We start from the raw sequence: 60,948 nt of genomic DNA on the forward strand, positions 1-60,948 counted from the left end.
ATTTGGCAGGTCGCAATGTAAATAATTGATTTATCGCAGTGAAGAATATGGTAGAGGCCATATCAGAGTTCCGGTTGCAATATGTTTCAATCTACTTTCGTTCTACCCGACCCTATTGTGAATCGTGCCTGAGTAAGGCACAAAATTGAAGAAATCACATTGTAAGCACAGATGGCTCAAGTAATTTATTATATTATTTATTAAATATATAAAATAACCGACAAGATTAAGATTAAGATTAAAATAACATAAAAATGCTTAATCATGGTTAAAATATATATTTGTATTATATAATTTTAACGAGTTATTGAAATATAAATTATTGTAATATTTGTAATATATACTTTTTAAAACTCTTTCCACTAAGAGAGCTAATTTTTTTTTTTTAGCAAGCCCATTATTGGTTCGATGAGACCCACAATGGAACGGCCATTCGGAGGTTGGTTCGCCCGACATATCCGGAAGAACCATTCTCCGAAAAATCCCTGAGAGTTTTCTACTAGTTCGGATTCGATCCCGGGATACCAGAGCAGTACGTTGCCATCTTAACCGCTCGGACATCCGGCCGTCTGAAATATATACTAGTGGCAAAAGCCGAAATTCTCGAAATCGGTTAACCGGTTTCCAACATTTCGGTTTTCAACATCGGTTAATCAGGTTTCAATCTAACATTTAAAAACCGGTTTTTAAATAGCAGAATACCAAACCGGTTTTAAAACTACTTTGAATTCTACAGAATTAATGTTTTATTATTATATTTTATAAATATTACTAAAGTACTATAGTAAATATCAGCTAAGATTCATGAATGTGCCTTTACAGATTATAGTCCCGCCAAAAAGTGGTCAGTGTTTTTTTTTTATGTTGGTAAACATTGGAGTCTAAGTACTTAACAAATAGCATTTGAAAACTTTATTGTTTTAAAAATTAATTCATACTAGTTTTACGTTGATTTTAATTCTTCATGGCGTTATTTTTAAAAAATCAAGGATGATAAATTGGTGCTGTATACTAATTACAATGTTATACTGAAATTTTTTGGTAGTAACTCAATTATAATAAATCTTCGATTTTACGGACTAATTCGGGCAACTGGGTGTCCATTAAAACCAAAAGACCTTTATGTAATAAAGTTAGTTTTCCGAATGCGTGTTAAAAAACTGGCAAATTAATTATTTTATCTGTTTTTACTTATGTAGATATATTTGTGTAATTAAAATTAAGTATGTATGAGAAGTTTTAAAAAGAAGAAAAGTTATCTGCATGTATTATTGCTTATGTATTCGCTGTAGTTCTGAGATTGTAATAAATAAGTATACGATCTAAATTAAAATAAATAAACAAACATTTTTTTTTGGAAAATACATTTTAATTGAATTTAAATATGTTCATAAAAAGAAAAAATTTAAATTTGATAAAAACACACAAAAACATTTGTTATTTATTCGTCTTTGGATGATGATATATCAAGGGTTTTTTTTTTTTTAACTCTTTCCGCCCTGTGGGCACTAAGAGGGCCTCTTTTTAGTAGGCCCATTATGGGTTCGGCCAAGCCCACAATGGGGCGACCGGGTGGTGAGGGACGGGGCCCGACATATCCGAACGGACCACCCCCCGAAAAATTCCTGGGGATTATTCGACCCGTTCGGATTCGATCCCGGGTCCCCCAGAGCGGTAGGCTGCCACCTTGACCGCTCGGCCATCCGGCCGTCAATATATCAAGGGTTGTGGCATGAAAAAATAACCTGTTAATTTAGTTACATATAAAAAGCATTTTAGAATTAACAGGACGTTAATTTTCATATATGACATACGGACCGAAAACTTTGTCTGTTATTTCCGAAGTCTGCTAAATCGAGGTTTTACTGTATGTGTAATCATTTTAAATCTAAGTATACTTTACTGTCAACTAAAAGAAAAGGAAATAAACACAATGATACAGATACCGTAATGATGATAGCAATTTCATGGTCTGTTCAAAATCGGTTTTCGGTTTTTGCTAATAATAGCGATGTTGAGGCGATGTTAAACGCGAAAACGTGTACGTCGGACATTCGGCGCCGCTTTCCTGTAAGCCTAGAAGTTTGACAATGGCGTTTGGAAAGTCTGTGGAGTCATGTTCGACATTCCAAACGCCATTGTCAAACTTCTAGGCTTACAGGAAAGCGGCGCCGAACGTCCGACGTACACGTTTTCGCGTTTAAAACTTCGGCCTCAACCTCACTAATGTCTCATAAACGAATGCTTTGAATAAATCATAACAACCAATTTTTGCTAAAACCGTGGTTTATCGAAATCGATTTTACCAAAAACTGGTTTTGTTGCCAACACAAATATATAAAAAAGAAATTACATTGAACAAAAATAAAGTTTATCGGATTAATTCTAAATGAACATGCTGCAGTATGCTGCTCATTCTTCATCATTGTTTATTATTATCATTTCAATTATTTTTGGGAAGAAATTACTGTAATACATTTAGATTAGTGTTTTTCAATTTTTTTTAAATCTCACTGCACACTTTAACCTATAATTAAATTTCCGCAAAAAAAAAAGTCACGCGATTTAAATTTGTTTGTAAGCATTCTATCGCCATATTACTTGCCATTTTATTTTTCTTTTTGTTTACATATTTTCTGAATTAAATAAAACAGTATTATTGTTCCTTAAAATAGCAGTAGGTTATAACAATAGCTATAAGGGTGCAATTTGAAAAAATTGTAGACCTATAAATTCCCACTGTCGTCCGTCCGTCTTTCCTTAATCTCGAGAATGGAGTTATATAGGTAAAAGACGAGACCAGATGTGGAAACCTTAGAGGCTGGAGACCCCGATGAACTATACAAAATCTTCCGATACAAACCGGAAGTCATGTTATTTCAATCCAAAAATTTCTCCTGAAAGGTGTTAGATGACCGGAACGACTTTATTGTTAAAAGAAAAATATGATGTACAGGGGCATGTCACTACTAATTTGAGATGGAGAAAATATATTTTAAATTAAATAAATTATAAATATGATTAAAAATTGCAGCCCGACATTGCGATGACGTCACAATAAATAATTACTCGTTTTTAATTAGTTCTAACTCTATTATCTGCGTTTAACTTCGACTATAGGAAATGAGTAGGGCCATCGAGAGCTTTTTGGCACCCGGGGTAGAGCGGACTTCGTATTGACCCTTAACGGGTCCCTCTTTCCATGTGTTTTGAACAAATTAAATACGTAGTAGAAACTTTATTAATTAATATTAATAAACTCCTTTGACTAAGAGGTTTTAATGGGCTCTTCGCTTTATGTTTTTTGAACAAATGAAATAAGTAGTATGTTCCTTTAATAATAAAAAGTAGTCTTAAAAATTCTCTTTTCTGTCAGTAAAAAAAAAAAAAAAAAAAAAACATTAATTTATAGGGGTAGGAACCACTATGTGTCCCTAAGTTTTCACCACGCTCGGAAAAATCCCCAGACTCTTCTCGACGGCCCTATTCATGTGCCATCAAAGATAAACCATCCTTACATTAGTATTGTTTATTTTATGTATATATTAATTCTTTTTTTTTTTGTTATTTTTAGTTCTTTTATTGACTTAAAATAAGTCAATGATATACTAAAAATATTTTGAGTATTCAATACAAATACTTTATGAGTTTTAACCTATATTTTTATTTGTTTTGTCTGATTAAATAAACCATTTGATAAATTTTATGATTGAAATACACACTGCACCTTTCTGTTGTTCATATGCATTGCTCTATCTAATTTATGCTCACTTATAGTTAAATGTATATTTCGAAATTTCGCTCTTATTTATTCTGTAAATAGTTTTTACACAAATTTATTTGCATTAATTTTACTTTATTTCAATTCCATTATTCTCAATTTTGTGTTTTATTATGCAAATTTTTAAAGAATATATAACATATTTAAGAATTTTGTAAATATTTATCATAATTTTTTTAACTTATAAAGTTAAAAAGTCATGTATAAAAAAGTATATTTTATATATATTTTTCTTGCACTACTTATTTCAAATATATATCCGCTTTTATACTATAAATTTAGTAACAAATTTTAATTTATAATTTAGATTTTCAGTAACGAAACTCATTTAAATATACAGCATGCAGCTTAAATAAATACACAATAAAAACACTTGTAAAATTTTAGTAAGAAATGTGCAAAATAACTAACGCTTTGTTGAGTTAGTTGAGATCTTTATTTTCGTATAATGAGAACATAAAACGTTAACAATTTCTCACATGATCAATCAGGTTTCAATAATAATGTATAAGAATGCTGTAGTGTGATCATTTAACAAAATACAGTACTAAGGTTTCACGTATGCATTATGCGGGAATGGCAAGTGTGCCTTTTACAGAAATAGCTTAGTGTTATGACGCAAATTGCTACGTCATAATCTCATCTTGTACATGGTTTCCGATAAATGTGGTATAGGAAAGAGCTGACTAATTACTCCGCTATCCGTGTTACGCGTCTAAAACAATTATTTGACATATGTGAGGCCATATGCAACAATACATCACCTATTTGAATGCTATCGGGAAATTTAAAATCCTGTTTGAGAAAAAGCGCAGACAGGATTTTAAATTTCCAATTTTTTTTTACACTATTTTAACTTTAGTGTTATTAAAGTTATTTATTATAATGTTTATTTAATTAATTTAATGTTGGATCCTGTTCTCCACCTAGTCGGCGAAATATGTTAAAAAGTCTTTTCTACACTCAAACAACGGTTACAGTACCAAAAAATACTATTAATTTTTTAAATTTTAATTTAAAAATCTGTTTCCTATTTAATGAAAAACGTTTCTTTTTCGTTTATAATAAGAGTGTTTATTATTCTCCATGCCTAAAGTTCAAAGATGATTCTGAAAGACTCTTTTAATTTCTAAATGTAGCAGAAATCTTCACCTAGATGAAGTATTGAAATTAGTTTTACCTGTATAATATTTTTTTTTTTTTTATAGAACTATCAAATTTTAAAACGTTTATTACATAAATATATCATATTGTAATAACTTGCGTTAATCTCGTAAAAAGAAAGTAATAGATAATTACTAATCAACTGATTTATCAAGGATATTATACTAATTAGGCTTTACGTAATTACTATACGTTCGTACTATTATTGCATTTAAGAATTCGCATTTTGACCTTCGAATTAATCACTCGATTGTTAAAAATAATATAAAATCGGTTACACTTCCGCACGTTTAAATATCCTGCATTTTCTATTTCATTTAACTTTTTTTCTATAACACAATGATTACAAAGAAATAAAAAAAACGTGTTTAGATTGATTATAATTCCTTCAAGAAAAAATATTACACGAGGAAGTTGAATCATCGACTAATATAGTCTTAATGACGTCTTTGCCTGGTTAAGCTGATAACAAATGTACTGTACATAAAATTTATTTTATGTACATTTTACTTTCATTTTCCTGAAATTATTAGACATTTTATTAAATCTGCATAATTTTTTGACTTCTACAAATCGGAAAAATTGGTTTATTGGTCGAAATTATGAATTTATAATTAAATTAATAATTTTATTTAAAAGATAATCGCTAAATTACCGTTAATTAAATAGAAATACAAATTTAATTATGCTATACATTTAATAAATAAAACATACAATCATATTAATAATTTTGTTTTAAAATTAATTAGTAAATGTTGCGCTATTCGATAATCTTGAAATTGTTGATATCAGTAACATTTTTCTGTAATGTTTACTGTAGTTTTTAGCACATTATGTACATACCGATATGAAAGCACTTAAACTTTTTATCAGTTTTGTTATCTAATTAAAATTTCCTTTAACTTTTGAGTTGTCGATTGATAACAGTTTTGTTGAACGTTTTATGACCTCAATTTTTGCAATTACTTCACTTTTCAGCTTAAAAACTACATTTTTTTTTGGAATTTTATCTGTCTCAAATACGTAGTAATTTGTAACAATTGTATGCAAGGAAAATTTTAATTTGTACGTTACACATCCTCAAAAATACTGTTCAGTATCAATAGTATCGGAAGCTACTACCAATATTTAACTATATTGAATAAAATTGTGTATTATATATTATTAAGATTTAAAACTGTTTCAGTTTTGGAATCGTATCACAGCTTTTAGGAGCAGAATCTCATTATTTCGATACGATATTTCCGTGCAAATTAACGACCCATGTATTATTTCTATACGTAATTTATTAAATGGTAAGAAACAAAAATTCTTAATAAATTTTTATTTAATTATTCAAATGTTTCATTATATTTATATCAAATAACTGAAACCTTATTTAATTTAGTTTACATTATAATTTGTTATTCTGTCACGTAATTATAATATATTGTTCTTCGAGAAAATTACTACAAGCTGTTTATTGTAACGCCAGCAACTCGTGCAGCTTTCCACGTGATATTTCAGCTTCCTTAGTAGTATTGCAGCATCTTTAATAGACGATTCGTTTAGAGAATATTGGTCGAACAAACGTAAAAATTTTAAATAAGTCAAATTTTAGTTGAAACATTGGTTTCTACTTTAAGATCAAAGAAAAGTTTATTCACTATAATTATTAAACAGGTAAAATCATTAATAATGTTCCAGCTAACAATAATCATTAGCTCCATCTATGGAGAAAAAATGTAAAATTTTTAGAAATATATTTAAATTTGAAAATTATGAGTGCAAGAAATTGTATTTTTCCGTCAAAGTCCTGTTGTTGAACAATTATATAGTAATTAATGATTTAAGACGTAAAATCATATATGAAATTTTAATAAATCATGTAACTCGTTAATAATTTATGAGTAATACTATTACATAAATGGCGCTTATTGTAATCACCGGGGATTAAGGTGTACTGACAGAAATAACCGAGTGATAGTGAAAGTAATTAGACCACAGTCAGTGAAAATTCTAGTTTTATCGAATATCTGATTCGATAATCTAAAAACATGTTAAAAATTTTAAATGTTTGAATTTAATAAATAAGTTAAAAGTAGTTTATTAATTGTAATAATAACTACTTGAGTAGTTCATCTAGCATTATTTGCCTTTTCTTTAGCACTATTTAATTAATATAATGCTTATCATTTTAAAAACACATTGAAGGAACCAAGTCGTTTTCAATTCCGCCATGTCCAATCACCAAACAATCTTCTTTCGCAGAGACGAACTTTCTATTAGAGACTTTACGCTTCTGCAAAGATATGTAACAGTTAAAACTTTCACTGACGATAAGTGAATAATTAAAAATGACCAAATTGAAGACAAATTGGTTTATTCTATTTTTTAAAATTGTAAAAATGCCATCTGCAATTTTAATTAAAATACTTATATATACTGTATAATAGCACACAATAGAATTTCCATCTCAATTGCCAATTTTTAAACTTTTGTCATATCTTCTGAAGTGTTATTTTTGATCCACCAACAAAACAATCTTTTGTTTCTAGTTTATATTCCATTTAATTAACTAACTAGTTGTTAAAAATATCCGTTATCGTCCTGGTATTTGCATTGAACAGTAATCATCGGTAAATATTTCGCATCTTTAAAACATCTAGGATTTTTAATTTTCCAATCGTCAGAAACCTGTTTCTGGTCATTCACGACAAAGAACTGTAATCCGCAACTTCAAACATTAAAACCAGTGGTTTCCAAAGTGGGAGCTACCGCGCCCCGTGGGTTGTGAGTAAATCTAGGGGGATGAAAAGAAACAAGTGGGTGCTGGAGGTAAGGTACTGAATGGTGACCATCGGTCAGGCATGTCAAAGATACGGCCCGCGGGCCAGTTATGGCCCGTGACATCAATTCAATAATGCTATTTGTTTATTTTTTTATTATCTTGATACCAAAGAAAATGAGATATTTTGTACTTAAACAAATAATACTTAATAAACAAAATTAGAAAAAAACTAAACACCTTAAGTTGCTGAGAAAAAATTTAATAAATAACGTAACAAACGTTTTCAGCCAAACCTGTTGGCCATCATCAGGCTAAACATATAATAAATAACAAAGAAATATAAAAATATGTATAGGTTAAATAAATAAATATTAAGCCATTACATAATAATAAATTACATAAAATTCTAATAAATGCAAGATATGCAATGATAACAAAATCAAGGCATTAAATTAAGAGCTCTCAAATCTTTTAATTAAATACTTCCAGGCTTAAGGCAACCCTTCAGCATCCCTGGCATTAATGCAGGTATTATGCAATCTGCTCTTAAATATTTCAATTTTCTCGGCGCTAAACGCTAAAGTCGGTGAATGTACAGGTTTAATAATGCCTGCTTCGCCCCATTTGACTACCGAGCCTTCAATCTGCGCCATCTTGAGATAGAATTGTGGCGTTAGATCTTTTGCTGATGTTGTACTTGTGTTCCCTTAATCTAATCCCTAAGTTTCTATTAGTGACCCCAATGTAGTTTTTATTAATGCCTAGTTCTTGGTTTTCATAAGGAATTTTGTACACTCCAGCCATTCTTTCTTTATCAATGTTGTCTTTGTCATTTCTTAATAATTTGTACAGGTTGGGAGCTCTCTTGAAAATCAATTTGGAATTTTTGCGGGCTGAGATTTCCTTCATGATAGCTTCTTTCTTTCTGTCATACGTGAACTTTGTGAATTTGCCGAAATCCCCTCTCTGAGCTTTTGTTTTGTTAATCTTGTAGTTTTTGATTAGTGCTGTTATCATATCCGCCCTGTACCCTAGAGTTCTAGCGATATGTGATATTCTGTAGATTTCTTTTTGTCTATCAACCACAAAATACTGCAATAGAGAAAAGCCCTGTGAATGAGGGCACGGAAAGCAGCCATTTTGTATTGGTAAGGATCATTAGAACGCGACGGAATGTACAGAGGGCTATGCGTCGGTTTTACGTACACTTTAGTGACGAAATGTCCTTCTTTGAATTCAATGTCAATGTCTAAAAAATGTATCCGTGAGGAACACGTCTGTTCAATCTTTAGCATGAGGCCGTCATCGTTGTTGTTGATCTTATTAATAAATTCCTCGACTTTTTGGTCATTCTTCCATATTACCAGGACATCGTCCACGTATCTTTTAAAATACACCATGTCATTCATGAAGCCACAAAGAACACTTTTTTCTAACCTTCTCAATACAAGTTCACACAACAATCCTGACATAGGACTTTCCATTGGGACTCCTCTTTTTTGTTTGTATTGACGGCCATTAAAGGCGAAAAAAGATTCATAGCAGACAAGGTTAGCTAGTTCTATCAAATCACTACTGAAATTTGCCAAATCTGGGCTCTTGCTATGCATGAAATCTAAAAGCGCTACCTTGCATGACTCAATTTTTATAGAGGGGTATAAGCTCTCGTAGTCCATTACAGTTCCAACCTCATCTTCCATTAAAATTAGATCCTGTATCTCATTAACCACATCCCTGGGATCCTGTGCCACATATATGTTATTTTCGAGTTGAGAGGTGAGAAACTTATGTAATCTCTTTTCAAGAAAAAAGGTTGGTCCTCTGCATCTTTCAACTATGGGTCTTACTTCCTTGCCCTCTTTATGGGTTTTGGCAAACGCAAATAATCTCGGCATACCTGGCCTAGGATTCCGACAATTTTTGAGGAAAGGTAATAAATTAGTGAGTTTAGCTTTTTCAAGCTTCTTAACTCTTCTGTCGACGCAATCGATAATCTTTTCGTCAACACGCTCGCATTCGGTTTTCTTAATATATTCCTCCAAAGCGTTATTATACGTTTGTCTTTTCTTGATGACTAATGTTTTGTTCTTGTCTGCTCTAGTAGTGACAAAATCGTTTTTTCTAAGCCAACATTTAGTAAGTTTGAAGTATTTACTGGCATCACATCCTTTTTTCCAAGCCGTCTGGTCTTTAATGACAGTTTTCCATCAGAGGTATTCTTTTTCTAAAGAATCTAGCCCAGATATTCCTCTTTCTATTTCTTGAATTGACGTTTCCCAAGAGTTTGAATTTTCGGGGACAAAGTTCGGTCCCCATTTTAGAAATTCCATGATCTTAATCGGGACTTCTACCTGGTCCCATAATATGAATGTCAAAGGATTACCCATATGTGTTTAGCCTGATGATGGCCAACAGGTTTGGCTGAAAACGTTTGTTACGTTATTTATTAATTTTTTTCTCAGCAACTTAAGGTGTTTGGTTTTTTCTGATTTACATATTGCTGAGTGAGTTCACTTCAATATAAACAAAATGGTTGAACTCAATTATTATTGTTTTTGTTTTTTATTTATTCAAATTACATGGAGATATTTATTTTATTTGATTTATTTTTGTGTTTAATTTCTTGTTTGCATTATGTTTTCTCTATTTAATCTGTTGAATTTCAAATTAAAGACCGTCTTGGCAAGATCATTTATTGCACAATTCTAATCATTTTGCACATAAAATACGTGTTTTCGACATATTAGTAAGACCGCGTTTCTTTATGCAGCGAGAGTGTAGCGAAATAACGTCACGAGTAATGTTGGCCAATTAGAAACCAGTTTCAGTGTGTTCGCTGTAAAGCGCTTTTCGAGCGCTGCATAAAGAAACGCAAGGTAAATTACAGTTTATGCTTGTATTTTGAGTCTTGCGATCCCTGTTCCAGATATGAAGCTTCGGAAGTGGGCCTACTATTTGTGCAAATAAGAAAATCTTTTTTTCTAATTTTTGTATAGAAGCAAATAATAATTGTTGTTATTATAGATTAACGTTGTAAAAAGAAACCGTCAGACAAGAAAAAAATAGTTAAACGAAAAGTGAATATTACATGTCCATAAAAGGACATGTCTGTAGAAATTTCTGAGAAAGTTATTCTTCTCAGGTTGAAACAATAGGTGAATTTGAGTACTTAGATCGAACATCTTCGGTAGGAATCGAATTGTCAGTCGATGTTGACTCATCCGACGACCGGGGTTCCGATCTCGTTACGATGCGTAACGAGGGGGGGGACCAATTAGAGAGCGGAGGCAAATCGACATCGACCTATCGGAATGTTCGATCTGGGACTCAAAAGAAAGTTATAAAAACCCTGAGAAAAAGGGATGTGACGTTCTCTCGGTCATTAGTTCTCTCGGTTCTTGGCTCTTAGAGCTTTGTCTCGCGATTTTACGACGGGGTTTTTTTCCCGTGATCTTCGGCAGTTGGATTACATCTCTTTTGGAAGGTCACCCACTCCCTTGGATTTGTCACCTGTAATCGGAATCGTCCCTACGTCCGGAACTTTCCCTCGAGAAGCTGAACAGTGCGCCCCGGGGCCATCATACTCCTGCGAAACATCGGAGGACTTTTCTTGTGGACTTTCGATTCCGAGAGAAGGCCCAGAAGACTCGAACGCCGCCGCTGATAAAAGTATATTGTAGTTGTAAGCACCTTTTGTTATATAAACGGGTTACGAATGAAAACCTGTCTCTTGAGAGTTTCTTTCACTCCCACACGTGGATCGTGACCGCGCGACATTCTGACTAACGCAGTCGTTCGGCAAACCTCACACAGATTATTTTACAGACCTGCTTCAGACCTGTAAATTGGCCGAAAATGTTTGTTCTGTGATTAAAGTTATTGCTGAAAAACTACAAATGATGTTTTTTTTTTTGTTTATTTTATTGTAAAGTCTCGGGTTATTAAAAAGGAATTTTTGAATTGGCCACTTTTGGTCTAATTTTTAGAAAATTTCTGGCTACAAAATCTCAAAACATCTGGCCTGCTGTCATACTCGAGACAAAAAAAAAAAAAAAGGCACTTAAGCAGTTTGAGTTTGACACCCCTGCCATAGGTGAAGGTTGGAATCACTGACAACCTTTCCCTTTCTTGTAAAACGGGTAAGAAGCATTGCGTTTAATGGTTTCCAGATTTTAAGAACAATGTTTTCTAAGAACACAAAGTATGAGGTTCATAGAAAAGTTTGGAAGTTATGTAGATTACTCCCTATGCAATTTCGAGACTAAGTATATATCTGAACTCAGGAGACAAAGACGAGTTCAACGGTACCCTACTTTTGGACCGGAGACCAAAGATAAGAAAGTTATCAGATTAACGATTTCTTTCCTTTCACATTTTAAAGTTTTCTAGTAGGTGGCTCTGCTTGTAATTCATCTTAAAAACTATGTAAAGTACAAATTATGTTGAGATAAATTGGAACGAAAGTTTAAGTGAGATAAAAATTCCAATGGGAAAAAGTTTTAAAATATTTAAATATTTACACATTTATTTTAAATACACTCATCATATCATTAACACATTTGTAGGACACTACATCACATGAGTACGGTTACTCATATCTTGTCTTCATCTGTAGAGGATACTGTTGCTTAATGTTCTCGATCAACTTGAGGAAGGGGCCCACAACCTGTTGCTGTGCGTCACGGAGCCACGGATACTCGCACAGATGTAAAGCCAGATTATCGTCTGTTATTCCTCCACGGCTGAGTCGCTTTTGCAGTGGTCGCCAGTTAGATTCTATGGTTTGTGTATTGGCACCAGCGCCGGATTAAGCCTCTAGCGGGCCCTAGACAAAATTTAAATTGGGGCCCTATTTAAATAAGTTGCTTCTAAACAAATCTTATTTAATGTGACATTAGAGTAGCTAGCATGGGTGACACCCGGTGCAGATATCGTGGTGTCACCCCAAGTCACACCGTAGTGTCACCCTTTTTAACTGTTTTATAAAACACTATTGAATTGTAATAACTTCGCACTCGAGCAACTTGAACGCTACATCGAATATGCGATGTCGCGACGTATAAGTTTAAATTTAGAAAATGAATCATAACCATACATCAGTATTACTATGAGAGGCGGCCCTAGGAATATTTCTAGATGGTGCGAGAGATCTCGTGGGAGAGATTACTTCTGACGCACGGATGGCTGTTCACCTTTTTTTTTTTTTTTTTTTTTTTAGGCAATGGCTAATGAAGCCGGGCCCCTCCGTATTACGGGCCCTAGACATTTGCCTACTTTGCCTATTCGATAATCCGGCCCTGATTGGCACCATCTTCGGGATTTACAAAATTTTCGCAATGATTGATGGTTTTGTGCTCGTATCCATATTCTTATAATCCAGTATATCCTTTCCAAAAAATCCGCGATTATTGTAGTTCCGTGTTCCACATGCTTCTGTATGAGAGCAAACAATGTCGGCTTGTCTCGGAAGTTTTCAGGGCATATCTCTAATCAATAGCCTTCTTCTCGGTCGATCATGCCCAACAACCAGTGTCCATCCACCATCCTGCCACGGTTGTACTTTCTGGCGTCCTAATTTCATTTCATCGACTTCCACTATGTGAACGGGTCCGCCAATTTTTCCTTCCAATTCGTACTCTGCGTCTAGTGCATTCATGGTGACTTCACGACAGTAATTGAATCAATCTACCAAGGTGTTTGGGGAGGTCTTTTCATCTTCAAGCGACGATTCGTGGATTGCTTTATGTTGTTTCGTCTGGTACACCCAGCACGGAAAGCAATCATTCTAATGTAGTACATTAGAATGATTGCTTTCCGTGTGAGATTCGGACTTGCTGAAAGAAATTACCAGTAGTGATTTGTTGTTCCTGTCCGTGCTTCTGGCATCACAGGCATCCCCATCCTTTGCCTTTTTCTTCGGTGAACACTTGTAAACACTCTTTGCATCTATTACACTTTTTTGCTTTATGAAGGAGGCCCTGATCTTGTAACCACTTGAAACACGTTTCCTTATCTTTGACTACTTCTAATGCTAGCTTAAGGAAGTTCATTTTCAAAATTTATCTAGGGAAACATGCTGTTGGGCTAATCTTAATTTTAAAGCTGTGTTCTGCTGCGTAGAAAATAGAAAAAAAAAAAAATAATAAGCTGCATTCTACACAGATGACATCGTAGTTGGAGGTAGTGCCATCTAGCGGTAAAGTGTGCAAACTAAATTGCAAGCAACGGCACCTAGCGGTGAAAATGTGCAAACTACTCAAAAAACACTGTGAAAGGCAATAAATCGTTAATATGATAACTTTCTTATCTTTGGTCTCCAGTCCAAAAGTAGGGTACCTTTGAACTCATTCCGGCCCTGAGTTCAGTCAGATATATACTCAATGTCCCGAAATTCCATGGGGAGTCATCTATATAACTTCCAAAAATTTTCTTAAGAATATTTTCAAGTCTCTCACAAAAGGAAAAGGGGGTTTGGGCATTGGGTTTAACTTTATGAAACTAAGGGACTAGTGGTTTGAAAAAGTTTGGGGAATCACTAATTTAAGTCCTTTAACACCAGGGCGCCCATATATTGACCATCTGCTCCTTTTCGTCTGTATTGCCCTTTTCCTAAACCCGAAGGAAAGTCCAAATTTCATTATCAACAAACAATAGAAAATTCATGACTTGTAGCTTATTCAGCAAATAAAAAAAAAACTAATGAACAATATTTGTCTGTTGTTCTATGCAAATTAGTCTTATGTTGACCAAAACCAGGCCTTGAAAATGAGGAATGTTCCTCGTTTTCAAGATAAAGCAGTCCCAATTGCAACCAGTTCCATCTTGTGGGAGTGCTGATCCAATTTTGAATCAGTTTGAAACTTCTTGCGTAATGTATGATCCCATTTTTTATAGTCTGCGAGCACCGCTGTTTAAGTATAATCAGGCATTACACAAAAATAAAATGCTGTTTCATTTACATGTATTCTTTCCTCGGTGAAAATTTAGCAATACTTTTTGGCCATCTTTATCCACAAATCAGCTGATGCAGAATCACAACTTTCCTTCTCACCATGATTGAACCAAGCATCAGTTGCAAGTCTTTTCTCCCTACATTTCACTGTTCTGCAGAAAAATACTTGACCATACTGATGCTGGCATAGTTTATTATGGATGACATATAAATAGTAATCTGGAGTTACTGTATGTACTGTACTTTGTTACATAGTAATTCTAGATAAGCATATATAAGAGTAATAAATAAGCATAATTCATAGTCACACATGATTACTCCATATAATTTTACATCTGACATGAGAAAAGGTTGAATAACACTGCTTTAGATAGTCACTCATTCAATTTCATAAAGAACCGGAGGCAAAGTCAAATATTATGAAAACCTCGTAGTAATTATCATCTGTATTTGTTCTGTACAAATGATCAGAATGGATTTCTAACACAAGGAAATTTTGAAATGTTCTTACAATGGCAAACATGCATTGATCAGAATGGAGATGAATTTTGCAGGAAAGTAAGTAAAGATAAATTACACTGAAATATGTTGTTTTTTTTATTCTATTATTTAGAAGTAAAATTAATGTGGCCAAAATTTTCAATACAAATGAGGATTATCAATTAAGTCAGAGCAATTCAATTTTTTCAGAAAATAGAATTTTATTATACAAATCAATTATGAGGGAATTCCTCCTAAGAAGTCTCCTCCCTTATTCAAAAAAAATTTTTTTCCAAAATCTTGGAAGTTATTTCATATAAAGATTTATTTTTCTGGACCAAAATCATCTCATCTTTGTTAGAATTATTTTGTGTTTTTGTTTTCAAAGATCAAAGAATCTCTTTCATTGATTGTTAAAACCAAATGACAATTGAAATGATTCCTATTAAGCATGTACAGAGAATGTTCCAGTATTTCACAGCTCCACCTGCAAAGAAAATCCTTAACTTTGGCAAACACAGCAGTGACATAGGATTTTTGCCATCTGAGACAGTCTTTGAGTTTGCCATTCCAGGAAAAACATAACAATACATATCAAACACATTTAGCCAAACAGTGAAAATGTAACCATAAGAAAAAACCTGTGAAAGAATTAGGTCACTGTTATCAATGTTGTTATTAACGAAGCATGACCAAGGCTTTAAATAGGTATGATGGTAAAAAAAAGCCATCTTCAAGGAAACATAGTCTTCACTTGTCTGAAATTTTCAACAATAAGCAATGTTTTTGTGAAAAAATATTTTCTGGCATCTTGTATTCTTCTACTATCCCTACCAAAAAACTTTTCATCACAGTAGTACAGACATGTTGCACCCTTCCCTATGTTACTGTATGACAACAAGCACATCATATAGAACAGGGCTTCTTAAACTATGGGTCGCGACCCCATTTGGGGTTGCTTAGCGAAATCGGTCACGAGATTTTAATGCAAAATATTGAAAATAATTTGTGAGAGTTTGAAAATGGCATGCTTTGTGTTGTAGGTTTCCTGAGTTGCACTTTGTGTCACTTCTGGTGCAGCAAGACGATTCAGCAACACTGTAATATGAACTAGTGTAGTGTTGTTGTTGTTTTTCAGTGTATTCAGTTGTCTCTGTTCCATTGTAACACAAGAGTGAACTGTGGTAGTACACCACTATTGTTTTTGCAAATTTGTATATATCTTCAATATATATGTATATTTTCATTGTATTTCATATGTATATTGCAAAATATTTATATATCTTTATTTTATATATTTTTTTTGGGGGGGGGTCGCAAAAAAATCACAATCATAAATGGGGTTGTGAATAAAAAAGTTTAAGAGAGAAAAAGAAGAAGCCCTGGAATGATTGACAGTTCTTGAAATAGTTCAGCTGCTTGTCAAAAGTGATGCTCTAGAAATTTCCTTTAATAATTGGCATTATTGTTTGTCCACTTGATACACTTTATATTATCAAACATCCAAACCAGTCACTTACAAGTCATCATAATGTTGATGTTTCCAGGCTCTACACAATTTCCTAGTTTGTGGTGAATTAAAATGTTTTCACTCGTTTGACTGACATTTAAGTTTTATTTCACCTGACTGGCCCAAATTTCATCTACAGTAATAATTCACTTAAGAAAAGCATCTCTTTTTTTATAATTCTTCAAATGAATTTGGACAGTAGCATATCATTGCCATTTTTGCATATCAATCAAATGATGCAGAACTCAAGTGAATGCACTCGGAATTCTGTTTTTAAGTCAGTTTTCAATAATAATTTTTCTATGACTACATCATACCTGTAAAGAAAGTTTTCACAAGGTACATCTATCTGTCTGAAAAGCAATTCCAAAAGAATAATTTGGGAATCTTTTTATTCTCCGCTGATCTGCCAGATAGTAGTTAACCAGATGTGTTATCATAGCCATCTTGAAACTTTTTCAGACCCTTCCTGCAATAGTTCTGTAGAGATAGCATCTGGTTTCCATATGCTTCCTGCAGTTCCTTAATTAAAACGTGGTGTTTTTACCATGAAAAATTTTAATTTTAATCCAATTTTTTTGTTCTAATTGCATTAATATTTTCTTACAGAAATAATAAACATTTCTAAGCCCGATGAGTATATAATGAATTACCAATGATCGCCTTAAATAGCCAGATTATAGCCCGATATTTAAGGCAAGCGTTGGTAATTCATTCTTACAGAAAAGAGAAACATGAGTTTTTTGTTGTTACTACAGAAAAATGATGTCATGTCCAATTGTCACTTGAAAAAAATGATTGATGTCTATTAGCTTTTATAATAATTAAGGTTGCCAGAAGTTTATCAAGAATTCAGATGTTTCCATGTCTTATTGACAATCCTTAATTTCAACAATAAAAGTGTAAATGTAAATGAACACATGTTCAAAATGACAGTTTTAAAATTACAGGACATTTAATATGTGGCTACATTAGAAATGTTGACAAATTATGGAATTGCATTGTCCTCTTGTAAAATAATCTGACACACCCCTGGCAATTGTGAACAACCAATCAATGCAGCAAAGAATATAATCCTGTATTATAATTGACAGCAGTCATTTTCAACAGTTATTACAACTATGCCATTTTAAACATTGTTTATATGCACTTCTATGATTTGAAATTATTCAAAGAATCAGCACCTGAAATTTTTCCCATATATTTAGAATCACCCTGTATATACAAATTTACAAAAATGGCAATTGCATCAAGAGACATTAGCACACTTTAGTAAATTTATGAACTTATGTATCTTGGAGAACTTTCATTTTGTTGGGCTGCAATTTGAAAAAAATTGTACCTATAAATTCTCACTATTGTCTGTCTATTCTTCCTTAATCTCAAGAATGGAGTTAGATAGATGAAAATCAAGACCAGATATGGAAAGCTTAGGGACAGGATTAACTATAAACGAACTTCCAGTTTGCATCAGAAGTCATGTTATTTTAATTCAAAAATTTCCCCTGAAAGGAGTTAGATGACTGGCACGACACTATTGCTAACAGGAAAAGTACAATGTACTGTATGTACATGGGCAAACTACTAATGTGAGGTGGAGAACATATATTTTAAATTAAAATATAATTAAAAATTGCAGCCCAGCATTGTGATGATGTCACAATAAATTAATTGGTTTTGTTTACTATTGTTTTGGAGTTTCTAATTTCAAAGTTTTTTATTGTTTTTTTTTTTTCTAAACTGTAAGTCAATGAGTAAAATAAAAAGTCTGTATCCTATTGGAAAATATAAAATGCCAATTTTAGGAATTACACAAACTTTTGTTTATTTCATAAAATAAGCAACATTTCTGGATTTGGTCTAACACATTTTGATCATAAGTATATTAAACTGATCAGTTAGATAAACTTTCAGAAAGAAAATAAAAATAATCAGTACAAAGAAAATTGTGTATAATAAATTATTTACTGCATATTTCTTTCTATATATATTTAAATATGAGAGAATCAAATGTTATTTGCATATTATAATATTAATTTCATGAATAGTCATCTTTTATGCAGAACTAATTTTATTCTGTGTCAAAATGTACAAAGCAGCTCAAAATTTTAGGATGCATTATTTATTTTTACTAAAAATAAGCATCAAATGTCAATCAAATTTTAATATGATATGAACTGAAACTGAATTAAAAACCCTACAACAACTTTAAACAGAAAAACTACAAACTCATTGAAAGAGTCAACTTTATAATAAGAATAAAGCACTTTTTGGAATCGTTATGCTCTATCATCAGATCAAAACATTCAACAGTTTTACAATCAAATAAAACAATTGCTCAAGTTTAAATATATAAATTTAAACCAAAAAGATTTTAAATCCAACAGCTAAAAATTTCTAAGTTCAAACAGACAAAAGTTTTAAACATAAAAAACAAAATAAATCACAGTGCAGAGGCCAACTTTAATCAGTTTGTTGTTTTTTCTGTTAAAAGTTTAACACGATAGACAGAATTGAAAAGTAAATAAGTATTGACAGTCAAAAAACAAAAGAATTTATAACAACAACAACACAACTATCTATCAGCATTACAGAAAAGGTTTATTTATGCAAGCACTTTCAACAGGATATAACTCTTCTTCAGGCAATATTATCATTCACAGAGAATAGAATATCACCAAAATGTTCTTTGTGAATGATAATATTACCTAAAGAGGACAATTATATACTATTGAAAGTACTTGCATAAATAAACATTTTCTATAATGCCAATAGATAGTTGTGTTGTAAATTTTTGTACTATTACTTGGCATCTAGTGTTTTTAAATTTTAAAACAATTTATTTATTCTTAAATAATTAAACACGAAAAATTAACGTGATGACAAGTACTAACTGAAAACTCTAATGATAGGTACTAAAACTTATTAATGCAAAATAATTTAATAGTTTACTGTGTTTCCATTTTTAATAAAATTGTAAATTACAAAAACAAGAATTCACAGCTCAAAATTGGCTCTAGTAACAAGTTTTAATAAAACAAGGCATTTTGTTGTTGGAGTCCATTTTAAGGTGTGAATTCTTGTTTCTGGCATTCCCTCCATATTATTTAAATTGTAAATAGTATTATGCATTGCTTCAATTAACTTTGGAAGAATATCATTGCTAATCTTGCTCTTTTAGCTGTGATACATTTTCAAATTGGTAAAATGCATAATTCTGGTTGTAATATAATCTATTATAATTATAAACATGATCCATAAGCTCTTGATAGAATTTAAGCATGTACTGCAGTGGCATGAAGTGACATTTGATGATAGGGAAGCTGTGCCAGCCCTGGATAGAATCATTAGAAACATTATACAATATTTTGGTGTGTACTCATCTATGAGCTAAACTGTGTGAGGTTGGTGCTCTGTAAAGCCCATGTGCGAATGCAAATAATCTGGCTGCTTTACAAGATTCAAATATTTTTGCCATGGTAGTTGTTCCATATTCGACAATACAACGCTTCCATTGGAAATATGCATATATGAATTTACATTCAAATGCAGAATAGCAATTTTATCATTGTTTTTAAGTACATAGAAATTTGTAATAAAATACATAATACAGTTATAATAAAATATTAATTTTAATTCAAAGTGCATTAAAATATGAAAATAATTGCACAATATGTATTTATATTTTAGAAAATACAAGGGAAGCTGCTCTTTCACAACTTTCATGGACAGCATGCCACTGGTGTACTGTTTGCTGGTCACTTGAAAACATCATTTTTTCCTATTTCTATTCCTTGAAGTGTCTGTAGTCACAGTCACAGTATGGATAGAAGTAGAAATCCATTTTTTCCCTACAAGTAAAGGAACTTTGAGAAATAAACTCTGATAATAAGTAACTGTAGTCATTGACATTTTGGTTTCTCTTCAGAAGAGAGATCTCTGTTTTATCAATATATGCAAATCTTAAACAAACTATAATTTCTTCTTCTCCCATCTGCTAGCTATATATATAGTCTTATGCTTTCTTTAAATCATGCCAATAATATTTAAAGCTATCAGGGACATCCAAATTAAAATTTTTTTTCACCACTGAAGACAATAAATGTTTAATTTGTGGCCATGTTTTCTTTTGTAAATTGTTTCTTTGCTGAAATATGGTTACTTGTCAACTTTAGTTTTGCTTTTAGTTTGTCCTAGCTAAGCCTGTATAACTCATGCATTACTCTTTTCACTGTAGATACACTAAAAAGTTGGAGATTGGCCAGAACTTTACTTATAGAAGTATCACATTTGGAAACATGTCAAATTATTCTTGCTTTATCTCTGCATGTCAATTCTGATGGTCTTCCATCTGGATTCTTCCTGCAATTCATAGTATCTCTTGTTATTTTATTTACAACATTATGAAATCTGTTAATTTAGGCTGAAACCTCCTTGCATGTTTTTTTAGGCATGCAAGATGAAAATCCTATGAAATCACACTTCTGAGAGTATCAGCTTTTGGCACTTTTTACTCCTAGGAAAACCTAAGTTGCATTCATAATTAGTACAAGTATTATTTAAATGTATTTTATTGTGCAAATTATAATTATTAATCAGTATTTGTCATCACATTCAATTTTTATTTAATTCCTTAAAAATAAATAAATTGTTTTGATTCTTAACTATCCATATTTATTTGAGATTCAATTTTATCATATTAAAATTTGATAGACATCTGTTTGGTTTTAGTGAAAATAGTAAATAATGCCTGTCCCTAAAGTTTTGAGCTGCACTGTATTTAGCAGTGGGTAAACCATTAGTTGCATCTAAGCATTAAATATTGGAATGTAAAATCAAATGGGCTAGATAGGATTAATATTACTGATGAATCCAGAAAGGAAATGGGATAAATCCAAAATCCACATATATAAAAACTTTATTTCAAATTTAGTTAATATTCATTATGAATTTTCTTCATAAATTCAGATTTGGTTAATCACATTAGTTTTTCAAAAATCTGCCTCTTATATCCAAAGATGAATTTGGCCTTATTTTTTTTATATATTGATTTTAAGCAAAATTTCAGTGAGTGTTTACTGTCCTCAAAAGTATTATAAATCAACCAGCTTTAAATATCTGATACAGATATTTAAATCTGATATATTTACCTTTGAGTTTAATCAAAATGATCATCATTTTGGAAGCAAAAAGAATTGGTAGAAGATATAATTTAGCTACCAGTTCTTTTCTACTTCTAAAGTGAAAAGCAAAAAAAAAAATCTTATTATATAGATAGTAAAAAGTATGGATCTGTACAAAAATTAGGCCAAATTTACCTCTAACTCATGCAGGGTAAACAGTACAGTTATCAGTCATTTAACAAAATTTTTATTTAAAAAATTCTATGACATTACAGAAAGATTAAATCAGGAAATATTAATCCTGATAAATTTGTTATTTTATTACCTTTCTACTGATAACATCTATGAATTATAAATGCAATCATTTAATCAAAAATATAGCTTGTTTTATGCAAATGTAAAATTGTATACTTATTGGCCAAACATGACAGAAAAACTACTGGGATTTTGCCACCTACTAATAGCAGAAATTTATATGAATACTGCCATATAATATTTTAAATAGCTTTTATAAAACTCTTATTAATGAGGTTTAAATTTGAAATGGCCAATTACTATCTAATATCTAACAACTGTACCATTTACCCTACCAAAGATTCGATGATGATAAAGAATAACAGAAGTTTAAATTGTATTACAAATTATGAATATATACTAAAACTTGTTTTATAATAGTGTTTTAAATATTTTAATTATAAGATATTTAATATTACATGGAAAATTTTTCTTACTAAATGTTTAACTGTAAATGAGGTTAGATTATCAAACTATTAATAAAGTTTACAATTTGAAAAAAAGAATAAATATTTTGAAATACTATTTTTCAATTATAATGGAATGAATATGAATAATAATATATACAGCTTAATATATAGTAAAATTCATTTCCACATAGCAAAACATTTCTTAAATGATTGATTGCAGTATAAAGTTAATATAATTTCAAATTTTTTATAACAAACAAAATGAAGTCTGATAATTAATTTTAAAAATGTTTATATTAGTTTTAAAATTAATAAATTCTTATTCAAAATAATTTGTAATTAAAAAATCAATTTAATTGATGTCATTCTAGACAATCTGTGAATAAAAAATGCTAAAGGATAAATTCTTTGATTCTTAAACATTTAATTTGCAAGATAATTTCTTAGTAATATTAAGCTCATTTTTTTGTTTTACTTCACAAAAATCACCAACATTTATGATGATATTTTCTATAATAAAATATAATTGTGCAAAATAAATAGTTTCAAATTCTTTATATTACTTTGACTAATTAAATCAATGGAAGCTATTAAAAATAAGAACTTTATACAATCATGATAATTTATAATTTCAGTAATTATAAAAAAAAATATGAAATGAATATTCCATATTTTCATTTCATAGATAGTACTTTGATTATAATTTCTTTTTCATTTTTTCAGTTACTGAAATTACATTCTTTTTTAGATATCATTGCATATAAATTTAATTTCCATCATTTTCAAAAAATTAATAATTTTTCATTTACTTCATAGCAAGAGAACTGCAATTACTATAAAGTTGATTCTACTTACTAATTTAAGAAGCTATGGATTAAAATGGATTGAATTTTTCTTACAGGGTACAAGCACATTGAATTATTTGGCCAAATTCTATTTTATCCAATATGGGAGAACCTGAACTGCAATGGGATTGACTAGCTTGAATAAGCCTAAAACCCCATATCCTTACAACTGATTTAAGACAGTAGTAAACTGTCTTAAATCAGTGGTTTGAAAATTACATGGTCCACAGACCATTTAAACTTAGTCTCACACACACACACACACAAACAAACAAATACAAACAGACTGTCTATACTCATCAGTTTCTTATCCTTTATAAAAAGAATCATAGGTATACATGAAAAATTGTCTACTCAAACCTAAAGAAAGAGATTAAGTAATGCATAAATTATTACTGTATTTCCTCTGGATAAACAGTATGGAATTGATTTTAAAAATGACTGAGTCAGTTTGCAGACTACATAGTCCACAGACCATACCTCGAGAACCATTGCCTTAAATGAAGAGCTACTTAGCTGACATGGGTTAAAAAGCTTAAATTAAATGTGACAATATTTGTTACATAAATAATAGCTATTTCTAAAATTTTACAATTGAAATTTACAGAAAATTTGGCAATGTAGTTTAGAAATGATCAAAGATGTTCAACATAAGAGTCAAAGATACTAAACTATAATAAAAGTATAATGTATCATTTTTTTGTAAAGAATTCAAATGTATTTAAAAATTACAGAAAAAATTTATTTTATTAAAAACATTTGAGAATTTCTAATTAATGAAATTAGAATAACTAAATGATGCCAATACTGATTAGGAACTATACAGACCTTGATTATCTTTATTAACAAACACTGATCACATCCAAATATCAGAATTTGATTAACAGATAAAAATTGCAATCCAAACAAATTTCAATCTAATAAATTAAAAATGAGATGATATACTAAAATTTCAAATTATTTGATGTTATGAATTTTACAAATTATCAAAAATGTGTTTTGTTTGAAGAGAAAAAGCAAAGGTTTTTCAATCTTTTACTTCAAATAAAGTATATTTTTCTTGGTTTGATCTCGTACTTTAGAATTTTAAGTATATGAATTTGACTTTGACAAGTTAGAAATGAACTAAAAACCTGGAGTATCTATAACTATAGAAATAAACCAAGTAAATGAGTATAAATAGATCAAACATATCTATGTTTGAAAGAATATGACAATAGTTAGACATTAAATTTGTCACTTGTAATCAAGTTAATAAATGTAATATCAATAGAAAAATAAACTTTGATGTAATATCTTACTAAGTTTTAAAATAAATATGGAATTCATTCTTTAAAGAATAATATCTTTATCAGATTAAATCTAAATTAAAAAACAAAAAGTTAGATTTAGTCACAGTAAAAAATTTCATTTTAAATTTACTAAAAAAGCTATAAATACTGCTTTTTCTATTAGATTAATAATCAATATATATTTAGAATCATATATGCAATTTTATTTCTGTTGGCTTTGTATTTCTACAATGGGGGAAAGATGTGAGTATCAATAATTTTAAGACAATAATTCTGTACAGTTCAATCATTTCTAATAGAGTAAATGCCAACAGAGGTTTGTAAATTGCTTCTTTGTGCTTACCAAACGTATTACAATTCTAATATTTTCCAGGAGTATACAATAAAATTATTTTCAATTTTCACGAAAGACAATAATTATGAAGGAAGGAAAAAAATATGGCCCATTTACAGTGAACTGGTAAGAAAATTATTTCACGTAACAGAAATAACAACATACAATAGCAAGCTGAAATATTTCATTTAGTTCATTTTCAAAAATTGTGACAATTGTGATCATAGACACAAAAACTGTTTATAGACAACTCATCATTGAGCAAAATTATAATCATTACAGATAACTTTTGAAAGAAATTTTCTGGTTTACAGAATGAAAGTTTAAATTGGTTATCATATCAGTAATCATTGCTAAATTACTGCAGCTACATTCTTTTATAAGCAGCTGTACATAAATTACTGTATCATATACGATCTCTTATTTTTAATTATGTACTAAAAACTTTGGTAACAAATCATATATAACTGACATAGAATAAATATTTATTTCCACATCTTTGATAATTCTATAGAAAACAATTTAACTAAATTTTTCATAATATATGAGGAATGATATCCAAGTTTAAAAAATTTAAGAAAAAAAAAAAATACACAAATGAAAACTCCATCATTCTTTCACAGCTGTGTTCACGAAAGGGACATTGCAAGGCAATGCAGATCAAGATGGTGTGGCACTTATGCATGCAAAATTAAACATTACTGTCTTACAAACGCTGCAAAAACACCACCCAGTGAGATCAGAGGATAAATGTAGTAGAGAATATGGAATTGGAATATTAAATGTGATTTTCTTATTTTTCTTTCCTAAGAAAAAACATTAACATATGGCATTCACATCTAGTGGCCCCTTCTGCTATTACTATTATTGACAACAACCAGTTTTCGTTTTTTATTATTAAAACAAAATTATATTGAAATTACAATGACAATTAAATTTACAACACTGAATTCAAGTAATATAATGTTCAACAAATATTTAAATATTCAAACTGTTTACAAGATGCATGCAGTATAAGGGGCCACAGATACAACATTAAAATCTGTAGATCCCATATATAATTCACCAATTACCTTTCCATTTTAGCAAATTATCTTAGGCACAGAACAGTCTTGAATGATTGCTGAAATTTCTTAGTAATGACTTGCATGCTTAACTTCACATTTATATTTCCTAAAAAACTGTTCCCTCAGGTGGCTGGTTCAACCTCTGGTTATCTTTCAAAGTCATTGCTCTACGCAATTCTTGAAGGACAGACTTAATAGAATAATTCCGTTGCCAACGACTTAATACTGTAATAGCTCGTCGATCAACCTAAAATGCAAAACATTACAAATAAATAATTATTATTTAAAACATATTTAATTTTCAATCAAAAGTATCAAAAGAAAGAAGAATATTAAATCTAGTAATCTACTCTCACTATTTATTTAAATATATATCATATCATCACTTTTACATTTGATACATAATATATTAAATGTATCAATTTATAACTACAACTCCAAAACGAACCTGTTACCGGTGTTCCATGCGAAAATTGTCTCACTAACGTTTTCGAACTTATAACAGTTCTTCTTCAGGTGAAAATGGAAGATTTGAAAAAATAGAATAGGTTTCAAACCAAACCGCTTCGTCTAATTCCGTCGTGGCTGACATGCGCTGTAGTGTCCGGGTGTTGGTTATCGTCTATGCGCGTCTAAAAGGACTTGCCAGGCCGATGAAATGTTGATCTCTTCTTTTTGGTTGATGCAGATATTATTAAAGCTCATTTTATATATAGCGATAGCTTCTAACCACTTTATATGTTCCAGGTGGGGCGTCGTTACGATGATTTTTGCCTTATCTAGTTCTGCCTTGATATCTTGATCGGATGCATATATACTTAGCGCCGTGTTGAGTTTCTGGTGCTGTAGGTCGGCTTGGTGTTCTTTTAATCTGGTCTTTAACGAGCGCTTAGTGGAACCGATGTAAACGAGTTCTCTTTGCCATCTGTTGTCCATTAGAGGGATAGAGTACACTTCGTACATTCTGTTGGGATCCGGAGGGTCTTTGCAATTTTTTAGGATTTCGGCTATTGTGGGGCCTCTTCGATACGCTATCTGCATCTGCTGTTTTTTGGCTATCTCTCCATATACTGATAAATGAGCTTTAATAATATCTGCATCAACCAAAAAGAAGAGATCAACATTTCATCGGCCTGGCAAGTCCTATTAGACGCGCATAAATGATAACCAACACCCGGACACTACAGTGCATGTCAGCCACGACGGAATTAGACGAAGCGGTTCGGTTTGAAACCTTCTATTCTATTTTTTCAAATCTTCCATCTTCACCTGAAGAAGAACTGTTATAAGTTCGAAAACATTAGTGAGACGATCGTGAGACGATTTTTGCATGGAACACCGGTAACAGGTTCGTTTTGGAGTTGTAGTTATAAATCCTGGTGTCAGTAGAGAGTAGAGCAGTATCAATTTATATCAGTGATACATTTAAAAAAATATATAAAAGTATTGTTCAACAATTTTATACCATTTGAATAAATATTAAATCTAAGAGTGAAGTTTTAAATTTTAAGAACTGCTCAGTAATTCTTAAAATTCCTCTGGAACTACTAAACAACTAGTACAGTGCAAAAGTTTTACAGTTTACTTTATTTTTATCATTATAGATGGCAATTTATTCAAAAATATTTAATAGTTAACTTTATAAATATCACCATATTCATTTTTGGGCTAACTTTTTTCAAATATCTATAATTTTAAATCTTACTTTAATTTATAAACATTTCTTTAATTACTGTCAAACATCGTGTTTTGAATGCCTCGCTATTTGAATAATTCAGTTTACAAACAAAATTTTTAATTCGTTTTTGTCCCGGTTGCTGTATGATAATTCAGTTGCCAAACAAGTTACTCAGCAAAGCTAGCCTCTGATGGTCAACTTCCTATACTTCTTACGTTAAAGAAAGTTGTTGGCCCATCCAATCAATGACAGGACTACTGATTCAGAAGTTAGTGGCACTCAGATCACCTCATGTCACAATATGAATCATTGATGACATGCTATTGCTATTTAAAACAGATTTTAATGTGCATGCAGAAAAGATACTGTTTCCATTTTTCGGTATGCACCCAGTTGAATTTAAATCAATTGATTAATAAAAATCACATTAATTGACATTCATGTAATATAAATGGCATTCAAGAAGTCATGTTTAAATATGCTTAAGTTAAATGACAAAACTTTATTAATATAATATAATACAAAGTATGGCTGAGAAGTTCAGTGAATGGTTTCATAAAATAAAGGAAACAAGAGATACAAACAAAATACTTTTACTGGCATTCAAAGTAATCGCCATTAGCGACAACACACATTTGACATCGGTTGTACAGCTGCTGGAAGCTGTGAGCAAACACTTTTTTCAGTATTGCGCGAAGCACCGTTGTCGGATCTGCGCAATGTCAGAAAAGCATAGGCCTTTCAGGTGAGGAACAAGAAGAAATCTGCAGGTGCCAGATCTGGAGAATATGGAAAGTGTTGAAGAACTATCACCTGGCGTGTAGCGAGGAGGTGCCGTAATGTTCACGTGTTGCTCCATTTTGCAGTGACACTCCTTCTCACACTGACTGGTTGCATTGTTTGCTGCATGCAGTTCTGTTTAACTGTCATGATTTCAATGCTAGGAGGCACTAGTTGGCAAGTCTCTCACTACATCTGCGTGAGCGCAACATCCTAACCAGCACGGTTATTCAACTATGGGACCATTCATTGAACTTTTCAGACGCACCTTGCATTTATTATAATACAGTATTAATATTTATTAATAGTAGGTAGCCAGTCAATTAAAACTAAAAATAATATTAAATTTGAAAATAATAAAATAATAATTAAAACTAACCTTTTTGTAAAAGAAAGTCAGGTTTGGACATACAGACTAGAATAGGATATAATATTTGGGTTAAATATTAAAATAAATTTTCAGAAAACTACTGGAAAAATTTTTGTAAAAAATATATGGAAACTAAGACAAGGCCAGAAATTCATCAAGACAAGATAATTAAGACGGAAGAACTTCAGAATTGTATTAAAAACACAAATCAACACCGGGACCAAACGCAATACCTAATACACTGATCAAAATGCTGCCACTAGAAATCATTCAATATTTAACCAGACAATTCAATCAATTCTACAGTTATAGTATAATATCGGCCAATTGGAACGAAATTATTTTTACCATGATATTTAAACAAGGGAACAGACAAGACCCATCCAACTATAGACCAATAACTCTTTTGTCTTGTCTACGGAAAGTATTTACTGCAGTATTAGCTGGTAAATTCAATCATTGGACAGCTGTTAATAAATATAGAAATTTGTAGAAGGGGGTGGTACCCAGACAGCCCTCTTTGTGTTGTTGTCACTAATCCAAATGCAGTTGCTTAAGAAAAGACATAAAGTGTTTGCCCTTTTTTTGGATCTTGAAAAAGCATACGATATGATTAGCATTACAGACCTACAGTGTAAAATGAAGAGATATGAGGCAAATGAACTACTGATAAAAATGATAGGGCTGCTGTTCGGAAAATATAAGACAATCATTAAACAGGATACAAATATATGGACACCGTTTATTACCCACAGAGGACTATTACAAGGAGATCCGTTGTCCCCATATCTTTTCAACTTTTATTTATTTGATCTAAATAACTGCTTTAAAAGAGACAAAGATGGAATTCAAATTGAAAATCAGACTATACATACTATATCATATGCTGATGACATTGTGCTGGTAGCTCCCACTGCAGCTGCACTCCGTAGAAAGATTCAACAAATTTGTGAATACTTGGAAAAGTTACGAGTTAAAATAAATCCAAAAAAATCAACAATAATGATATTCAGAAATGGTAGTAATGTATCCAAAACGCACATGTCCTTTTTTATTAATAAAGAAGAAGTGAAAATAGTCAAGAAAATTAAATTCTTAGGAATAACGTTTAGGATCTAACCTCTCGTTTGAGAAACATTATAAAAATTCACTAAACAAAGCAAAAATTGTAATAAGTAATTTAATTCATCTATTCTGCAAGACTAAACTAAAGAACTTAGGAACACATTTTCAACTTTTTAATTCGTTTGTGATGAATTCAATGGGCTATGAGGCTCCAATTTGGAGTATTAATAAATTTAATGACTTTGAAAAACTACAGAATATATTTATACGCAAGATATTCCAGTTAGAATATAATATCCCGGGCAGCGCCTTAAGATTAGAAACAAATAGATTCAGATTAAATACTATACTAATAAAAAGATATTTAATGTTTCTACAAAAAATTATTAAGGCAGAAGACATAACAACAAAATTACTGTTTTTACTATACCACAAATCAAGGAATCAAGGGAAACGGATTTAAGACGAAGCTGGATAATGCAGCTATCGAAGATAGTAAATAAATATGGTTTATCTATTAAACTGTTTTTGCATCGTACATATAATATGGAGCAATATAAAGAAATAATATACAAAGCTATGGAGCACGCTATTGTTCAAGACATTGAAGATATACAAAAACAGGAAAATACAAGCTGGTATACAACAATTTTAAATTACCCAGTGAATAACAAATATGTATTGACAAACCTAGCCTTTAACGTCAAAAAGATTTTTATACAGATTAGGCTAAATAAATATGGAATAATTATAAATGACAAATATATAGATTACACCCAATCTAAATGTCCAAATTGTACCAAAAATTTATCTAAATTTCATATTATATGCGAATTCTGTAACGAAAAGGATAAACTACAAAGGCTCCAAATTGGGCCATTGGCTAACTGTACTAGCAAGAAGGAAATGTATAAGATGTTTGATAGTGCTAATACTAACATGATTTATATGTTATATAACTACGTTAAACAATCTACTAAATGATAATTGTGACAAAATATTAATGAAATTCTATAGATCAGTAAATAGAAAATATCAATGTTGTTGAGATGTTATTATATGAGTGTAAATATGCGTTTAAATAAAAACGCCCTTGTAACAGGCGAAAGCCTTTTACACCAAATAAAGATTATTATTATTAAAAAAAAAAAAAAAACTAGCCTTTACACTTAAACTAAATCTAAAACTATAAATTAATTAATTAAAAATTGAAATCAATTCAATTGAAACATAGTATTTTGAAAAGTGTGGATAAAGTACTTGTCTGTCTTCATTGATTTGTTTATATATTATGCAGGCTGTCAGAATTGAGTCTCTACTTACAGCACTCCTTAGTTGGCAGTAATGGAACATTTTTGTTTTTAATATATACCAGGTAACCTGACAGTTCAATTAATGTTTACTTACTTAAAATTAAAATTTTTTTAAAAAGTAGAAAAATTTATAAAACAAAAATTAATGAAATTACTAAAAAACTACAATAAGTTTAAATTTGATTATCTTTTTGGCAAAACAACACTAAAACAATTTCTGTAGTTATGTCACAGAAGAAAACAACAGGTGCAATTAATTTAAAAAATTGTAATTAAGAGTTCAAAAAATGCAGGCAAAATTAAATAAATAATTATTAAAAATAAATTATAAAAACTAAAACTAAATTATTACTAAATAAATTAAACCAAAAATTAATTAAAAATAAAAATAATAAGTAAAACTCTGGCCTATACATTGACATTGAAACCAAAATTTAAAATAAAATCAAAACTAATTAAAATCAAATCAATTAAAAATTAAAAAGTTTTTAAAAACTGTTTAAAAGTTGTTTTGAAATTTTCAAATTGTAATTCAAACTAATTTTAAAATGTATGTTATTTGTGTGTGGCGATGACAGAACATTTTGCTTTTAATATGTAATATACAAATAAAAATTGGTACTTGTGAATCTTTGTCCCAGATGATGGCTCTGCCTTGGCAACCAACATCTCAATTAGTACCTGTATCCCCTTGAAACAAATTGACTCAGCCAACTAGCTTACATTAAACAGACACGTGTTACCATCTCAGTCTTTTTCATTATACGATTTATCACACAAGCTGGAGATAGAAAAGGTTATGTAACCGCTTCAAAACTCACTAACCATTTCCATACTTACCCCATTTGGGAAATCCTTTCTGAACCAATTATCAACCCAATACATGCGAGTTAGATTGCATCAATTGACTGGCAACCTGCTAACCGAAAAGTACCCTTTAAAATGAACAATAATTTAAACTAATTTGTTTGCTAACTTTTTCTGGCAGAATTTTATCCTATGTGCACCATCACGACAGTGGTTGCAACCATTCATGCTTCTGATGAATTCCTCCCGGAGGTGAGCCGTCAATTGTTTAACATCACTAGTTATTAATTCACGATACACACACATCAATAACTAGTGATGTTAAATGATCAGCAGCTCCCCCCCGGGAGGACTCCATTGGGAGCATGAACAATCATAATTGCCGCCATGATAGTGCCCATAGGTAAAATTTTACCCTTTTTCTTTATTAAAATTTTGCGATAATCTTAACAGCATTGAAATAACGAAACAGAGTGAGTTGATACGAGGGTCGTTCAATAAGTCCTTAGAAAAAGATAGAAAAACAAATTATTTTAAGTAGTTTTTTTTTTATTTTTCAACATAATCTCCTTTAAGCTCTATACACTTTTCCAAGCATTTCTCCAACTTTTTTAAGCCATCTAAAAAGTAAGATTTTGGAAGGTTCTCAAAATAGGCATCTGTTTGAGTGATGACCTCCTTGTTCGACATGAATCGTTGTTCACCGAGCCATTTTTTTAAGTTTGGAAACAAAAAAAGTCACTGGGGGCCAAATCTGGTGAATACGGTGGATGTTGTAATAATTTGAACTTTAATTCCGTGATTTTGGTCATCGAAACTGCACAGGTGTGCACCCGTGCATTGTCTTGATGGAAGAGGATCTTTTTCTTTTTCAAATGAGGACGTTTTTCCTTGATTTCTTCACTCAACCGGTGCAATAATGACGCATAATATTCTCCAGTTATTGTTTTTCCTTTTTCCAAGTAATCAGTGTAGATGATTCCGCGTGCATCCCAAAAAACCGTGGCCATCACCTTCCCGGCCGATTTCGCTGTCTTTGCCTTCTTCAGAGCCCTTTCGCCTTCAAAAACCCACTGTTTTGACTGTTCTTTTGTCTCTGGAGTATAGTAATGTATCCATGTTTTGTCCACAGTTATGTATCGACGCAGAAACTCGTCAGGATTGCGACGAAAAAGTGCCAAAATAGCCTCAGAGTCAACCACACGATTACGTTTATTCTCCACTGAGAGCAAACGCGGCACCCATCTTGCTGAGATTTTTTCACACCCAATTTTTCGTGCAAAATAGAAAAAACCGTACCTTGTGATATGCCTGTGGCCTCAACTATTTCATGCACTTTGATTCGTCGATCACTCAAAATCATATCGTGGATTTTGTCAATCATTTCGGAAGTAGTCACTTCCACTGGACGTCCCGAACGATGTTCATCTTTTGTGGATGTACGGCCACGTTTGAACTCATTTACCCAATTGTAAACAGTTGCAAACACAGGAGCAGATGTGCCATGAACTTCATCCAACTCAGCTTTGATCTCTTTCGGTGTTAAGCCTTTTAAATATAAGTGTTTAATCACCGCTCGAAACTCACTTTTTTCCATTTTTCTAAATAAACAAAAGTTTCTTGCTTCAATCGACAATAAAAATTAAACCATGCGATGAATATGACTGAGATTTTCACAATTGTCCAGTGAGCCACGATGCTTACTAAAAACGCGCCAATTTTGATGCTACAATCGCCATCTATTGGATTTTCTAAGAACTTATTGAACGACCCTTGTAACACGTGTGTTTAGTGTAGGTTAGTTGGCCCAGTCAATTTGTTTCAAGGGGATACAGGTACTAGTTGAGATGTTGGTCGCCAGGGCAGCGCCACCATCTGGGACAAAGATTCACAAGTACTGAAATACAGTAGAGAGTCATTAATCTGAACCCCGGTAATTGGAACGATTTTCGGTCGGACTGTGTCGTGCTGAATCGAACGTTTTTGATACTAGATTTACTTCTAAAGTATAATTTTCATGTTTTTATATTCTTCAATATATTTATTTTGTTTGTACAAAATGAAGAAATAATTTTTAACGATACAATAGCCTCGATTATTATTATAAAAATTTTCGTTAAGCTTAAAATCGACAAAAATTCAACACGAAGCGACACACAACGGAGAAAAATATGAACATCGGACAGGTTAATGTATTTTTTCATACATAATCGGTAATCGGAACAAATCACTAATCTGAACAACCCAGTCCACAATTGATTCCGATTAACGACTCTCTACTGTAATTTATACCTGTAAAATTATTCTGAATTTATTAGCTAATAGTTATGTATTTTATTATAAAATTGCAAACAATAAATACAGCCAATAAAATTTCAGAAAATGTGTAATACAGATAACAGAAATGTAAGAAACATCTAAAAAAAAATTCACTTTATTAAATTTTAACACAATACAATACTATACTAAAACAAAATCTTGTTAAAAAATACTTTTATTAATATGATTTAAAATGCAAAATCTCATCTTAATTATAAACACACATTACTCAATATATCAGCAAATAAAATCACTCCATTTATTAATAGATACCTTCTTATAAAAATATAGTGACTTTTCAGTTATACAACTCTAAAGAGACAATGATAAAAGTCGCATAAGTAAGAGTGTTGTACAAAAGAGAGATTGACCGACTTGAATAAAAAGTGTTAAAAATAGAACTGTAACACATTCAGTATTGATTACCACAGTTAAAAGCATTCTTTCTTTTAAATTCAAAATACAAAGTTGTATCTGGTAATGTTGCTACCTATGTCACCCAGAAATTAATGCGCATATCCACATAAGTTTTGCTGCAAAAGTGGGCTTGCAGGGCCAAAGTACAGTACTGCATTTTTCTTTATGTTAAAATCTCCATAGGGCAGAAACTGGAAGTACAAGTAGTTTGGAAATTTTGTTGACCATCCGAAGATTATTTTGACATAGTTAGATAAAATACATGTCAAGGAAGGTAAATCTGTCAAAATTTGAAAAATATGCACGTAATAATCATGGCCTGACACAAAATTCATACCAAAGTTATTAGTCAATACATACCTGAAAAAAGCTTTAGAGGAATGCAACAATAGTCTGGACATACACGACAATGGTCACTAAAGGATTATGACATTACAACTCATTTTATCTAAACATATAGCCAACAGCCATTTTCTTTCTAAAAACAATTATTATGTTCAGTATGATAATCCTATCTGATTTCTTATCTTCTTGGGCACCTGTTCGATCTATGGCAAAGTGACTCTACTCTGTTCTTGTGATTGACAATCACAATGATAAAGTGAGAGAAAAATACATTAGTCTGAAACATTTGTAGGGGTGTAGAACTGAGAGTCATTGATATGAAAGATTTTAGACATTATCTTCCATACCAGTGAAAAAGTCTTATAACTGAGTGTGTCACTTAAATGAGAGATCACTGTATATGCACTTGAAATTTATAAATTAAAGCAGTTTTTACTTTTCAATCTTATTGCCTACAAAGCATTCCCATATCATAGCATTACTCCCCACAATGCTTCACTGTAAGAGCCACACAGTCTTCTTTCAGTTTCTCATCTGTTTTGCAGCAAACAAATGTTCTATGGTTTGATCCAAAGAATTCAAACTTTAACTCATTAGTCCATAGCACCTCTTCCATTTCATTAGGGCCTGTTCTTATGCTGCAACTCAACCATGAAGACCAACCTACTACAATTGTAAAATAACTAATACTTATTTGGTGGATGTCAAACCAATATTTGTACTGACTCAAGAGAAAAATTCACACAAAATAGTATAAGGCATTTAATTAATAGTATAAGGTGTACACCACACGATTTAAAAATAATGTTAAGATAATAAATGAGTGTAAATAATGTTATGATGATAAATAGTTTTTATCATCCTTGTTTTTAATAACACCTATTTATCATCTTAAGATTATTAATGCAATTCCTTCAATAAAATGTCAAGCTTAATGCAACCTTTAAGCTTAATGCTGCACAATTCCATGATACTACCACCTGTAAGCTGATCTTTCATAATGTTGATAGGACTGTATTGGGTTCACCTCTGCCCATATTCTAATTTGATGAGAATCATTCTGTACATTATATCTAGACTCCTATAGTTACAGATTGGATAATTATATTTATTTTTTAGACATAAGATTAATATAATAATAGTTGCAAATTTTCAGTTATATTTGTAACTATATTTATCACACAATATGTTTGGGACAATTACAAAAGCTTACTTGTATTCATTGTTCATATTCAAAAATTTTAAATTTCATTAATTTATTAAACATGACTCTTTGACATGGAAGTTAATAAAACTTACAGCAGTTTATTTTTATTATTATTTTCACATATAATAATAATCATACAATAATAATACATATGATAATTTTCACATATAATACATTTTCACATATAATAATAAACTGCTGTAAGTTTTATTAACTTCCATGTCAAAGAGTCAACATAAACTTAGTCATTACTATTATAAACAACATAGAAAACTAATAGTTCTTTACTGATGTTCCTGAAGAAACTGATCTTTAAAAAATTGTAATGCACTTCTAGATTTATAATTAGTAATAACTTAAAAACAATGTTAATTTTATTCTAAAAAATTATATAATTGTGTAATTCTATAATTAAAACTGGTTTGTCCCAAATATTTATAAAATTATGCAGTTATTTATCTCTTAGATTTCTAGAACGAGTATACCTATACAATTTTTCGCAACACTTACATGTGAGCATAACTGATAGATTACACTCAAATTTGCTTATTAGATTCATTTAATTTTTCTTCTTTTTATAGAAGGCTAATAAATAAATTTTATTAATTTTATAGTTATTTACCTTCAGTTTTTATTTTTTACTTTTTAGTTTTTATAACTCATGTTATGTATTTTTATCACTGCTGTTTTATTATTATTATTATATTAATTACTTTACATTTTAAATTCTATTTTTAGAAATTTTCTATTTTATAATATTTTAGAAAATATGGTCTATTTTGTAAATATTCTATTTGTAGTTATACATTCATATTATATGAACACTGAAGATAGTTCAAAAATGTTTCAAAATAAAAATCATTTTGGTATTCTTTTAATCAAACAATTTTTGATTATCAAATCATCATTGTTAAATCAATGTTTACCTCTATTTTACTGTTTTTTTTACACTATAAAAACAATCAAATTTAAAATGAACCTACCACACCAGTATTTTCATTAACACCTGTCATTCTGATCCTTGAAATAAATCTGACACTTGGTGGTTCATCTGGATATTGTGGTCCACATTCAATTCTTAAACTATAAATCCTATTTTCATAAGGTGTCTGAAAGATATAAAAAATTATTATTATTATAATCTACTCCAGGAACCAAAATTTATATTTAAAATTTGCCATTTTTTTTAATACTAGTTTTATGCTGAACAACAATTAATATGTTTAAGCCAATACATCATCAACTGCCATAAATAATCAGGCTAACTTTTGGGATATATACAATTAAAGATTAGAAATAAATTTGGCACTTGAGGTAGGCATTAGGCATGAGTGTTTATTTGTATATATATACCTTGCCAGGGTTGCAATGGCCGACTGAGTGCCTTGAGTGGATGTTTCTGGCCATGAACACAAAGGTGTCCCCAATCGGCGCCGTAGTAGTTGTCGATGGTTATGTCTTTGGCTTATATATGCTGGAAGAGGAGATTGGACTGAAGGTCCGGGTAGCGTAACTGGCAACGTGACCGCACAGTAAGCGGGAGTTGCAGGTTCGAGACCCACTTTGGGGCGATTCTTTTCTTCCAGTTTAATATAAATTATTATAATTATTAATTTTAATAAGAGATGGCACCTAACGCCTACTCAAGTGCCAAATTTATTTCTAATCTTTAATCGTATATATCCAAAAGTTAGCCCAATTATTTACGGCAGTTGGTAATGTATTGGTTTAATGTTATTGGGTTTAGTGAGTGTTTATTTGCAATTAATATGTTTCATTTTGATACACTAAAGATGTCAATTGTTTCTAGAATTTAACTCGTAGAAGTAAATTTCAGCTTATGACAACAAACTTAAATGATTTTATATTTTACTAGGGAGCTTTACCCCCACTTGCTTTGCTCATTCATTCAAACATTTTCTGATGATTCATCAATTCCCAGTGCTGTTGTTTTTATTTCCTTTCTGCGATGAGAAAAAGTGTTATGACAATTAAATAATCGCAGTTAAATATAAATAGTATGGATAAAAAATACATCACTTTTAAAAATGCAGAGGTGGTTTCTAATGCATGAAAAATCATTGTAGTAGTTTTCTTGTATTACACTTTAAAATATTTTTATATGTTTATTTATAAAACTTTGTAACTTTATTGTAGTAATAAAAGAGTTTACCAAAAACAATTCTCATTGGTAAAGTTGCAAGATTATAAGTGTAAATAATAAATGCATTATTTCAATATGTATTTGTCAAGAATTACAAGAACCTCAAATCTTCAATACAAAAAGATTTGAGTGATGTGTGTCTTAAGAACATTGACATCAGAACACAAAAGAGAATGGCTGCTTCTTGGGGATTTCTTATCATTACCACATTGAAGGGGATGAATTCTCAATCATGTAGTGACAAGAGTTGAGATGTAGATATCTCACTATATACCTGAGAATAAGTGTCAGTGTCAGTCTCTTGAATGAGACCACTCACATTCTCCAACCAAACCCAAAAAGTTCAAACAGGCACCTTTAACCACAAAAGTCATGTCAAAAGTTTTATGGAACCAGAGAGGCATTCTGATTATTTGCCTTGAGGAGAAACCATCAATGTGAAAAGTACAGTAAAACCTTTACAAAGTTATGGTATGTTGTACAGAACTATTGGTATAACCCATGATAATGCATGTCCTCACACTGCTCAAAACACAGCAAAATAGTTGCAAAAGTTTCAGTGGAAGGTGCTGAATCATCCACTGTATAGTCAGGACCTGGCACCTTCTCACTTTCATCTTTTCCTGAAGTCTCAAGCAGAAAACATTTGCAAATTGATGACAACACCAATGAGACTGTCACCAAGTGGTTCAAAGAACAGGCAGTAGAATTCTTCAACAAGGAAATTGCCAAGCTCATCTCCCAATATTAAAAATGCTTGGATGTCAATGGAGGTTATGTTAAAAAATAGTTTTAAGCCATTTAAAAACGTAAAAATATACAATATTGAAAACTAATACAAAAAAAAAATCTTCTAAATGTCCATTCACAAGCACTGGAACACAATCAATACTGTCAGAGTCCACCTTCTTTTGTAGACTCTCTGCACCTATACCTATGTAAATTCTTCAAAAGTCCCTGTGATATTGGATATTTTCAAATTTTCAGATAGGTGGGAAAGAGCCCATAAAAAGTAAACACTGATAGAGTTTACCTTTTATGGGCTCTACCAGTAGAGCCCAAGTAGAGCCCAACTACTGGTAGAGTTTTAGATTCTGGTATACCAAGAAGATAGTCATGAGCAAGTAGCAAGAAAATTCCATTTTTGATTTTACTAGTATGCAAAAAGTCTAATTCAAAAGTTTCTTCTTTATTGTTTTATAGTGCAAAATATACTGTGCTTTAGATTTAAAGGCTTTTATTTCACGAATATCTGAAAGATATGGCCATTTGTCTGATTTTTTTTTAGCTTCTATGTACACAATGCAAAACGATCATTTCTTTAACTATAATATCTTGAATTAGACATTTTAAAAATATTTGAAAAATCATTAAAGTTGTATTTTGTTTTTGGCTTCTTTAGTGACAGCTCCAGTTGATGATGAAAGTCCAGTCCTACTTAAAGAAAAGTCATATCTAGAAATGTACTTAACAAAATAATTGTATCTGACATTCAGTAATGTAAAAATACCATATTTTTATTAAGTAAAAATCAGATACGAAATTCTTACTGAGTACAACTGCAAAATTTTGTACATACAATGATCACATTTTAACAATTTCCTACCTGTTTGACTTGATTTTTGGTAGTTTTTCCACAAAACTTAGTAAAACAAATATATAGAGGTTGCTTTTAACAAAACTCAAATTGTGACAATTTTTGCTGATACAAAGTATTTGCTACTGACAGCAGTACTGTCTGTAATCATCTGCTGGGACTTGTCATCTTGTTGTCACATTTGGACATTATACCTTGACTTCATGCAAAACCTATTTCTAAAGCTCATAGACAACGTTCTCCTTGTCATGCCCAGAGACATGCTGTTCCAGCACAATGATGCCCTGTCACATTTCAGCATTGTATGAGAACATCTGAACAACATCTTTAGAGAAGTGGACAGGAAGGGAAGAACCTGTTGTGTAGCTGGTGCAATTGCTCAACCTAACGCCTCTTAACTTTTTTCTTTTATGACGTGTCAAGGACTTGACATCAGGAAAGATTGACTGTGCAAATAAATATTGCTTTTTACCAAATCTGACACAATCCAACTTGGTAGAAAGATATCTATCTCCTTCTGGAATCTTCAGAGGACAAGTTACTCATTATAAACCATTTTCCTTGGTAAGATCTACTACTTCTCTGGACTGATTGCAGAGTCAATGTTTAGCATGTTAATTGCTGCCTGTAATATGATACTTTGTTTATTTAGGGACCTCAATGAAAAAATTGGATATTTAATATTTTATTATAATTTTAAATAGAAGGGTGGTTATATAACAGTTAGTAGAGTGAAGTTAAGAAAAAAAAACAAAAGAACATCTAACGGACATTAGATGTCCTTAGAGAGAAAAAGGCCCTATTTATTTTATAATCTGTTGCAATTACATCTGCACATCTAATTACATGTTTTTAAAGCATGTGTCAGGACATTTGCAGGTTAAAGTACACATGTGATGTAGTAAACAATAAGGGGGGGGGTTGAATTACATACTTGATATATTTTCTTTTGCAATATTACTTACTTTAATGAAATAAAAGAATTAAACTAGTCTTAAATATGTTTCTTCTTCTTTTCTTAACTAATTACTATTAAAAAACACTATTAAATGTAAAATAGTTTTTTATGAAAAAAACCTATGACTGCCAGCCATCAATTCACTTCATGAGCCTCACGATGACCAACAGTCAGAGCAAACTTTATAGATGTTTGCGAGATGCTGTCATTAGAATGTAAAACAACATCTTATGAAAATTTGACCTTGAGTGAAATTACATTGGTTATAGTGACAATGGGAAGTTGGATAGCCCATTAATTAATTAGTACAGCCATGGGTATGTTGGGTGGTAGTTAAAGTGGTAGACACCAATGACAGTTTAGAGATCATCTAGACCAGCGGTTCCCAACCTTTTTTTGACCAGGGACCACTTTGATTTCATTGTTGTTAGCAGGGACCACAAGGTTTAAGAAAAATAAACTGTGTCAATCTAAAAATAAACTTTAATCAAAACTGTTAACATAAGTAATCGTTAGACTCAAAAGTAACATGCTTTAACAGTACTATTATAATAGAAAACATAACATTTTTAGTAAAAATTAAATTCAGTTTGTATCAATGTGGGAATAATAATTTAAAATGAATAAAAGTTTTAAATCTTTTGCGGACCATATTTTAGCTCTTGTGGACCAACTGGTTGGGAACCGCTGATCTAGACAGTGGTTGAGAAAAATTTCATTGCAGAGACGACATTGCTTGCTTGCCACAATTTAGACAGCATTTAGAAACCAGTAATTTGATCTACTTTCTAGACTTACTCGACAGCAGGTTTAGATGGCGTTTTAATTTGAGTGGAGGTTGTCAAATTGTTTTGTTCTTGGTAAAGTTTACATAAAATGGATATCATTTCTTTGATAAATGTTGTAAATGGGTGGAATCAACAAAATTATTCATTAATTAATTGCTTGGATCAGAAAAAAAATATAATTTGTTTTACCTTGTATGTAATACCTTAAATTTGTTTTAAATGTTCCAATTCTGATATTCAAATGAGTGAAGACTTAAGAATACAATTAAACCAGATGGTTTTATTTATAATTCAAGTATCATGTCAGCTACAAAACATTAATGCACTTCAGGTTTATTATTGTTAAAATCCTCATCAGAATGTTCTGTTAAGCAAACAAGATAATTTTAATAATTGCAAAAACCTTTTTATAGAAATAAAAATAATAATAATAAAATATTTTAAATTATTAACCTCGACAATTATGAAGGAGAGTAATACAAGATCAGAATAATTCCTTAAAAATTTATTCCAAAGACAAATTCAGTATAAATTTTCTAAATCTGGATTTGTTCATATTTTACATTATATTGGAAATGAAATTAAACATTGAAATGGAAAAAGATTGTCATTAACTGCCAAACTATGGTTGTTGACAGCTTTAAGATTTTATGCTGTCAGAAGCTTTCAGAAGATAGCTGGCAACCTTATCAGTGTTTTTTCTGACATGGTTTAAATTGCTAGAATTTTTATAAACAAATATAAAAATTTTTAAATGTTATAAACTTTATGTACAATGAATAACTCAATTAGCTGAACAACAACTAAAAGAAGAGAGTAATGCCAAAGAAAGTAACAACTAATGTTTTGTTGAGATTTGTTTAGATGATATTCAGAAATAGATGAACGTCATCTTTGAAATGCATTTTAAACTGCAGTTCAGTCAGCCAACATCTAGATGCTATTTGGCTGTTAAACGTCACTTAACGTAAACTCTGTCTCTGAAATCAGCTATGTGGTTTGCTGGTGGGGATCATGAAACACCCTGTAAATAGAGGTGTTTATATTGTATACTAATTTCATACTGATATTAAAAAATTCCTTGATCACAACAAACATTTCATTATTTCTTTTTTATAAAATAAAAAAATAATTTTAGAAATAATTGCTTTAATTGTTGTTTAATTGTAATAATTGTTCTATTCTACTCAACATTAAATTCTGTTCTGTCTGAAGTTTAAAATCAAAATGTTCTCTTCTCTATTTTATTCTGTGATGTATATTGGCTTAATTTATACCAAAAATGTTTGCAGTTAAATATTTATGTAACTTCTTATTTCTACATATAGTTGATTAAAATATTTTAATCTTGAATATGCAAATAAGGAGTTATAAATTAACTTCGTTATAATTATTTCAAAATCAAATTGAGATGATAATAGCCAAAAAAGTCAACTGAACTTGGTTCGCAAAAAAGAATAAAAGCGTTAAATAAATATGATATTTGCAACTTCCTAAGTTATACAGTTCTTGTATTATTATCAAATTATATCTGAATATTTACAGATTACTTATAAACATACACATCTATTTTTTGTGTGAATATGCACTATATTTTTCTATGCAATTTCACTTAAATAAATCAAATCAAATTCAATAAATCAGTGATATAATGGCAAGCAGAAAATATTTATTACTTACATTAAAACATTCTTCCATGATTTTTTGATGATTCCCTCAAAAATAATGATAAACTTTATACATTATATTGCCAAATCATTAAAAATAAGTAACTGCAGAATGTAAAATTTGAATTTGTAACTTTTGGAAAACTAGTCTAATACTGTTAATAAATACTCTTTGATTATTGAGACTGTCAATTAAAATCTGTCACCCAACAATTATTATTTTTTTATTTTGGATAATTTTGTTATATAACTTACACTTAACTAATGTGTTTTTTCTATGGTTTAAATTGCTAGAATTTTTATAAACCAATATAAAAATTTTAAAAATGTTATAAACTTTGTGTTTGTACATTACACAGCCACACCAACTGCTGTATAATATCAGGCTATATTCTGGCAATAATAATTTGAATTACTGATTAATTTGTCCCTAGAGGGAGGCATTAGGTGCCATCTCGTATTAAATTTAATAATTATAATTTAACTAAATAATTTTAGAATAAGAAGAAAATGGTGTAGCTTTATAAAGCTTTATAGTAATGAATCAGGTTTCAGAAGATGTTTGTATTTGTATATTACAGTAGAGCACCAATTATCCGACCCCCGATTAACCGACCACGTTCTAGTCACAAATTCAAATGTCCACTAGTGATGTGGCGCTACAATATTTGGTTATGTCTTGGCTACTTTAATACTATTTTTGTTAAATTTTTGCATGTTTTAGCTGGCAGCACTGGCTCGACCATGAAAGGGAGGCTAGTATTTAAACCAGGCCTAATACACTATACAGTAGAGAGTCGTTAATCTGAACCCCAATAATCGGAACGATTTTTAGTCAGACTGTGTCGTGCTGAATCGAACGTTTTTGATACTAAATTTACTTCTAAAGTATAATTTTCATGTTTTTATATTCTTCAATATATTTATTTTGTTTGTACAAAATGAAGAAATAATTTTTAATGATACGATAGCCTCGATTATTATTATAAAAATTTTCGTTAGGCTTAAAATAGACGAAAATTCAACATGAAGTGACACACAATGGAGAAAAATTTGAACATCGAACAGGTTAATATATTTTTTTGTACATAATCGGTAATCCAAACAAATCACTAATCTGAACAACCCCAGTCCCCAATTGATTCCGATTAACAACTCTCTACTGTACTAATAACGTATTTTTTCATACTTTTCGGTTATCCGACTTTTCAGTTATCCGACCAACCCCAGTCTCCAATAAAGTCGGATAATCGATGCTCTACTGTATTTAGTTCAAATAATTTTTTTTCAAATTAATTTTGATTTTAATAATTTTTTCATATATATAATATAACAAGAATGAATTAAACAGAATAATAGAATTTACTATTACAAAACCAATGCTTACTCTAGGAGGACCAATAATCATGCCTGTCCAATGAGTAAGAGTCATATCACTGTCATCTTCCAAGCCCCAACTAATTGTTCCATCTCCAACTCCTTTTTGCCCTTGTTCTAGTTCTTCTAAGAGACGAAAATTTCTTGGAATGACTACACCTAATAATAAAATTGAAAAAATCTAAGTCATCGAAAATGTACAGTTAATAAAGTTAATAGTTTTGCTAGTAAAAATTTTTTTTCAAAATTAAAAGGAAAAAATTATAAATAATAATAAAAACTATAAATGTTGTCATAAACTTATTCAGAAAAGTTTAATTTGTTATAAATGAACTTGGTTTATCATATGCTAAAACTTGTTTAAATAGTATTTCAAATGTTAGTATTTATTTATTATTGATGTAATAGTACAATATTGAGCATATTTACATTGTTCCCATTTCTTTTCTCCCTTAGAAATTAAGTACATTTTAAGGACATTTAAGGAATCTGAAAAAATTTTTAAGCACTTACATCCTGAAAGTCTATAATGAACCAATATACCCAAAGAATTAGTACAATGAATCTTTTTAAGCATTTAAGATTAAATGTAAGTTATATTAAATAGTTGACAATGCATAGAATTTTATGTCATAATTATAAATTAAATAAATATAAATGAAGCTTGTAATAAACCAGTATTTAAATAAGTAAAAGATCTCATACCCATAAAGTTTCATTTTTATCGTCAGGTTTGTGATTAATTTATTCATTATTTATGGAAGAAATTATTTCAACAAAAAATGTAAAATTTTATTATTCAAAATATCCTTAAAGGTAGCAGTTAATGCTTAATCTAAATCAATTTAACATTTTCTTCTATAATAAAAGAGACAGTCCTTGACTTAAGTGGACCATTCCACAGTTCCTTACACAAGTGAAACCTAAACATTTATACCTCATACTCATACAAGGAGAGGTCACACCAGATGGGAAACATTTGACTGAGATTTTATCACAAAACAGATTACATCAAAAGATAACCATATGCTTTTAAAATATGTGGCACTGGCCATCCTTCCACTAGAAAATGACATTCCAATTTTACAAAATATGATGATAAACAATTCAGAAAAATTAGCACACAAGATTTTAATTTTAATCTTAAGTTTTTTATTAATGAAAACTGAAAAGAGAAAGAAATAAAAAGTAAAAAAGAATCGTACAAAACAATCCACAATTCATTAGCTTATTATTTATGACCATTTTTACTATGCAATCTAGTTCTGCTAATGGAGATCAAATTTCTACTATTTAAACTAATGAATTTCATAAAATTCAAATGGTACATTCTCATGAAAGTGTGGCCAGTGCCATATGATCATCTTTCAATATGATCTACTTTGTGGCAAAATCTCACCAAATCTGTTATCAGGCATGACCTCTACTGTCAGCATAAATTTTAAAAAATACAATGAAATTACTAAACACTTCTATATATTCTGCTATGTATAATTTTAAAAAAGTCTGAGAATTTGTTTTACAGTATTTTTGGATAACAATTACACTATATATAATTGTGTAGTAACAGTAAAAGTTTTATATTTCTGACCTTGCATTATTATAGACAGCTGACGTCAATCCAGCCAAAAGTATAGGAAAATTATAAGAAAACACATTCACTGTACTCCACTACTATGAACTATTATTTCAGGTCATGCAAGATCACTGGCCTGTTATTATGGACGTTTTAGTTGCCATTTTCTTTTGTTGTAATCATTGTTTCATTTATTTTGTCATAGTTGTTATTTTACTTACTTTATTTGCAAAAAAATAAATAAATATAGAATTCATTTTTAATGATTTTTTGATGTAGATTTTCACAATATATCTAGTTTTTGTTTTGTTTTATGATCAACCAGTTTTATTCCATTTTGATTTCATTTTTTCTATGAGCAATGAGTCTTGAATTTGCATAAAGCAAAACCGTGATCATAAAAGAAAACTAAAATCTTTAGATTCATATTTTAGATTTACTGATAGATAGATATATTATTTTTAGAAGTTTAATAAAAAAAATCTGGTTTAAATATTTTACAACTGAAATTTTATCAATTACTGATAGTAATTGACTTTTGCCCACAATACAGTAGAGCGTCGATAAGTGGAATGTCGGTAAGTGGAATGGCCGGAAAGTGGAACGATTTTCAGTCGGACTGTGTCGTGCTGAATCGAATGTTTTTGATACTAAATTTACTTCTAAAGTATGATTTTCATGTTTTTTATATTCTTTAATATATTTATTTTGTTTGTACAAAATGCAGAAATAATTTTTAACGATACGATAGCCTCGATGATTATTATAAAATTTTCGTTAGGCTTAAAATCGACGAAAATTCAACACGAAGCGACACGCAACGGAGAAAAATTCAACAGGAAGCGATACGCAACGGAGAAAAATTTGAACATCAGACAGGTTAATGTATTTTTTCGTACAAAGTCGGAAACTGGAACAAATCATTAACTGGAAGGACCCCAGTCCCCAATTGGTTCCACTTATCGATGCTCTACTGTACTGATAGAGTACTGAACAATTCAATATTGCGGTAGAATCCTTTATATTCACAGTAACAGATCTGCTGAAACAAGATAAATATATATTGATTTGGCATCTGGACCTGGAGAAAAAATCCACAAACTTTAGACATTTTCTCCAGATCCATTATTGAGATCTGTTCTAACATTATTCTACTGTATAGTAATGGACTTTGACATAACAGACAAGTCTGTAATAACAAGTAATCATAATAAAACATACTTTCATTACTATGAACCAAATTCTTTGGTCCCATAGTAGAGTTCATTAATTCAAACTTTTACTACATTTACAGTCTTTCTTAATTATTATATAATAAATTTTAATTATTTTTATAAAAGTAAATTTTTCTCCAAATTTATTAAATATTAAAATAAAATTTGATTAAAATAAAAGTTTAAAATTGAACTTAATATTTATGGCTTTCTTTTTAACTTTCTCCCAAAATATACTGCTGTAAAATTTAAAATAATTAAAATTATGAAAATGTTTGGCATCATTGTTAGAAGTTGTTAATATCCAGCTTAGATCTCCAAATGATTAAGATGTCATCAATATATCTCTTATATGCGATTATCTCAGGGAGAACAATGGTAGAACTTAATGTTCCAAGCTGCATATCACTAATTCGCATAGGTCACCTGATAGGGGTCTGCCCATAGGTACTCACTATTTCTGTTGTAAGTAAATTTTGTTATCATATTTAAAACAAGAAGTGTAACATAGCATGTGCACTAATTCTAAAATTCGATGGTGGTGTGCAGGACTTTTAACCACCCGGAATAACCAATCCCTTAAGGCACAGAAGCAAGGCTCTAATTTAATATATGGGTTTAAGGATACAAAATCTAAAACAGTGATGTGTTTGTTATTCGTTAATGCAATGTTTTGTAATTCTACAACCAGATCTTGCACGTTTTCAATTGTAAATTTATAATTTCTTGAATGTATTATTAGCAGATGGTGTACCACCACCCAGCAATATATGCTTGTGAAACTGGTGTGGAAGCTAAACTACTTCAGGCCAGTCTCATTAGACGCACCTTTCACATCGATCAGATTAAAATTTTGGAAGCTCTGGAAATTTGTAAAGCCAAACTAAAGGTGGAATGTATCAATTTTACGAAGGAGGCAAACATCACATGCTTGGTGGTTCTTTTTTGACAATCCCAACAACATTAAGAAATAAAAAGCAATTACTTCCGTTAAGATTTGTAACAAATATATTTGTTAAATTTTTATGTTAATTTTTAGTGTTAATGTTAACACATAGATGTGATTTTTATACTTGTTCTAATATTTAATTGATCCAGTAATTTTAAAATTGCTTTTTTAGAATTCTAATTCTATCAAACATTTTGACCTAAAGCAGATCCTATTAAGATCGAAAGCAATTGTCATAGCATATTTATATTAAAGTATATTTGCTGGTATATTTTTGAAGGTTTAATTGGTGTTATTTACTAATATATAACCAGCTGTAAGAAGATTTACAGCTCTGTAAGCAATGCCGGCTAAGATATATAGAAGATTAGTGCTGGCTCTAACGAGAGTCAGGGCTAAACTCAACTTATTAGAATGCCAAAGGTACAAAGTTTTCCCTATGTCTATTTTCTGTATACATCTACCAACAAAATGTGAATCCCTCCTTCCAAAATTACGATTGTTATGCCTAAGGAAAGCCATTAGAACAACTAGACAAATGATGTACAGTAAGACCTCATTTAGTACTTCCTCAACTAATGCTGATTCAATATAATTCAGTCTGCTCAAAGCCTAAAAAAAGCTCAAAATTTACACTGATTCAAATTATTGCAGCATTTCACTGATTCGTATATAATACAATTATTCCTGAACATGAACCAATCAACAAAAGGTGGCAGCAATTCATCGTAGGGCTGTACTTTCCTTAAATCTATGTTTGTTTTGTGCAATTTTGGGAAAAATATAACATCATGATGCCATAGAAAATATTGACTTTGTTTGGCAAAAATTAACTGATAAATGCATGAATGGAATGTGGAAGAAGTTATGGCTGGAGGTATCCAAGAATTCTCAATGAGAAGAGCCTAATGCTGTTTCATTAGGTTGACCAAATTGCCAACCTAATCAATAAAGCAGGACTAGGCAATGTAGACAAGCAGGATGTTGAGTTACCACAGGTTTCTGATGAGATCCTTACCAACGACGACCTTCAAGAACTGGCAGAACAAAGAATTCATGTAGAACTGTGATTCTGAAAATGAAGAACCCAAAAAATTTCTCTACAGATTTCCTTAGTACAAGTTTGGTAACAATAACCAAAATCATTGATCAAACTGACGAATGATCCAGATTTTGAAGAGTGCAAAAGCAAGATGAGGCATTTTGGATGCAATCTCTTGCTACTGACATTTCCTTAAGGAAATAAAAAGAAAGCAACAAATGAAACTACACAACTTTACTGCAAAAACCAAGAATTTCAGAAGAGCCAGGATCTCCATCACAAAAAATGAACTTTACATTTCTGTGTGCATATGTTTGTATGTTATAAATATCTACATACATCAAGGAACACCGGGGATGTAAACAACAGGTTCTGGAAAGTGTTGTTTGTATGTTATGTAACATATTTTTATATTAATTTGCATAATGATATAACTTAAAGTATAATCTGTTTATTTTTGGTTGCGTGTTTCCCTTCCCTATTTACTCGATATTAAAAGTAAATATAACTCGGTAAGTACTTAAGTATTTACTCGGTATTAAAATGACCTTGTTTAACGCTGTTTCATTTAGTGCCATGTCATCTAGGAATGTATTCCCCATGTTAAGCAGGGTCTTACTGTACTTCAAGCTCAACAGACTGATTAATTATGAAAACCACTTATTTGAGAAGGACCCAAATATACTGTACAAGGTCAACAGATACGTTACCAGCATACAAGACAGAGTATCAAACACCCTATGGAATATATATGGCAAAAAGATGAGATGGATCTACACGAAGCATAAAAAGAACACAAAAGGGATCGCTGATATGCCTTTAATTTGTGGGATGGTATCCCTCCTCCAGATTTTCTCATCAATACCATAAAACCAAGTCCCACGTATGTTCCAGGATACTCAGCACTCAAGTCCAAACTTACGATATCAAATATAAAAAAGCTTATTTCTGGCATGAAAGAAAGCTACAAAGAATTCTACCAGTGGAAAGTGCATTTACAACCAGAAACTTAAGGAGTGATCAACAAGACACACTTTTCTGGAAAAATCTCTACAGAAGTAAGAAGTGGTTGACAGACAATGACAGCATGGTTTTAAAAGCTGATAAGAATAGAGCATTAGTGTTATTAAAAAAGGCTACATACAAAAGGACGTTGAACCAATACATCATCAACACGAAATGTGAACTAATCAATGAAGGATACATAAACAACTTATAAGCACAGGTTATCAAATTCACATGTTCCCCCTTGCCAGAAAAAATTAAATTTAAATAGGGTGGTGGTACATTCACCTGATACTCCCAGCCAAAACCTTTGCCAAAACGCATAAACTGGATACCTTGTTAAGACCAATAGTCAAAAAATCCAGATCATCCACCAAACATTTAGAAAATGAGGTATACCATCTACTAACAACACATTCAAGAAATTATAAATTTACAATTCAAAACATGCAAGATCTGGTTGTAGAATTACAAAACATTGCATTAATGAATAACGAACACATTACTGTTTTAGATTTTGTATCCTTATACCCATCTATTAAATTAGAGCCTTGCTTCTGTGCCTTAAGGGATTGGTTATTCTGAGTGGTTAAAAGCCCTGCACACCACCATCAAATTTTAGAATTAGCACACATGCTATGTTACACTTCTTGTTTTAAATATAATGACAAAATTTACAACAGAAATGGTGAGTACCTATGGGCAGACACCTATCAGGTAACCTATGCAAATTAGTGATATGCAGCTTGGAACATAAAATTCTACCATCGTTCCTCCAAGATAATTGCATATAAGAGATATATTAATGACATCATTGTTAGCTCAGAATTAAAACAGTCAATAGGCAATGAATTATGTAACCAACAATAGTAAATAATAATATTTTTAAAAAACAGTACATAGTATATATGCTTAATTGCAGTTGTAAACCCAGTCAAATATATTAGTGAAACTGGCCATCCATTAGATGTACGTACATATTGGTGAACATGTGAGAGCAATTAAATATAATTATGATAGTTCAGTAGTAGCTAGGCATTGCAATTCCAAAGGATGTGAAATCATAAAAGAAACAATAAAAATATTAAAAACAGAAATAAAACCTATTGAAAGACAATATTATGAACATTTTAAAGTTATGAATGGTGATGACAATTATAGAATTAATGACAATTTGAGAAGGAAAGTGAGTTAATCCTGGCTACCAATTTTTATCGTGGGGAATTGCTGTTAACCAATACTACAGACCCACTTAACACAGTGGCACAAGAGGAATTGTCTGTCTGACTGAGTAGAAATTGTAATCACATGGAAGTATAAACAATTACAGTATAACCATGTAATCAGTTACAATTATGTTAAATATTGTAAGTTTGTTTTTTCCCTTTATAAAGTTTTTATGTAAATATTAAGTTAAATGTGGGTTTTTTTTTTACAACTGTTGTAGGTATCTGTATTTATATAGTTGTGGCTGAGGAGGATCTATTGAGAACCAAAATGCATTCCACAATTAAAAGTCTTTTCTCAATGTGATCTCAATTACTTGGCTCCATTGCAGTTTGATAAGCCTCATATCTCTACCAACTGATTAACTAGGATAATTATTAAATTAATTGTTTAGAGGCATAAAGCTTATTTGCATTTTGTATTTAGAAGACCAATTTCATTGCTGGAAGAGTGCACTGACATGAAACCAACATTGGCAGCAGCAGATTGATGGGGAGATGTTTTGCATCTGGTAACAGGATACCTGATGCAAAATACATCATTAGAATTTCAGAAGAGTTAGTGATCTCCATGCAACTTACCCATCTTAAACTAGAGAAAAGAAAACAATTCCTTCAACCTGTGGATATGGCTCATAAATTAAACAATGGATGGAACAACTTGAGAAATTTACCAAATAATGGACTGATTAATTTCTTTGCAAAAAATGTTCTCCTCGCAGTACAGGTATACCTCGAGTTACGTCGTTTGTCAAAAAAGTATATGGAAAAATAAAAATCAAGTTTAAGTCATTTTATTCGACTTTACATCCATCTGCCACAAATATTGAAGTCGTAATATCACTAGAAAAGCGTTAAAAGCACATAAAACCATATTAAAATATGTACGTTTACAGTAAATGTTAATATAATCATCATAACTCCTAGAGAACGAAACATGAAAACATCTGTGTTTCTGTGTTGTCGTCTTATTTAACGGTCTTTAAGTGCTCATTATTGGTACTTTCCACCGTAGTTTCGACTTACATTGTAACTACACAAGTAAATTCGACTTACGTCGTTTTTCGATTTATGTCGCCTCTCCTGGAACCAATTACCAACATAAGATGAGGTATACCTGTATATAGAATCTGATGCCATTTGACCTGAATTGATCAACAGTATTAATTAAAAAGATGTTAAATTCAAACAGAAATGTTTGTTTTCACACCTGTGGTTTTAATATGTACTCTTGCAGCATTTTATTTTTGTTATTTTATCTTTATTTTATTTTTAATCTTAGAAAACTTATATTGCTAATTTTAGGTAATCCATTTAGTTGAGCCTCTCCATATTTTGAATGTAATTTTACATATTTTAAATCAAAAACAACTGAAAAAAGCTATTGTAGAATTCTTGATCCAATCTACAACAGTGGAATCTAAAGATGACATAGTATCCTGAAAAATGTTTAATTCTGAAATAAAAAAGGATCTGTTAGATGCCTTAAAAACCTGTTTTAGCATTAATATACTTCAGATAGTATGCTTTTTCCTATACATAATAAAGAATGACTAGACAAACATTTACGATGTAAAGAAATTTAACTGTTGCATTATTAATTTGGCTAGAATTTTCCAACCTAAAGCCAATTAGCCAAAAAAATAGAAATTCTATGCTTCCAGGTTATACCTTCAGAAAAAGATACAGTAAACTCCCATACAACATGCAACTAGTACATATACAAAATTCAAATTTTGTCATTCAGAGGTATACATTTTTTTTTTTCCAACTTTTAGGCCTAGGTTTAAACTCGCATGAATTGTGTGATAATGCATGTTTCGATAACGCAATTTCATATAATGCATAAGGTATCCCGATGTTGTACAGGACTTTACTGTACTGTTAAAAGTTTATCTGCTTCCTTAGGTTCCAATTTTAAATTACTAAATGTTCAAACAATTTAAACTTGAACTGGATTATTTTAGTAATTTTAAAAATATGAGCTTGAAGAAAGAAATTTGAAATTGTTTAGTTCCTGTATTAAAAATAAATCTTAATAAAATCCATCTTAAAAACAAATCATTGATAAATATATCTCACTAACCTTATGAAGCTTTGCAAAATTTAACATATCACAAACGTTGTCGGTTCCCTTAGGACCTTCTTCAGGTGGAATTTTAGTAGAGAAAATCTTTTCATTCTAATTTCCGTTTCAGATGTGTTTCAATTTTTTTTTTTTTTGGAACATATCCGAAACGGAAATTAGAATGAAAAGATTTTCTCTACTAAAATTCCACCTGAAGAAGGTCCTAAGGGAACCGAAAATGTTTGTGATAAGTTAAATTTTGCAAAGCTTCATAAGGTTAGTGAGATATAAATAAATCTTAAAATAAGTCTTCAGTATATTAATTAAGAACACCTTTCCAATCTATAAAAATTTAAGAACTGCTTGTTTAGACATAATTCAGCTTGATCCTCATGCCAAATATCAGATAAAAGGTAGGAAAACTCACTGAGTACAGTGTTGAGAAATAGAGAGTTGAAAAGCGTTATGGCTTCACCGTAATGCTTGTCAACTCTACTCCTCAAGAAGTGCTTTAGTGCCCAACAGATGCTGGATATACATGTTGTGCTGATCTTCATCACAATATACAACTATTTTTGTTTCAATCAGAAAATTTATTTACAGAAACAGAGTTCCCATAGGTTTCCCTTTATCTGCTGTTCTAGTGGAACTGATCATGAGAGAAATCAAACACAGAACATTCAATTCCCTACTTGCCATCCACTACACAGTTATACTTGTGTTATATTGATGATATTCTCATAGTGTGGGAGGACATAAACAAGATGTTTCTTAGCTTCAAACAACAAATGTCCAGTGTATACTCCTCTATTAACTTCAATTGGGAGGAAGAAATTGATGTGGCAATAACATTCTTGGATTTGCACATACATAGATCCCCTGAAGAGCTACTATTTTTGGTTTACCATGAATTTTATGAGATACCTCATATCATCCTGGCAGACATTTTCCAACCTTTGCAATATGTTGACGCTGCTATCACTGCCCTCATTAGAAGAATGTTCTTGTTATCATCAATACAAGTACAGTACTTGTAAACATTTGAGTTAAACACCATTAGTTTGGCAGTACACACAGTTGGTTTTTCACATTCATGTTACATACATGCTCATATATGTGCATAACATGATCAAGGAATCTCTATTTCCAAGCACAACACTACATAACAAGAGGGGATGTCAGTAGTTCAACCGCCATTACCATACCTTGCACCCCTTTACATATGCATTTGCTGTATATTCAGGGAACATAACTTTCTCCTGCCCCGATCTCTGCTACTGAATTTGCACATACTCATATCTGCAACAATTGGAATAATTTCTCAACCTTTGAAAAATTGGGAATTTACACTGTACCATTGGAGAATCACATAATGGGGATGAACACACAAGATACATTGGGGCCACAACACAAATACTTGCTAGCTGCCTAGCTGAGCACCAGGATGATGTAGTGAAAAAAAAGTGCACCACAGAGCTTGCAAAAAAGCCTGCTCAAACAGAACTACAGCCCATTATTGGCTCAAACAATGCTACTGAGATGCTGCAGCAACTAAAAACTTGTGTTTATATGAGAATCTCGCCTCACAACAACCTTGGAACAGTGCAACACTCCCACACTTGGCCAGCCCTAGGTGAGTTGCCCCATATAAACGATTAAATAGTGATATACATCTGCTATCACACCTTTAACATGAGTTTATATCCATGCATATAACTGAATAAGCTTTTGTAAATTAATAACAACAATACCAAAAATCCAACAATTGAATGCTGAATTGCTGGACTTTTGGTGTTGTCATCTTTAATTTATTTTATTTCTTTTAAACTTAATTCTTTCCTAGTAATAAGATCAAACAAACTAAGTACTAAGAAATTTTAGTACTTAGTTTGTTTGAGAGTCAAAAATGAAAGTTACTTCAAAGTTACTGCAAGAATATTAGTTAATAGTACTTTGAAATAATTCACAAAAAAATAAATATTTCTAAATGAAATAAGTGGAATTTTTTTAAATCAAATTTAAAATTCAGTACTAAACACGATACGCATATGCAACTCGAGTGCTGATTGGCTAGTGTATGTCAGATGATCACTCCTCATCTTATTATTTTCAATTTGCCTGACTAGGTAATAGCAGTATTCATAATGACCAGTCAATTTGATAAATTAATTAATCAATATTTATCAGAGTGTGTGTCCTTTTTAGTCATTATGAATAATGCCCAATTAATCACTTTGTCCACAACATACATACATATATATATATATATATAAACATAAACATCAATTTATTCTAACTAAAGTAATAATACATTAATTTTTGAAAGGTTAACAGTTTAGATGGTAGTAATAGTATATTTATAAAAATTTATCTAGTTTAGCAGTCATGCATGGTTTTTTTTTACTTTTTACCATAGCATTGTTGCACAGTAAATTAATGTATAAATTCAGGGTAAAATTGAATCATAAAGCATGTTTCAGCTAAAGCAAAACATTTTTATATGACAGAACCTATGAAATACTGCTTAAGCGTTATGATCAAATGTGTTATTTGGAATTATTCATTAAAAAATTATTGAAAAATGATTCTTATTTCTAAGTGACAGCTTAATACATTACTTTTGCTTTCCAGACTACAAACTGATAAGGCTACCAGCACCTGCATCAATTATTATGTAAAACTAGTGACAATAAATAATTTGAAGTGATAAAAAAATTTAAAATTGGTAAAATGGTTGGCGATGTTTTTAAATTTTTCAGAGCGATCCCTGAAATAGGCTTATAAGAATACATTTTTATGCCACTAATACCACTAAAAAAAAACAGGTAAGATTGAAACTCTGAATGACGGATTTCCCAACCTCTCCAAAATTGCAGACCCCTATACAAGCAAAAAAGTCAAAGGAATCACACCCATACATGTGGCTCTGTGAGATATTTGCCTCCAAAGTTTTCCAGTTGCCACCTTGCTTGCAAACATGACAAGCAACACCATAACAGCAACCATGCTAGCATAAGCAAAGCTGTTTTTAGTGAGGAGAAGTAATACATTTATTATTTATGTTATAGGCACATATACAGGGTGGGCCAGCGAAAATGAAACGGCAGAGTGTTCGTGTTTGTCCAAGCAAAGTGCTCGGGACAGGTCGATTTTACTCTCGAGGGGACATCTTTTGCAATAAAGTTTTTGCGATTCTGAATATTAACTAAACAAACATTTTTTTCGAAATAAATGTTTGTTTAGTTAATACAAAATAAATGAGTTTTTAAAATTTTTTGTTGTCTGTTGTATTCAGAATCGCAAAAACTTTATTGCAAAAGATGTCCCCTCGAGAGTAAAATCGACCTGTCCGAGCACTTTGCTTGGACGAACACGAACACTCTGCCATTTCGTTTTCGCTGGCCCACCCTGTATAACATAAATAATAAATGTATTACTTCTACTCACTAAAAACAGTTTTTACCTTAAACTAGTATTACTCCCTATTCTCCATGCTCTGAATCAATCAACATGTAGCAATGAACCACAATCCCCAACTATATAACATCAAGTACTCCATGAGCAGTCAAGTGGTCTATACATATAATACAAGTGGCATAATCACTTGGATTAGATGGAAACACAAACACTAATCTCATCAGGGGGAAAAAAAAAACAGTCTTTTTACACTGGCAGTTAGAATATCAGTGGTAGAATCAGCTTAATAATAGTGTGCAACATAGTGCCAAAATATATTCAGGTAAGGTAGGAATGGCCAAATGCCTTGTCAGAAAATCATTCCTTAAATAATTGACCACTGTAACAATTAATCTTTTTTTTTATTCTTTACCAATAAATATTGTTAGAATGGTTGACTACTGTATCAGGCTTCCAGTTAAACACACAACAAGATTAGCAGACTAACTACACAGTGTGACTTCTAATCACATCCTAGAAGTAAAGTGATTTTGGGGGGGACAATATCTCATAAAGGGTCACATGTAGACCATTGGTTCCTTTGATATTTTTGCTCCTATGGATATAGTGTAGTTCTGATAAGCACTCAACCATGTCATTGAGAGGTGCAATTGCAACCTAAAGAAGTCCACTTAGACAATGCCTGAACTTCTCCCTCCCCATTGCGTACAATGACATCCTTTACACGACACTCCTCCATTACACTTAAACGAATGGCCGTACTTCTGACTTCTATAAAATCTGTTTAGCAAAGCACACAGTATCATTTGAGACCAATCAGAAACCATTATAGAAATGATATCAAGTTCAAAATGATTTCTGGACAGTTTCAAATGACATATGATATCATTCATAATCATTTCATCATTTGATATTAAATAATATCATATCTTGTCATTTGAGAATGTCCAAAAATCACTTCAGACTTTATGTAACTTTATATCATTTAAAAATGATGAAATGATACTTTTATTACGGTTGTTAAAGAAATTTTGATAGTTTTATCCCATACAAGAAAACATTTAACTTTTCTTTAAATCAAACTATGAAAATCAAAAAGTCAATCGATAACAACTCTATAAGAAAATGTTTATATAGTAGATTATGTCTTGACAGAGACCTTTCAAAATAACTTACACGTACAGTACAACCATTATCGGAATTTTGAGTTTAATACTTCAATAGACAATTGCTTATGTACTAAAATTAAAATCATACAATCATTTATCATAATTAAGTTTATATATGCTTTAAAATAGCTTAAAATGTGTAATTTATTAGATAATTTTTACAAATATTTGCACTAAACAAGATAAGACAAATGGCTGACTGATTAATGTAATTCATAACACTTTGAAAGTTATTTATAGTGAATGAATATCATTATTGATTAAATATCAAATAATTTAATATTGTATAATCATAATCGTACATATATCATTTATATTAAGATTGATATCTACGTTAACATATACCTGAACTGCCGGTGGAAGCCGCCATCTTGCTTACATTCATTGAACTCTAGTGCGAGATTATATTACTCTAATGGAATCTAAAACGAAAACTTTATTATAGATTATATTATTAGTCAACAGTTAAATTTCTAAATAAGTTTAGCCAATAATTTCGTTTGTGTATATATCATTAATAAATTGAAATTATATATAATTTTTAGCAATGAATAGAAATAAACAATTTTTTATTCATATGGCAATTCCTTATTTTGATAATGAAGTAGTTATTTATTTAATAAGCTAGTTTCAAGTCGAAATTTTAATTAATTACTAGAATTATTACGAAAGTCAAACGAGAAATACTGGATTTCTGAATTTTTATAAATTTAATTAATAAATAAGTTCAGAACTTCATGTAGGCTGTTTTTATTTCAGCTTTATGTTGTAATACAATTCAATAATTTATAAAAAATTAATTAATTAAATCTATGATAGACTATTCTCTACTCTATTAAACATTAAACTTTGCTTTGGGTTCTGGAATTCTAAAAGCTGAGTATTTAGAACAGGTTATTTTTTGGGCCTCTAACAAAATCAAAGATATAAGTATTTGCAGTTTGCACTAACGCCAAATACAATGCATAAAATGAAAAAATGTAAATGGTCAAATTCAGTTGTAGTTTAGGTCCTATAGTTTCTTGGAACTGCGTGTCAAAAATTATTAATTAAAAGTATTAAAAGTATATTTAAAATTATAATTAACTGTTTTTTAATCTTTAAATTTCTTTCACTTGAAAACTAGTCATTTTTGAAAAGTAGCATAATAACAATAAACATGAGAAGCAGTCTAATGAAATAAATTTATTCTTCGAAAGAGGAAAATGTATAAAATATATATTACCTGTATTTGTAATATTATTGAATAAAACAAAAATATAGATTTTTTGAATAAAATGATAAAAATTATTAAAGATAAAACTGGTCAAAATTCGATTATTGTATACAGTTGCGCATTCAGAAATATGATGCCCGTAGGTATACAATGTGCAGGCGTGTCTCAAACTAATACTTTTGCACTGAAAAATTCTATTTTATAATTTTAATTCTGCAAGAATTGTATCTTTATAGATTTTTAAATATCGAAAGGTTAAAGGCTACTGTTACTGAAAACACATCATTAGTATTCCCTCTCTGTTCCTGCTAAATATATTCATATATTAATTCTACTCAACTGATATGTCTTATTTTGTTCCTACTTAAGCTTTTAATTTGCACTAACTACTTCATGAAATGATTAATTAATATGCTTTTGTGTCCTTAACTTAGTTTAAACTTATCTCGTCTACTAGTATTTATGAATGCAGCAATTAGGTTTTACAGATCAGAAATAATATTGTTTATTTAGATCACCTGTTCCTGTTCTCTGTATTCTCCAATTCTCCAGAATTTCGGCTGTAGATTATTAAAAAATTGTTTAATTAATATGCCTTTGTGTCCTTAACTTAATTTAAACCATAAATCCAGTATAATAAGTCCTGTTAATTGATAAAGTACTAGTAAACGAGATAAGTTTACACTTCATGAATTGTTTTACATAAAATTGTTTTTTCATTTTATTATTATTAATTATTATTATTATGTTGGATTTAGTGGGTTATACTCGGTTGACACCAGTGGCTGTGTACTATGCCGGACCAGAGTCAAGGCATAGCAACCAAATCAAGGCAAAAATTAAAGAAATATGTCAGTGTGTGTGTCTGTATTCAGAAATTTCTTACAATATGACATGTATTCAATATAGTGGCCTTCTGTAGTGTGATGTATGTGTTTCTATTCAATTGTAGTGTGCCCAGCTTTTGTGTAATGTGTGGGTTTGACACCTGTACAGGAGAGAACAACAGGTACAATAAGCACCCTATCTATCCTCCACAGATGCCTTATTTCCTGGGCGAGTTCTCTGTACTTGCTGATTTTTTCAGTGCATGCGTTTTGTACATTGAGTGTTTGGAATGGATATGTCTATAATGTATGTGATTTTATTGTATTTGTCAATGAGTGTGATGTGTGGCTGTTGTGGTAAATTG

At 30.8% G+C, this 60,948-nt stretch overlaps 1 protein-coding gene across 1 annotated transcript; it reads right to left on the reverse strand.

Annotated features, from left to right (window-relative positions):
- Positions 1–24,802: 24,802 nt before the first annotated feature.
- On the reverse strand, positions 24,803–58,969 carry Uev1A (Ubiquitin-conjugating enzyme variant 1A). The gene is made up of 4 exons (XM_067277661.1): positions 58,886–58,969; positions 44,885–45,033; positions 37,307–37,432; positions 24,803–26,269 (listed from the first exon to the last, which is right to left on the reverse strand). Exons 1-4 carry the CDS (start codon positions 58,923–58,925, stop codon positions 26,129–26,131), a joined length of 456 nt encoding a protein of 151 aa, XP_067133762.1. The 5' UTR covers positions 58,926–58,969; the 3' UTR covers positions 24,803–26,128.
- Positions 58,970–60,948: the final 1,979 nt, after the last annotated feature.

The sequence above is a fragment of the Centruroides vittatus genome, unplaced genomic scaffold (assembly GCF_030686945.1).
Source record: "Centruroides vittatus isolate TY-2023 unplaced genomic scaffold, ASM3068694v2 contig_753, whole genome shotgun sequence".
Taxonomy (NCBI): domain Eukaryota; kingdom Metazoa; phylum Arthropoda; class Arachnida; order Scorpiones; family Buthidae; genus Centruroides; species Centruroides vittatus.

Bases quoted from the DNA above. Each gene is read 5' to 3' on its own strand.
- Uev1A (XM_067277661.1), bottom strand. From the start codon at position 58,925: ATGAATGTAAGCAAGATGGCGGCTTCCACCGGCAGTTCAG. The intron at 45,034-58,885 runs GTATATGTTAAC...TTTTATTATTAG, and splicing joins GGCTTCCACCGGCAGTTCAG to GTGTAGTCATTCCAAGAAAT. The intron at 26,270-37,306 runs GTAGGTTCATTT...TTTGCATTTTAG, and splicing joins TTAATGAAAATACTGGTGTG to GTTGATCGACGAGCTATTAC.